This window comes from Panthera onca, chromosome B1, assembly GCF_046562875.1.
Source record: "Panthera onca isolate mPanOnc1 chromosome B1, mPanOnc1 haplotype 2, whole genome shotgun sequence".
Classification (NCBI taxonomy): domain Eukaryota; kingdom Metazoa; phylum Chordata; class Mammalia; order Carnivora; family Felidae; genus Panthera; species Panthera onca.
In genome coordinates this window covers 620,355-675,396 of record NC_138342.1, presented here as the reverse complement: position 1 = coordinate 675,396, position 55,042 = coordinate 620,355, and the positions used below count along the sequence as shown (strand labels likewise).

General features: G+C 55.4%; 1 protein-coding gene and 2 long non-coding RNA genes across 5 annotated transcripts; 2 read left to right on the top strand and 1 right to left on the bottom strand.

Moving 5' to 3' along the window:
• Positions 1–4,297: 4,297 nt before the first annotated feature.
• MAEA (macrophage erythroblast attacher, E3 ubiquitin ligase) lies at positions 4,298–41,775 on the bottom strand. 3 transcript variants are annotated; one of them, XM_060655583.2, is made up of 10 exons: positions 41,646–41,775; positions 20,328–20,510; positions 18,171–18,374; positions 13,829–13,951; positions 13,110–13,223; positions 10,435–10,511; positions 9,437–9,545; positions 6,557–6,690; positions 5,686–5,881; positions 4,298–5,097 (listed from the first exon to the last, which is right to left on the bottom strand). In XM_060655583.2, exons 1-10 carry the CDS (start codon positions 41,712–41,714, stop codon positions 5,002–5,004), a joined length of 1,305 nt encoding a protein of 434 aa, XP_060511566.1. In that variant the 5' UTR covers positions 41,715–41,775; the 3' UTR covers positions 4,298–5,001. The 3 variants fall into 3 exon arrangements, with proteins under 3 accessions (XP_060511566.1, XP_060511567.1, XP_060511568.1); XM_060655584.3 differs by lacking the exon at positions 41,646–41,775 and adding an exon at positions 38,731–38,994; XM_060655585.2 differs by lacking the exon at positions 13,110–13,223.
• Positions 23,691–28,631, top strand: LOC144616216 (uncharacterized). Its single transcript, XR_014137562.1, has 2 exons — positions 23,691–23,848; positions 24,106–28,631. It is a non-coding gene; the product is annotated as an uncharacterized LOC144616216 (long non-coding RNA).
• Positions 41,776–41,860: 85 nt separating the features above from the next.
• LOC132692795 (uncharacterized) lies at positions 41,861–51,188 on the top strand. The gene is made up of 4 exons (XR_009616600.3): positions 41,861–42,395; positions 42,569–42,781; positions 49,591–49,676; positions 50,420–51,188. It is a non-coding gene; the product is annotated as an uncharacterized LOC132692795 (long non-coding RNA).
• The last annotated feature ends 3,854 nt before the right edge of the window (positions 51,189–55,042 follow it).

Genomic DNA, 55,042 nt, shown 5'->3' with positions numbered 1-55,042 from the left:
GCTGACAGCTCGGAGCCTGGAGCCTGCTTCAGATTCTGTGTCTCCCTCTCTCTCTGTCTCTCCCCCACTCACACTCTGTCTCTGTCACTCAAAAACAAATAAATGTTAAAAAAAATTTTTAAAGAAGCCATTAAACCCAAAATGAGCAGGAAGAAGAAAACAGTAAAGAAGAGCAATCAATTAAATGGAAAACAGGGAAACAATAGAGGGAAAAAAAATCAAACAGGTGTTTGTTTGAAATGATCTGCAAAATTGATAAGCCTCTGGGTAGACATCAAGAAAAAAGAAGAAACAAATGACCAGTATCGGGAATGAGAGGAAGCATCACTACTTATCTTACAGACATTAAAAGAATAATAGAGTGCACGTTATGGACACTTTGTTCAGCAAAGTACCAGCAAGTCAGATCCAGCAATATGTAAAACTACACCATGACCCAGTGATGCTTGTCTCAGGAAGGGGAGGCTTGGTCCACCACTCAAGGTCCATCGTGTAGTCCTCCCTGTCTCCTTTATTGTCAAAGCAAAGGAGAAGAATCCTGTAGGAATTTCATTAGATGAAGAAAATAACATTTAGTAAAATTCAAAATGCCCTCATGATGATAACTCAGGGAACAAGGAGTGAACTTCCTTACCTGATAACTGCACCCATGAAAACGTACAGCAGACATCGTCTTTCGCGTCCTTCCCGGCAGGAGACCACACTTCCCCCTGAGATCTCAAACAAGTCCAGGACTTCCTTCTTCCCTTCCTAGTTCACACTGTGCTGGAGGCTTTACCCACACGGGAAGGGGAGAAAGAGATATAAAGACCGTAGAGATGAGAAAGGAAAAGGCAAAATGGCCTTTATTTGCCGGTGATACAATCGCGCACATAGAAAATGCTTTATAACCTACCAAAGAGCGCCTAGAACAAATGAGCTTAGAAAGGTCACAGGATACGAGATCGATAAACAAAATCAGTGCTACATATACGTTAACCACACTGGAACACATGGGAAGTTAAATCTAAAGATGACAGTGACAACAGCAGTAAAGTCACGAAACACTTAGGATAAGCAAGAGAACTGAGAACTGTAACGTGGTGAGGTGTGGACACAGACAGCCCGTGTTCACAGGCCGGTGGCCTCAGTATTGTCGAGATTTTAAAGTCTCCATTGTGGACTGAACTGTCCCCCTCACCCAAACTCGTGTTGAAGCCCTGACCACCCCCCCCCCAATGGTGACTGTATTTGGAGGTGACTAAGGTCATGTGGCATCATGAGACGGACCCTGGTCCGGCAGGATTGGTGTCCCCCTAGTAGGCAGGGGTCTCTGTCCACGTACACACAGAGGGAAGGCCATGGAGCCCACGAGAGGCGGCTTCTTGCCGTCCACAAGCCAGGAAGAGGCTGGCAACCAGATCTGACTTCTGGCTCCTGGAACTGCGAGGAAATGATTTTCTGTTGTTGAAGCACCCAGTCTGTGGTGGTGTTGTGGCAGCTTGAAAATCCCCAGGTTGATCAATAGATTCAATGCAATTCTAGTTAAAATCTCAGCAGACTTTTTTAGGGGTAGACTTTTACAAGCTGACTCTAAAACTAAAGCGAACAGTCAAAACAATTTTATTTTGAAAAAGTAGAAAATATGCAGAACAAAAGGGACTTGTTTGTATTGTACTTTAAGCCACAGTGAAATGACAGAATGCTGGGGTGACAGATTGAGGGCCACCCCAAGAAACAGACCCAGAGAGACACAGCCAGGGGATTTATCATCTGATGGACAGAAAAAAGCCTTCAACAAATGGTGTCTGAAGAACAGGATGAACACATGGGGGGGATGGCCGTCAGCCTCTTCCTCACACCGCAGACAGAAGCTCATTGTGACGGGTTACAGAGCCAAACAAAAGGTAAAACTGAATCTTCCAGAAGACAGAAGAGAAGATCATTGGGACCTTGGGGTGGGCAAATGTTTCAAAGAACACGAAAAGTCACAAACCATAAAAGAAAAAATTAATTGAATGTTACCTGCTGGTCAGGGGCGCCTGGGTGGCTCGGTCGGTTGAGCGTCCGCCTTCGTGATCTCACAGTTTCTGAGTTCAAGCCCCGCATCAGGCTCTGTGCTGACAGCTCTGAGCCTGGAGCCTGCCTCAGATTCTGTGTCTCCCTTTCTCTCTCTGCCCCTTCCCTGCTCATGCTCTGTCTCTCTCTCTCAAGAATATACATTAAAAAAAAAAAAAAAATTAAAAAAAAAAAAACAACCCTGCTCGTCAGATGACAGGCAACCAAGTGCACTCAGGTGTGTCAGAGGGGCTGTGTCGCAATATGTACTGCATTCCTGCAAATCAAGAGAGGCCATCCAATACAAAATGGGGAGAAGACTTGAACAGGCACGTGACCGACCACTCGGCACCTGAGAAGGGGCTCAGCATCCTTAGGCATCAGGGAAATGCAAATGAAACCCAGGGGGAGGTGCGAGTACACACCCATCCGAGCGGCTCACGGGAAGAATGACCCCAGCAGATGCCAGCAAAGATGTGGACAAACTGGAACCCTCACGCACTGCCAACGGGCATGAACGCTGTTATCACCACTTTGGGAAAAGTCTTGGCAGTTGTCAAGTTAAGTACACAACACCATGGCGCAGGTACCGTATGTCCAGATGTTTACCCACGAGAAATGAAAATAATGTCCACGAAGAATTGTCCAGCAATGTTCGTGGCAGCTTTATTCAGAGTAAGAATGATGCAAACGCAAAGGTCTATCAAGAGAATGGACAACCTATGGGGTCTGTGGACTGGTTAACTCCTCAGCGATGCTCAGAGGACCACCAACGCCCGGGAGGAGCACCAATGTGGGAGCACCGTGGACACAGGGAGGACTGCCGACGCCGGAGGACCATGGATGCCCGGGAGCACTGCCAACGCCGGGAGGAGTGCAGATGCCCGGGAGGAACACCAATGCTGGAGCACCACCGACACCGGGAGGAGCACCAATGCTAGAGGACTGCCAATGCGGGGAGGACCACGGATGCCCGGAGCACTGCCGACAGCTGGAGGATCGCCGACGCCAGGAGGAGCTCAGATGCCCAGGAACATCGCTGATGCCGGGAGCATCGCGGACACCAGGAGGGGCGCCGATGCCAAGATGACCGCAGATGCCTGGGAGCAACCCCTCCGCCCGGGAGGAGCGCCAATACATGCAGGCATGTGGACGCACCTCAGGCACCTGCTGAAACGAGCACGGCACAAAGGAGCACATCGTCTGTCTCCATATAACCCGAAGGCAAAACTAATCCTTGGTGGTCAAAGCCCAAGTGCTCGTTGCACGCAGGCAAACGGTGTGGATAGCCTGGAAGAAGGCGGAGGTGCGGCTTCCTGGGTCTGGGGGTGAATGTTGGCCGCCTGGGCCCGGGGGTTACACCTGCACACACGGTTATCAAACCTGCTCACACCGCTTCCTGAAGATCGCCGTGTTTCAACGGATGCGATTCGTACCTCAGTTAAAACTCCCGTGAGCACAAGGCCGCAAGCCTAGGACTCTGGGGAGGACGAGGAGCAGGTGGGGCGGCCTCGAGGCGGGTGGGTGCGGGCTGGCACCGGCGCCTCCTGCATTAATGAGCAGGCCGGCAGCTCCACAGAGCACCTGAGCGTGTTTGTGTGGCATCACCCATCACAGCCTGTACGTCCCAGCGTAGCGGGGACCAGCCACCCTGCTCCACCCACCCTGTGGCTGCCCCATGGCTGAGCCGCTCTCGCCGTGGATGCGGTCGCTGGAGTGGACCGGAAGGGGCTCCCGGGGTGCGTGGCCACACGCGTGCGTACACACGCCTTTGGGAAGAAGGAAAAGGGGAGGCGGCACAGGTGGTGGTCAGAGTGCGGCTGGAGGACTGGAGGGCGCGGCAGGGAGGAGCCTCCACCCCACTACTTCGACCCTGAGCTCCGAGCAGGGGCTCTGGAAGAGGCCGCCCACGGCCACACGTGTGTGCCTGGCGCTCACTGGCAGCATGCCGCCAACGTGTGCCGGCGACTCAGGAGACCCCACTCGGATGGCCCTGCCACCCTTGCCTCCCCGAGCAGAGCAGGGCGACCACCTGCGTGCCGGAGCGGGACTCTGGGATGTGGGCACAAGCGGGCCAGAGCCGCGGGGGCTGCTCCCGGGACCCCGGCCCCACCGGCAGTGCGGCCGCAGACTGGGGGGCGGGGGGGGGGGGCCTGGGGTGAGCAGAAACGAGCAAAGGTCCTGGACCGGGGGCGGCCCGGGGTGAGCAGACAGGAGTGAGGGTACCGGGGTGCACAGCGGCTTCCACCTCACACAGACGTAAGAAATAGAAAACCCTTTTATTAACATGTTTTACATTTACAGTTTATTAGCTAATCAACATCAACATGCAAAAATAAGCGCTAAGTACAAACCTCTACGGTATGGTTTCGTGTAAACTACAATGGTTCATTGGATTTGGAAAGTCACCGGCGGTTACTTCAACTGAACTACTAGCTTCTGTAACGAACAGCGTTACGTCTACAGTTACGGAGCCATCGGCAAGGCCTCTGCAGAACTCGGTCCAGTGGATCTCCACGTGAATACATTCTCAAGCAGGAAATAAGGCGGCACGAATGACGTGACATTGAACCTAGCACACCCTAACCCCGCCCCGGCGCGCGGTCCTGGGGCCGCAGTGCGGTCCTGGCGCCTCCGGGCACCTCTCCCGGCCCAGGCTCAGGCCCCGGGGCTCGGCGGGCGGAGACAGGGTCCGGGGCGCGGAAAAACAACCGACTCCTGTTTCCGAAGCGGCCGAGAAGGTCTCTCTCTTTGTAAGGGGAAGGCGGCCAGGAGCTCGCGCGCGCTCCGGAGTCCTACCAGCGGAGAGGCTGTCCCCAAGCACACGCGTGCTGATCCGACTCCTCTCCTCTTAGGGGGGCCCATCGTCGCTCACTGATCTTTGGTCGCAAGAAACAGAAACGCAGGCGGGCAGGGGCGCAGGGGCGCGGGGGCCCGGGGGCCCGGGGCGCGGGGCGGCCCGGCCTACATGATGTACACTTTCTCGGCTTGTGAGAAGTGGAACACTTCTTTGGTCCTCGGACACACGACTTTGTCATCTTGACGGATAGACAGCAGAGACTGAAAGACAACGGGCCGCACGCGAGCATGTAGACGGGCGCGCCCACCACCGCCAACGGCTGCGGGAGAGCTCCGCTCCCCTTGAGCCCTGCCCGCGAACCCCTGACCCTGCAGCTTTCTCCGGGGGCAGCGCGGGGCCGAGACGTCCGCACCTGGCGCAGAGCACCTGGCGCAGAGCACCTGGCGCAGAGCACCTGGCGCAGAGCACCTGGCGCAGAGCACCTGGCGCAGAGCAGGCGGAAGGCCAGGCGCGCTGCCGCCCCTAGCCCCTTCCAGGCCCCATGCCTCCCACTTCCGGCGCCACCTCGACCCTCCCGCGGCCCCTCCAGGCCCCGCTCCTCCACTTCCCGAGCCCCCTTCCAGGGCCCTCCCCCCTTCCCGCCCCCCACCCCCTCCCTGCCCCTTACCCACTCCCCTTCCCAGGCTCCCCCTCCTCCGGGGCCCTTCCCCCTCCAGGGCCCTTCCCCTTCCCACCCCCTCCCAGGCCCTCCCCTGGACCTCTTGCCTCCCCAGCTTCCAGGGCCCTCCCCCCCCCTCCCCCCCCCTCCACACCCCACCCCAGCCCCGCCCCTCGGCCCCGCCCCTCACGTTGTAGCCGTAGACGTAGCCGTTGGGCAGCATCATGGGCGGGTTGTTCTCGTTCATCACGTCGCCCGAGATCTTGCAGACCAGGCGGGAGTTGGCGCAGTGCGCCATGGGCAGCGGCTGCGCCAGCTTGTTCAGGGAGCGGCTGCACACGGGGCAGTCGGGGCTCTTGGAGCTGCCGTCCTCCTTGTAGCACTGTCTGTGCTCGGGTTAAGGAAGGGGCGCGGGGGCAGGAAACAAGCCCAGAGCTCTCTCTCACGGCATCTGGCGGGGAAGTGGCCCCACGGAGGCGGCCGGAGCACGTCCCGGCCACCCCAGCACGTTCCCACTCACGGCCCTCAGGGCAGGTCCCCTCACACGCTAAAGCAAACAGCCCGGGGTCCCAGGAGGCCCACGTGCTGCACTCGAGAGGGGCCCTCCGGCCTTGGGGTGGGAACCGCGTGAAGAAAGACGAAGCGCTCGGCCGCAGCCTGGGCCCAGACCCGCAGAAGTTGGGAGGGGATGCTCAGGAATCACACGGGGCAACGACGGTTCCGCATGGTGAGGGTCCCAGCCGCCAGAAGGCTGCGCACACTGGCGGCCGTCCGGTCGGCGTGCGGCGTGCCAGGCAGCGTTTGGGGGCGAGGGAACACGAAGTGTGGCTCCGTGACCGGGGCCCCACAGACCAAGCGGGGCCCCGGGCACGCCCGCACCACCACCCGACTACCTAAGCGGGGGCCCCCACAACACAAGCCAAGAGCACGGGGCTCGGGTTGGGAGGGCCACAGCCCCCCGGCTTTTCCCGGGGGGGGGGGGGGGGGGAGGCAAGGGCACGGGAACCCCAGGCTCGGAAGGGCGGAGCTGGCGCGGGGCCCCCTGCCTGCCAGAAGGATACGGTGTCTTTATCGCCGAGAGGCCAGCCTGCAGCGTCAGGGTGAACACAGAGTTGTTCCCCAGCTGGTGCAGCCGGTAGTTGTCGTACCGGAACTGCTGGATCAGCATTCGCCACCGGGCAGGGTCCAGCAGGTCCTGGAAGAGACACGGCAGAGCGGTGCTGGGGGCACCCCGGGGCCCACTGCAGTCCCTGGCAACAGAAGGCGGGCCCCCACGAGCCCACGGCCGCCAGCCGGAGAGCGGCACAGCGCGCCCGAAGCCCGGACCCCACGTCTGCCCACGGGACCGCCAGTGTGTTCTGTGCGGACGGACGGTAGAGGGTGCGGGTCCCGTGGCCTCGCGGCAAGAAGGGGACTCAGTGGGTCTAAAGACAGCTGGGCACGGATAAAGGCACCGAGGTTCCAGAGGAAAAGTCTCGTTCCAGAAAGGGACTTGCTGGCATGGGACCCAGCAGCCCAGCTCAGGGTGGAGAATCGCAGAACAGAACACCGGGCCCGATGAGCCCGTCTCCAGAGCTTTCCAAGTTCAGAGCCTACAAGAGCAGGGAGGGGAGGGCACACACCAACAGGAGGGAAACCCTGGACGTCAAGCACAAGGGTCAGGGGCCCCGCGTCAAGGCAGAGGCACAGGCAACCGCTGGGTGGGAGCCCCACGGGGAGCCCAAGTCCGGGGCAAATAGCACACTTCACTCCAATGTTAAAAACACGTGTCTTTAATGTTATTTTTACCACAGCAAAGCCCACAGGGGACCAAGCCCACAGTCCAGAGGCTCTGCAAACCCCTCTCTCAACAGACCCTTGGCCTCGGGCCACTGGTGTGGCCACCTCTCCGAGACCAGAGCACTTCATCCTGCCTCTCATGTGACCCACTTAGACCTGTGACTTCCTGCCACAAGGGGTCAGGGCTGTGCCCCCTCGACACGGACCCCAGGGCACGCCACCGCCTCGGCACTTCCCTTGACGGCCCGCGCCCCTCCGCCGAGACTGTGCAGGTCCCGGCCTTCCTCTCTTGTGCCGCCCAGCCTCCCTGACCCCCAGCCGGCCTTGGCTGTGCACTGGCTGCCGTGGTTTCTCTTCCACGCCGCCAGGATGCCTCCCAGACGGTCAGCCCTCCGGTCCTCCGGCTGCGATGGCAGCACTGGCCCTGCTCCTTCCTGCCGCCGTGAGGCCTCTCCAGGGAGGAGAGTGGGCATGGGCCCCACGGATGCCGTCCCGAGCAGGCCTTCTCACGCACTAAGGGCAGGCCCCTTCTGCACTTCTCGCAAACCTTCTCCAGAGCAGGGAAGAGACACGCGATCACGCCCAAGATCTCTGTGAACAGAGGCTGTATCACAGGACATGCCTGACACCTCGGGACTGTGTGCACCCAGTCGGGACAAAGAAGCAGCTTCCAGCAGCCCGGAGAAGGCCTGCGGCCAAGCACTTCAGTAAGTGGGGGCGAGGTCTGCTCTGCTGTGCCCGGGACAGGCGCTGGCGGCCCACAAAACCACATGGGGCACGTGGGACCTCAGAGCCCAACGTCCAGGCTCAGAGAACAAGGCGGGTTCAGCCCACGGGGAAGGCAGTTCACTTCCCTCCCTCCTGGGGACAGGCTGACAACAGCGAGAGGAACACCAGGGTCGAGTGCCGTGTCCCTCGCCGTGACAGCGTCGGCAGGTGGACCTCCAGGAGCCATAGGCTCAGGAAGGGGGTGGAGGCAGGGAGCCTCACCGGACCCTGCTGGTGCCACGATCCAGGGCTCCCAGGCTCGAGACTGTGAGGACTAAGCCGCCAAGCCTGTGGGATTGTCACAGAGCCCAGACAGACGACGACGGAAAACCGAGGGAGGAGCCGTGCAACGAACACCCAGAACCGGGGCCACAGCTGGGACAGTGTGGACGCGTGACCACACAGAGTCCATGCTGCGGCGATGGGACTGGTCCCACACGGAGAGCCCCAGTCTTCATGGAGGGCGAGCGGCTAGGGGGTCAGGAGCGGGACGGCGGCAGGGAGGCCGAGGAAAGGCCAGCCCTGTCAGAGGCGGCAGAGAGTGCGGCGGCTTTGTGCTGCTGTCCCGGAGACCCCGGAGGACGGAGATGTGCGAGGACACTGAGAGTCCGACCGAGGTGGTCTCTAAGCAAAGTCCCGTTTACAGTAACACACGTGAAGACAAAAATGACTTAAGGGCGGAACTGCCCACCAAAAGAAAGCAGAACCTTATGATCTGGAAACTTCTGTCCGTGTTGCAAAACACGAGAAGGCTGCTCAGAAAGAGCACTAAGGGTCCAGCCAAGCGGCCTTTATAAGGACACTCGTGTGGGCGTGACCAGACTGATGGCCAAGGGACCCCGACGGGGAGCAGCCACAGGAACGGGGGAAAGTTGCTGGAATCCCCAGATTTTCCAAGACGGGACCGTGAGCGACTCAGCTGTGAACACGTTGATGTTTTTCGAGACAAGAGAAGGAGGAACCCAAAGGTGGATCAAAGATCGCCAGGGCTGCTCCTAGGCTTTGGGGGGTGGGGGTGGGGGGGCACTGCCTGATTTCAAGAGGCCAGACACCCTGCCCCAGCACCCAGCAAAGCCAAGGGGACTGGTTAGCGATGCTGCATGACCACGCCCCGCCCGGACCCCACGTGGACCCACAGAGACCCCGAAGAGAGGACGGAGGTCAGGAAGGACACTGGCAGTGAGGGAGAAAGGTGAGGGCCGCAGGTGACGCACTCAGAGCCGAAGGGCTTTCTAGGCTGAGACCCCCGTGAGTCGTTCCGATCCAAACTTCTCCCCGGCCAAACAGGAACAAGATGGGAAGGGGCCTGTTTGGGGTGCTGGCCACACTCCGAACGTGGAAGTGACCACAGACGAAGTCCTCCCAAGCCCTGAGGGCCCACGGGCACGTGTTACCTTGTAGGGCGAGATGTGCGTGTCTGGTGGGAAGGCCAGCATGCCCATGACCTGGCGGACCTCATCCAGCTGGCTCCCCTCGGCCTGACTGAAATGCTTTCTCGCGTGTCTAGAAAACAACATTTGGGGCCGTCTAAGTTTGCAGCTTTACCTTTAAGAGTCTGCGCTCACAGCGTATGCCAGAGCCTCAGTGCCGAAGAAGCCCCCTCCTCGTGTGCCCTGGGCCAGGGTCTGCTGGGAGCGCGGCTCAGCAGGGCCCCCTCCTCACGGACACAGGGTCGGAGGTGAGGTTCGAGGCACCGAGCGTAGAATCCCACTCAGGGAACACCCAGAGGCAGCGACCCAGCTGAGAAGGGCACCTGCCCAAGCTCTTGCAAGTGACCCTGGCATACACGGACCCAAAGCCCAGCAACACTAACTGCGCCAGAACGCCCACCGGTCCCCCCCGCCCCCGGCACGGCCCCGGGAGGCCCCGGAGACAGTCCGTCCCCCCCGGGTCCTGACTCTCGGGAGACACAGAGCCCACGGGTCGGGCCCCAGGGCAGTGCCTTCCCGCACAGGCCGCACCTGGGGACCCCACGTCCCCGTGCCCGCGTGCCAGCCTCCTTCCCAGAGGCCCCCCCCCTGCCCTCACGCATGCCCTCAGTCCACCCCCTAAACGGCACATCGCTGTGCCTGGAGTGTCCTCCAGCCCAGGGCCGGCAGCGTCCCAGGACAGGTGGACACAGCAGAACCCGCGGCCCTGCGCCCACGCGGCAAGTCGGCCTCATGGTGTCAGAACGGTCGTGTGCACCAGACAGAAGGAGCCTGGGTGCCCGGCCCCAGCGTCCTGCTTGGGGACGGGGAGGGAGGCCTCTAGTCACAGGCAGGGCCCAGCCAGTCAGGGCAGGCCTGCTGGACACTCCACGCCTCACTCCCCAGAGCCCAGAAGGCCTGCCCCGTGAAGTCAGGGAGGGAGTCTGCCCTCTGCGGAGAACCGGGAGACCACCGCCACGTACCTCACGGCGTCCAGTCTCTTGTTCTGCCGGATGAGTTCGATGAACTCCTGAATCCTGAGGCTGAATTCCAGGCAGCTCTGGGGGCAAAGACGAGACAAGGCCTGGGTAGCGTCCCCACACAGCCACGCCCACGGGCCGGCCCCGCCACACGGGCCGCACACCGCACGCCCTGCCGAGGGAGCTTCGAGCCAGCAGGGAGGTGGGACGGATGCCAAAGCTGTAGTTTCAGCTGCAGCCCATGCCTCCCCAGCACGGCGGGAGCAGCCCTGCACCCAGGGGGCCGGGGCCTTGCGTGTGCACCCGTGGGCCAGGCTCGGGGATGGCGGGACAGGCACCCCCTGAGGGCGAGGATGCCAGAGGCTGAGGGTTCGGAGGGCCCGTGGCACGACTTCCCGTGTGTGTGAAGCGACCCCACGAAGACAAGTTTCCAGCCCCTTCACGATCCCGGCTGCTTCATCCGCACAAAGGCGTCAGCGTGTGGGCACGCTGTCACAGCCTTCTCCTAGCCCAGCTGCACTTCCCGGCCTCGGCCCCGGGGACCTGGCCTCAGGATCCCGTGTGGCACTGTCCACCTCAACCTGCTCCCCACATGAGGCCCCGACACCCGGTTGGGAGAGGCTGGGAGGTGGTGTCTCGCAGGGGAGCAGAAGCAGGAGCGCCAAGCGGGGAGCAGGGGAGAGAACCCAGGTCCCCGAGCAGGGACACGGGTGAGGACCCTTGGGGTGGGGTGGGGGTGGGGACAGTGCACAGGGACGCCGGGGACACGTGTTCCAGGCAGAGAAAGAGCCAGTTCAAAGGCCCTGGGGAGGGCGGGGGTGCCGGGATTTGCAGAGGGCACAGGGGGCGCGAGGTCTGGGGCAGCACTGGCCGGTGGGCCTCGTGGGGCAGTGAGGGGCAGCTGACAGGGTGCGGCACCAGCACGGTCATTTGTGTGGAAGCCCAAACGCTAACTCTGAAATCTCAACAATGCCGGTCCAATTTGGGTTCAAACTCTATGACTGGGGATGGGCGAAGGCAGGCAAAATTAACTTCTGTGACCTAAGATGAAAAGCTGGATTATTCTACAAAAGTAGTAATTTAGACTATAGTATCTTTGTGGTTTCAGAAAACACTCAGTATTTCCAACCAGAAACAGAGTAAGTGGAGTTAACGGAATAGGAAAATCTCTGGGTTTTCCACGATTTGTCACTCCGTCTTCTGTAGCACCTGGATCGCAGGGTGGTGTGGACAGAGTTCTACGTGGTGAGTCAGTCAGCCAGCCCCAAGTGGCTCAACCGTAACTCGAGTCTACCAATCACGTGGACTTTTCCCACCCGGGCCTCCGAACGTGCACACGGACATTCTGACGAAGGGTCTCAGCCGGACCCCTGCGAGGGCGCCTCCAGGGACACGAGGGCAGAGCACCGGCTGACGGGACCTACCTTGGGGCCCGCCAGGCCGTCGGAGGCAAAGGTGCCGAGAACCACCTACCTGGTGCCCGACACGTCCACAACACAGGTGCTCAGGGCAAGCGGTTTCCCCGCCCTCACCCCACCTCCCCTGCCCTCTGCACCAAGGCAGCGGTCTGTCCTGGCCCCCAAATGGATGGAGCAGATGCCACGTGCTGAGTGGCGGGCCCGGCACCAACTGTAAACGGAAAGGAGGTCCCACCCGCAATGACGCGCTCCCTTCCAAGGTCAGACCAGCAGAAGCCAAGGGGGGGAAGCCCGGGGGGTGGGGAGATGCCCTGCCTGCCTCCCCAGGGCGGCCGACGATCGCCGCTCTGGGCTCAGGGGACGCCAGGAGCTCTAACAACAGGGGGGAGCCACCAGGCGGATGTCCCAGGTGAGAGTGCCACGGCGCGTTCCACGACAGCTCCTATGACTGCACTGCGGACGCGTTCGAGGATTTTTAACGGCTCTGCTCTCGCAGCTCACCTTCCAGTCTCATCGGCAAATACAAACGAACTGGAAGTCGGGTGCCCAGAGTCCAGCACAATTCTAGGCGATCGTGCCAAGCACCCACGGCTGAATAACGTCCCTCGTGTGCTACCTGGGGGGGGGGGGGGGGGGGGGGGGAGGCCTGGCGCCTTCACGGTTGTGACTCCACTGGCTTTCCGGACACGCAGCCCGTGCGCGGCCGCTCCGATCGCCCTGAAGCGTCTGGACACCAGAGTCAACAGACGCCCACTCGGCACACCCATCGGGAAACTCGGGTCTCAGGTCTGTTTTCTCGCCTAGGGTCTCTGACTGCTCCGAGGGCTTTGCTGTGGTCCAGCACGGCCCCTCCCCGGCCTGTGCGTGCGCGTACGCGCGTACCCACACATACGGGCGCTGCGGGTACTTCGCCGTTCTACCCTGTTCGGCCGGCACTTCGTACCAAGCCTATCTTCACGCCCCACGCGCTTCGGGGTGGCTGTCCGCGTGCTTTCCAGCGCACGGGCCGGTGACAAGAAGCTGCCAGCCGCGGACTCGGCCGCCTGCCCCCCCCGCCCTCCCCCACAGTGGCCGTGAGGCCCCGCCTGAGACCCGGCCCAGGGGGACGTGCCCTGGCCAAGCAGCAGTGTTGTCTGGAGGCATCGGGGCTTGCAGAAACTGGCTGTCGGGACGGGAAGCCTACGTTCCTTCTGGCCTGGTTCCCACCGCGTGGCACAGCTGTGGGGGCTGGAGCAGGAGCGCAGGGTAAGTGTTACATACCAATTCTGGCTTTCCTTTTATGGTTTCCATACCAAGATCCTCACTCTCTTTAGGGGAGCCACTGGCCACTCTACTTTTCCGTCCCGTCTTCGCGTCGTGCTCGCTTTGGCGGCCCTGAGTGGCAGAGAGCGTCACCCTTGGCTGGTGACTATGTGCACACGACAAGCTCAACCGGGGAGAGGTTAAAGGCGCTCGGTTTAGAAAACAGAAAACAAACAGTTTTTCTAACGGAGGCAGGGGAAGGTTAATAGAAGTTAAACATTTCTGCAAGCCCCATGGTGACAACACCTTTCAGTAAGCACGTTTAAATTCTGCAATTTAAGTGTCCCTTTTTTAAGCTGCTTGCATTGTAGCTCTCAAGAAAACCTAGCACTTAGCACCTTGGCAGGTGGACAACGCTTCCCGGCGGGGCTCTCCTGTACCGGTGACTGAGGGGCTGGGCGAGCCGGAGGGACCCGGCACACGCAGGCAGTCGGCACCTCGCCCCTTCAGAACCTCATGCTCAGGCCATTTGTCAAACCGTAATGCAGAGGGGGCGCACTTTTCAGGGATTTTACCCAAAACCCAAACACCGTGACCAAAACCCAAACCCCACACCCCCACCCTACCAACCGGAAGCACAGAACTCTGAACCAACAGGTGAAGAAGCGCTGGTTCCCGCCGGTGCTCGCCCGCAAGCCCCGCCCCGTGCCCGCAAGCCCCGCCCCGCGCCCGCACACCTTCATCTTGCGCAGCCGGGACTTGTTGTCGTGGCACCAGGCCAGGCAGGTGGCGGTCTCGCGCCTCTCCAGGGACTCCTCCACTTCTTTGGCAGTCAGGAACATCTCGATGTTCACTAAGTCCTTAGGGGAGGGTAGCGGCGTGAGCTCAGTGCGCTGGGCTCTGGGACCCCCGCACCCAGGCCCACGTGCTCTGTGCTCCCTCCGGTTCGGCGGGGCCCAGCCTGGCAGAAGGGCTCGGCCCGAGGCTGCTGTGGGCCGTCTGAGCCCAGCGGCCCCAGCACACCGGGCCGAGCACACCAGCCCCAGCCTCGGCTGAGCACAGCGGCCAGAGCACAGCGGCCCCAGCACGCCAACCCCAGGACTGGGCCGAGCACAGCGGCCCGAACACACCGCCCAAGGCCTGTTCTGCGCCCACATACGGTCTCCCAAGAGCAGCTGTGGGCCCCAAACCAAAGCCCCAGTTTAGAACCTTCCCCCTCCCGGCGGGAACATAGGCCTGACCCCATTTCACCCCTTCACAATTAGATCCGGGAATCCATACCCTCATTTTCCGGGCTTTTTTTTTTCCCTCTGAAGATTTATTTGAATGAGATTTTAGAGAAGGGGCAGTGAGGGTGGATGAGTAGGGCGGTCTGTGTGTCACGTTTGCTCTTTCCCCTTCTCTGGTGCCTGTGCAATTGGGGAAGCAGCCTACACAGCCGCATCTGCCGCGCTCTGGCGGATCTAGGCAGGCCTAGGGACTCGGGGTAAGGACAGCCACTAGCCCCGTCACATGTCTGCCAGAGTGAAGGAGCCCACGGGGCGCCTGGGGCCTGCACGTCCCCAGCGAGGGGCTGGAGCACCGCCAACAGCAAGGATGTGGCCATGCAGGCTGGGAAGGGACAGTGGATGCTTGCACATCACCAAAGGGACAAGCGTGAGGAAAACGAATGTCAAGCGGGAAGTCTCTCCCCCTTGTGGAACGACCGGAGCAAACGCCGTTACTGAAGATCAGTGTCTCGCTAAGCGGAGGGGAAGCGTCCAGCACGAACCCCCTTGAGCTCTGGGGGGAACCGTGCTGCTCTGCATGCCAGTGTCCTGTGGCCAGCAGGCGAGCGTTGGCTGCACACACATCCCGGTGTCCTCAGGCAGGCCTCACACGGAGCCACTTGGCACGGCAAAGTGCGGGACAAGTCCGCTTTCTTGCCATGCTGTCTCCACGTCAGGTCTGCCCTGGGGCCAACCAAGTCAGGAGCTCACCACCGAGCTTCCCAGCCTCGGCAGCCAGGGCCGCGGCCTGCTTCTCGCACAAGCGGTGTCTGGAGAAGGGAGGACTGTGGCAGAAGACGGGAACTTTCAAGTAAACGTGACCAAAGCGAAAGCCAGAAACGTTCCTTTCTTTCTGCACGTTAAGAAGTACATCCTGGACAGGGGCCCGGGTGGCTCAGTCGGTGGTTAAGCGTCCGACTGGGTTTTGGCTCAGGTCATGATCTCACAGTGTGTGAATTTGAGCCCCGCCTCGGGATTCTTTCTGACAGTGCAGAGCCTGCTTGGGATTCTCCTGTTCCTCCTCTCTGCTCCTCCCCTGCTCATGCGTGGGCACTCTCTCTCTCAAAAACAGATAAACTTAAAAAAAAAAAACAGTACGTTACAGCTAACGATGCTCAGTATCGTTAACACCAGATGTTTATCGCAAAAGTAACCAGAAAACATACTAATCAGAGTGCCACCACACAGCGACCCTTGGGCTCAGCCACACCAGGGCCGAGGCCAGCACAGGGACTGCTGGGGCGTGTCGCCGTGGAAGGCAATAGCTAGGCTCGGGCAGAAGAGTAGCTGACCTAAGGGCAGGGGTTGTGCCACTGCCGGGGTCGGCGCCCTGGACACGGCCCGTGAGCTCTGCGGGTTTCCGAACGGCAGCTTAACGGAGGGCAGTCTGGGGTGGGTCACCCCAGGGCCGCTTCACCCAAGTCGTCGGGAGCCACCGGACGGATCCCCAAGCTCACACGGCCGGAGACCCAACCGTGGCTCCCCTGCCCCACGTCCTGACTGCCAAGTTTGGGGTGAGGGCAGGAGCAAGCAGCAGGACAGCAAGCTCGGAGGGGGGCCGGCCCAGTGAGAGAGGGCTCCGTCCTCACGCAGGGGCGGTGGGGGGCAGCTAAGACTCCCGCAGTGCTCCCGGGTTCCCGCCCCGCCCACACCTCGCCCTCCCGACGCGAGCTGACGGGTAAGCGCCGCGCACACACACGCCTCGCACGCCGGTGTTCCTACTTATTAAGCGGGGCGAGGGCCAGCACAGCGTCTCAGAGGTTGGCTGTCTTCTTGAGCCACTCCTTCCGCCGTTTCTCTGGCATTTTCTTCTCTCTTTTCTAGGACCTCCCTAACGGGCAAACGCTGGGTCTCCTACACGAGGATCGTCTTTGTCTACTTCCGTCTCTGGTTGCGAGCTTCGCTCTGAATTCAGAGGCGGTCTCCCTGCTCGCGTGTCAGGGTCCACCTGTGTGTTTGACCGGTGCAGCCTCTGAGTCTGGATCCTTCGCATCTTTCTCCTTCCTGCCCACGGGGTCTCCGAGGTCCACGCGTGGCCCCTGGGTTGGGGGAGTCACACCAGAGGCGCCACGCCAGACGGTGGAGGTGGGCCAGCACGCGCAACACGCGTGGAAGCTGGAAACCGTCCCAGACGATCAGGTGCTGGCCCCGCGTGAGAAGCCAGACGGCGCACAGAGACAGCCCTGGGGCTGTGCCTCTCCTCCAACACCGAGGCTCCGCGTGGGGCCCCGGAGCTCTCTCTCCACGGCGTCTTGGGATGGACGGAAGTTAAACATTAAGGAACCTTGATACACCAGCGTCTTCGCCGGTGACGGCACCCCACTCTGCTGGGAGCCCTCCCCCCACCCAAGGGCATGAGGGTCCTCCTACACTTCCCGCTGCCAACAGCTGCGAGCCTGGGTTCCACCTGGAAATGCTGCAGGGCCCCCTTCATAGGATGTCCACGGTCTGACCACCGCCATCACCGTGAATCACAGTACGGTCCCCCTCTGCCGCCCACAGTCTGTTCTCACAGAGCAACCAGGGTGAGCCTATTAAAGCAATGCCTCCAGGGGCGCCTGGGTGGCTCAGTCGGTTGAGCGTCCGGCTTCGGCTCAGGTCATGATCTCACGGTCTGTGAGTTCAAGCCCTGCATTGGGCTCTGTGCTGATGGCTCGGAGCTTGGAGCCCGCTTCGCATTCTGTGTCTCCCTCTCTCTCTGCCCCTCCCCCACTCACGCTCTGTCTCTGTCTCAAAAATAAGCAAACATTAAAAAAAAAGCAATGCCTCCAACTCAACCCCCACCCCCCCCACCACGCACACATTTCAGTTGAGGGGAAACCCCAATCGATGAGTTCCGCATACGCTCAGACACCCGCCCCAAATATATGGCAGCTCCCGGGCCTGGGACCCTCCCCTCATCTCTGCAAGCCCACCCCAACCAACTTTTTTTTTTTTTTTTTTTTTTTTACTTAATGTTTACTTATTTTGAGGGGGAGCAGGGGAGGAGCAGAGAGAATACCAAGCAGGCTCCACCCTGTCAGCACAGAGCCGCACACAAGGCTCAAACCCACCACCGTGAGAGCCTGACCCGGGCAGAAATCAGGAGCTGGACTGAGCCACTCAGGTGCCCCCCGAAACCAACCTTCTGAAAATCACCAGTCCTCCTGCCCCTGTGCCCTGTGCGCCCCGTACACATCCTGTTTGACTCATGCCTCTCTCCCCGTCAGAGCACACGTTCGGGGCCAGGAGCGTTCGGCCACTCCCTCGCGGGGCAGGAAGACGGAGGGCGGGGTGTCTGTGAGAAGCCCAACGACCACCGCGGGTGCACAGGCCGTGCCAGGCAAACAGGAGGACAGGACGCCCCGACAGTCAGGCATGAGCCGGCTGTACCGGGCAGGGAAGGTCAGGGAAAGAAAAGCGTGGGAGGAACAGGCTTGAGGCACCACTGGGTGCCGCGCAGAGACTGGTGGGTGGGGAGGCGGGTGTGCTATGGACCCCCCGCCACGGTAGACGCTGCCCTCAGGAGACCAGAGGGACCGCCGCCCAACGGCAGAGGGGCAGCCCCCAGCTGAACCGGCCCGGAGGCCAGAGAAACGTGCACACGGCTCCGTGAGGCCCCGGAAAGGGAGCGAGGGCCCCGCGTGCCAACCTAGATGGCTGCACGCACGTCCCGGGGTCCTCGGCAGGCCTCCCCCGGAGCCGCCTGTCACTTCAGGAGCCACCGGAGGGGGAGCGCGTGTGCGTGCGGGTGGCGGCCTCTCTACCCGGAGGACCCGCCCCAGGGAGCTGGCCCCGCGGCCCCGCGGCCCCGCCCCGCGCCCAGGCCCACCTCGATGCCGCTCTGGCGGGCCAGCTTCACGGCCGTGTTGTAGTAGCCGCAGCGCAGCAGGTGCTCCACCATCATGCGGTCCATGCGCTTCCTCTTCCACATGCTGGCCGCCGCGGGCTGGTCGCTGCTGTGCTCCTTGAGGTGCTCGATCCTGCGCTTGCACAGCTTGGCGCTCTCGTCCTCCGCCTGGATGGACTCCACCGCCTGCGACACGACACGCAACGCAGAGGCGCTCGGGACGGGGCGGCGGCCAGCCTGCCCCGCCCCCAACACCCGCAGACGGGAGGCAAGAACAAGAACAAATCCGAGGACGGCAGGGGACGGCCCCGGGCCCGGTGACGGGGCCAAAGGGAGGGTCCCACACACGCCCCGGAGGCAGGTGCGGCTGCATCCGTCATCCCGAGGAGGCAAGTCAACACCCACGGCTCTGCGGCCCCCACCTGCTCTTCCGCGACGCGACTTTCTGCTCAACGTGCTCTGCTGCTGTGCTGCCAGACGCGTAGTTTTGAACTCGCTTCCCGGTTAAGTAAACCACCTGTTATGTCACGACTACCTCTCGTGACCACTTTGTGCGGCTCCCCGGAAGTGTTACGTGCCGGCGCCGTCCGCGACGGCAGCCGGCTCTCGAGCACCTGACGTGCGGGGCGCCGGTGTCACAGCCGGCTGGCGCTCGTCGGGCCCGCGTTCTCCTCGGGCACGGTCCGCTCCTCTGCGGCTTCCGCCTGCTGCCAGGGTAGCTGCTAACCCTTTGGAAGTGGTTTTCTTCCTCCTGCTGCTTTTCAGATTTTTCTGTCTCTCTTTTCACTTTCACAATGTGAAATCCTAGGTAGGTCTATTTTTATTTGTCCCATTTAGGACTCTGACCTGGCGACTCCCACAGTTCTGAAAATCTCAGCCATTCCCCCTGCACCGTCCCTTGGCTCTGGTCAAAGTCTTTGCTCTATTCTCCCAGGCCTCCTACCCTCTTATGCATTTCGCGTTCTCCTGCTCTCTGTGCTGCATTCTAGATAATTTCTTCACACCTACCTTCCAGTTCACAAATTCTCTCTTTAGCTTGGTCTGACTGTTAAATGTTGAAAAGTCTGTTACAAGCAAACACTTGCGTCTTTCGTCTCAGTTATTATACTTTTAATCTCTCGAAGTTCTGTTTGGTTCGCTTTAAACCCACTCACACTGTACGCTTCCCGTCCCCTGTGTCCCCCGCGGATGGTCTCAGCTGTCTGTTCTTCAGACGCGGCAGAGTCGGGCGGGGCCTGACAGCCTCCACACCGTACCCCCGAAGACCGCGCGGCGTCCACCATTTCTGCCGTGCCTCGGCCACACGTCTCGTGTGCCCGGTCATCTTACTCGACAGATGTGACGCCCTGACAGAAGCTGTCTCCCGCCCGAGAAGCGCTGCGGTCCGCCTGGCGCCTGGAGGTACCACCGGCGGGGCCCGCTGGCACCAAGTTGAAGAGGAGGGGTCGTGGCTCACCTGGCTGTCCCGAAACCGGCCGCGATGTCTGCCCCTGGGGCACCCTCACCTGACAAGCAGTGCTAGCGGGCCCCGGCCCCGGGAAGCAAGGCCCTCAGAGGGCTCACCTGTGTGATGCAGTCCCCAGGGCGGCAGGGGGTCCCGCCCTTCTCTCCTCTTGTCCCCTGCCCTCCGATTCTGGCGATAAACTTTGTCTCGTGAGCCCTTTGACACGTTCAGCGAGATGTTTTACAATAGCTTCTGGTATTTTCCAGGTTGCTCTCGCTGGGCGTGGCGTACACCCTTCCTAGCTCTCCCAGCTTCGTGAGAAACCCGACACAAAGTTCTGAGGTGAGACTCTGGAAGCAAGAAGTCATCTGTCTCCCCATCTGCACCTGGGACACTCTGGTGCCAGGACGACCCGGCCTCACAGGAAGGGGAGCGTGGAACTGGAAGCCGGCCTGCCACTCCCACAGAGGGCGCGGGGCACGCACGGCGTGGAGTGGCTCGCCCCTCCCGCACCCTGGCCCTGAAAGCCCACCTCCCCACCTCAGGGCTGCCTGGCCTCTGCCGTGGCCCCGATCCCACAGAAGACGGCCCCTTTTTGGGACAGCCCGGGCACACGGTGAGGCCGGGGCCACGGACCCACGCCGCAGCCCGAGCACCCGGGGGGGCAGACGGGACGGTCCAGAAGCAACACTCACCTTCCTCTTGAGGACGCTGAGCTTCTCCACCACGCCATCCAGAAGGCTGACCACAGAGTCCACGGCGGGGCAGCCGCTCAACGTCTTCTCCAGCTCGGCCACCACCATGGTGACGTGGCTCGTCTCTCGGTCAATGTTTTTCTGAGCAGCCCGGAAGCGTTTATTCAGTGTTTCATAGGGCACCTAGGGAAGAGAGGCAGCTGGCGTGTGAGCACCCGCCGTCCTACGTGCGGGACCCCAGACCTCCTTCCTGGTACTTCGTCAGGCAGAAGTCCTGGGCTTCCAGGGGTCTAAACACACGTCTACTACCCACAAAGGGCCTGTGCGAACCGAGGACCATTCGTGTTCCTGGACGAGGACACCAATGTGAGGATGTGTCCTGTCCCCAAATCCACAGAGGTAGTGCAGCTGCACTCTTTCTGGAGAACGTTTACGGGTGCATTGTGACAAAGTAATCCTCAAGTTCGTCCAGAATGACAAACAGTTAAGGAAACGACCGCAAACGCGTAGTGCTGGGGGCTGCAGAGGGCCCACGATGGGCCCGGTGGGGGCAGTGGGGACGTAACAGCGGGGGGTCACGCGGGACGAGGGGGAGGGCGCGCCAGCACCTACGGGAAATCGCGAGCGCGCGTTTAACTACTACGTGAACCGCCTTCCCCTAATACCCACCAAGGATGGCGTGTCCTTCCAGAGAGAACACCCCTCCCAGCCCTCCTCCCGGCTGCGGGCCCAGCACTTCCCACCCACCAAGGGCCAGCAGTCACTGCAGAAGTCTGTGACAAGCCGCGCCAAGTGCACACCTTCCCTACGGTGGTGCCCGACCACGGGGAAGGATCCGCTCCCAAGGGGCACCGCGCTCGGTGGGGAGGAGCCGGGATTCCCAGGGGCGAAGACACCAAGGTGACAGCATAAACCAGAAGGGCCCGGACCCGGCCAAGGAGGGCCATGGCAACAGGACTCTTGCCCGGGACCCGGCGAGGCCACCGCCGTCCTGTCCCAGCTGCCACTCCCACCTCGCCTCCCTTGGGCACACAGTGGCAGTGGGCAAACACTCCTGTCCACACCTTGGGTCTTATCTGCCCAAGAGGCGGAACACCACTAGACAAGCCACGGGCGCCACACGGGGAGGGCTCGTCCCCTGCAGCCTCCACGCTGGGTCCGGCACGAGCAAGACGCGAGAGTCTCTGAGAGGAAACAGAGCAGGGCCGTCCCCAACGTGGGGTGACACACGACCGCCCACGGCACCTGCGCCTCTTCGGCTGCGTGAGGTCGACGCCAACCGGGTCTGTCCTGATCTCACGGTCCCTGACGGGCGTGGACGAGGGGGAAGCTGCAGGCGGCCGGCCGGCCGCAGACACGCACCCGTCCCCGCACCCAGGGGAAGAGACACCCCGCGCCGAGCCTCAGTTCTGCCACGCGTACCTCGCAAGAGAGTAACAAAGCACAGCACAGAGACCTGGGTGCTCGCGCTCGCTCGACTCCGGTCAACCTCAGAGGAGGCGCCGAAGCCGGGTGCTGCTGGGATGCTGCCGCGAGCAGACTCCCTTTCAGATTCCCGGGCTGTTCTTAGAGCCTCCACCCACCCCAGCGGCCCCGCAGACCGACCGTGTGAGGACAGGTGTGTGTCTAACCTGACCCGGCCGGCACTCTCGTGAGACACAAAAAACACGATTACTGCAAAATGTCCTGAGACAAATCCCGTGACGCACAGTAACAAACGCTTCGAAGTTTTACTCTCAGATTCAGACGTTAAAACTACACTTCAATGAACGCGGTCAAAAGGAAAAGAGAAAAAGTCACACATCCGCACACACGGTCAGTCCGAGCACGCGCCAGGTGACGGTAGCGTCCCCGCTCCACGCGGCTGTAAGGCAGGTGAGCACCACCATGCTCTGTCACCCACGCCGGACACGGTCGTGCTCCTAAGTGCCAGCAAGACTCTGCGTGGTCGACATACCCGCGCTCGGCGGGTGACAGCACGGGACTCACAGGAGTGACGTGTCTCAGCATCCCGCCTTCCGCTCGGGACACCCGGCCCGAGGCTCGTCCCACGGGGCCAAAGGGGACACAAGAGGAGGGTCCCAAGCAGGTGCCACAGGCTCGAGCCCTCCACTTGTAACTTGTATCCAAAAAGGAAGCCGGCAACGCCCTGACATTCACCTTCAGTGCGTCATCAACATCCAGACCCGACAACGCGTGTTGTGAGGTGACGAAGCGAATTACTCTCTCGACGTCCTGATGCGCTTCCGGGTGCCGCTAACAAAACCACGTGACAGCACTGCTGGTGGCGCCGAGCCCGGCCGTGCTCCTCTCCTGCCCGCCGTGTGACCCGACCCGAGCCAGCCCCTCAGCCGCCGCTCCCGGCTCCGACCTCCGGATGGCCCTGCCGCGTGCCTCCTGCGCCACTCCTCCCACCCGAGGACGGGCCTCCCGCCCTCCGTGCTCCGGCCCCTGTGAGGGCCTCCCCTTCTGCTGCCCACGCCCCCATCTGCCCAACCCCCCACCAGCCCGGGCCGCACCCGGAGGTCGGCGTGGGACCAAGGCCAGGGACGTGAGCGCCCGCCACCGCCCCTCCGCAAACACGCAGCAGGAGCTCCCGGAGCACGGAGCCGCCTCCTGGGCCAACTTCCGGCCCGAGGACACAGGGCAGCTGACCCCGGAAAGCTCCTCAGCCTCTGCCCGCAGGGCCCGCAGCCTGGGCTCCCTGCCTTTCCCCAGCTGCCCCCTGCCGCTCCGTCACCAACGGCTCCTTCACAGGCTCCTTCCAAAAGGCCTTTGGCCAAACGAAGGAATGGAATTTCAGAAATGCTGAAGATTCTGAACCAAGGAACCATCATTCAAGAAGGAGGGCAAAATTAAGACACTTTCAAACACGGAGACACTGCCAAGTTGAGCACCCACAGCCTTTTCTCGGAGGGAAACGACTCTGAGAGTCCTCCACGAAGCAAGAATAACCACATGAATGCGAAGAAATAACAAGATACAAGAAAGAGCTGAGGGGAAAGAAATGAGTAAAAAATACAATCAAACCAAGAGGGGAAAAAAACAGGTAGTTAGTTTAAAAGGAAAAAGAAAATCCATGGCCTAAGTAACGTGGATATGGGGACGATAAGTTTCAGAGATTTTGAAAGAATCCCAAAATAAGAGGCAAATACTAAAAACGTACTCTTAAATGTATAGGCAACAAAACAAAAGTAGACAAATGGGGACCACACCAGGCTGACAGCACCCAAGGAAAAGGGCTGGAGCAGACATTTCTCCAAAGAAGGCACCGTGGCCGACCCATGAACGGAAAGGTGCTCGGCGTCACCGAGCCTCAGGGAAAGGCAGAGCGGAACCAGGAGACCCCACGCCACACCCCGGGGGAAGACGGCCCTCAGAAAAGCGGGTCCACGGGCCTTGGCGAGGGTGTGGGGAAACTGGGAGCCCGCGCTCTGCCGGTGGGACGTAAACTGGTGCCGCCGCTGCGGAAACAATGTGGCGGGGCCCCCAAAAATCAAACAGGGAGCCCCTGTGATCCAGTAAGCCCACGCCCGCCTCCCGCTGCGACCCAGTAAGCCCATGCCCGCCTCCCCCTGCCATCCAGCAAGCCCACGCCCACCTCCCCCTGCCATCCAGCAAGCCCACGCCCGCCTCCCCCTGCCATCCAGCAAGCCCACGCCCGCCTCCCCCTGCCATCCAGCAAGCCCACGCCCGCCTCCCCCTGCCATCCAGCAAGCCCACGCCCGCCTCCCCCTGCCATCCAGCAAGCCCACGCCCGCCTCCCCCTGCCATCCAGTAAGCCCACGCCCGCCTCCCCCTGCGACCCAGTAAGCCCACGCCCGCCTCCCGCTGCGACCCAGTAAGCCCACGCCCGCCTCCCCCTGCCATCCAGCAAGCCCACGCCCGCCTCCCCCTGCCATCCAGCAAGCCCACGCCCGCCTCCCCCTGCCATCCAGCAAGCCCACGCCCGCCTCCCCCTGCCATCCAGCAAGCCCACGCCCGCCTCCCCCTGCCATCCAGCAAGCCCACGCCCGCCTCCCCCTGCCATCCAGTAAGCCCACGCCCGCCTCCCCCTGCCATCCAGTAAGCCCACGCCCGCCTCCCCCTGCCATCCAGTAAGCCCACGCCCGCCTCCCCCTGCCATCCAGCAAGCCCACGCCCGCCTCCCCCGCCATCCAGTAAGCCCACGCCTGCCTCCCCCGGCCATCCAGCAAGCCCACGCCTGCCTCCCCCTGCCATCCAGTAAGCCCACGTCTGGCCCGGGTGTGCACCCAGAAGAACTGAGAGCAGGGTCTCCAAGAGGTGCGTGCACCCCACGTTCACAGCAGTACTGTTCACATCAGCTAAGACGAGCAAGAACCCAGAGTCCGTCGACAGACGCGCGGGTGAGAAAACGTGGTCCACCCGACGAGAGGAAGTCCTGACAACTGGTGTGACACGGGTGACCCTGCAGGACACTGTGCCAAGTGGCATAGCCAGGCACAGAAAGACTAAGCTGTGTGATTCTTCCTACATGAGACAGAGGAGCCATGTGATCAGAAGCACAACACAGAAGAGCGGCTGCCAGGGGCTGGGGGGCAGGGGGAGCTGTTTAATGTGCAACCGGGACTGAATGTGTCCCCCATAGTTTGTGCATTGAAATACCACCCCCACTGGGATGGCGTATGGAGACGGGAGCTCTGGGAGGTGACTGGGTTACCCGGGTGGGGTCCTCAAGACTGGAATCAGCGTCCTTACAACAGGGACCATTCACTCTTCACCACACGCAATGCAGACAGACGGTGGCCATCGGCAACCCGGAGGAGGCTCTCACCAGAACCACACCGGCCCAATGCCCTAGCCTCCAGAGTTTGGAGAATACCTTCCTGTGGCTTACAAGCACGCGGTCCACAGCACTTTGGATTGACTGAGACAAACGGGTACATAGTTCCAGTTGTGCAAGGCAAAAAGGTCTGGACACCTGCCGCACACTTAAAAAGGCCTGAGATGGCTAGTTCGCGTCACGTTTCACCACAATGAAAACGATATTCCTGATACTGATGCTACATGACAATGCTATCTGATTTCAAGACTTAACCGTGAAGCTATAGCGATCAAGACAGTGTGGCCTTCGTGCAGCAACACAGGGACCGGCGGAGTGTGGAGAACCCCGAAATGGACCCTCATCGTGTTCTGTCCAAGGAGACAAGCAATCCAGGGCGGAGAGGACCATCTAGACAGTGACATGGGAGGGGGAGGGCTTCAGTCTATACCTCAGGTGGTCCACAAACCCCCCCTTAGAAGATCATGGACTCAGGGACCGAAAGAAAAGCTACAACTACAGAACTTCTAGATGGGCACATAGAAGAAAATCTTCATAACCCTAAGACAAGCAAAGTTTCCTAAAGGGATATAGAATGAAAGAAAAATTGATCAATTACACCTTATCAGAACAAAATTCTGCTCTTTGAAAGACAATTTAAGAATAAAGACAACTATGGCAAGACTAGGAGAGAACATTTACCATATGGAAATCTGACAAAGGACCTGTACCTAGAACATACTTAGAACTCTTACGACTCAAGACCAAGACAATCCCATTTTTAAAAATATTTATTTTGAGACAGAGAGAGAGAGAGAGAGCGCGCGCACACATGCAGGGGAGGAGCAGAGAGAGTGAACCCCAAGCAGGCTCTGTGCCACCAGGGCAGAGCTCCACGCAGGGCTTGAACTCACAACCGTGGGATCATGATGTGAGCTGAAGTCAAGAACCAGACACTCAACCGGATGCACAACTGACTGAGTCACCCAGGCGCCCCTGGGAGGGTTAATTTTATGTGTTGCCAACCTGACTGGGCTACGAGGTGCGCAGACACTGGGGGAGACACGGCTCTCGGTACGAATGGACATCGGCATTTGGGTGATGGGCTGAGTAGAGCAGGCGGACTCCCCAGCGGGGTGGGCCTCCTCCAATCCACCCAGACCTGGAGGGAGCAAGAGGCTGGGAGGAGGGACTCTCCCCGCTCAACGGCAGAGCTAGGACGTCAGCTCTTCCGGGCCCCCAGGCGCTTTCGACTTTTTGACCCCGGCTGCTCCATCGGCTCTCCAGGGGCTCCAGCTTGCGCACTGCAGACCTCAGCCTCCGTAATCCCACGAGCCAATTCCTTCCGGTCGGTCTCAATCTCTCTTCACCTCCCCTGTCCGTTTCTCCCTCCCTTACTGGCTCTGTCTCTCTGGAGAGCCCTAAGACTTCACACCACCTGCTGGCCAGGCCGAGGACACCCGGATGCCATCGCTGGCACCTGGGAAGACAGTCTGGCTGTTTAGTACGACTAAACACACGCGTGTCACTCAGCAACTGCAATCCCAAGAGAAATGAACACACAGTATTCACAAAGACAGTTGTGCACAAATGCTCATAGTTTTATTCTTAAGCCCGAGACCGGAACCAACTTGAACGCCCACCCACGGGGATGGTAACCTGGTGCCCGCTGATGTGGGGTGCAGCACGCTGAAGCTCCGACACAGGTGAGGGACAAGCGAGACCCAGAAGGTGATGTTCTAACACCGGGACCAGTGGGAGGGGGGCTTCTCCACCAGGTCGACTACCCCCTCCCCCCCCTACTCGGCAACAGTGTCTGGAGACTTTTTTTGATCTGTCACGACTGGGGTGTGGTTGTGAGCCTGCCAAACCACAAGAGGAAATTAAATGGAACAAAGAAAACCTTATCAATTTACAAAAAGGAAACAGAAGACACACAAAAGCACAGGAGACAGAAAACAGAGTAAGGGGTGAGGATACGCCCACAGTATTAGTAATCACTGTGAATTGGATGGCCTTGGGAAGAAACACCGGAGCAAGGCTTTTTTCTTTTTAAAACACCTCTCAGAAACAGAGTAAGTAGACAGAGAAAAGACAAACGGAAAGGAGAAAGCCACAGAGCGGGGCCGTCCAACGCAACTCTGAGTCGCACATGCGTGCAATTTTAAGTTTTCTAGTAGTTCACCCAGACTGCTAGACAGAGCCCACCCAGTCACCTGCTGAAAAGAGCGGGATGAAACGGATTTTTAGTGGATCTTATTTAATCCAACACCCCCCAAATATTTACAGACATTTTGCATTACTTTTTTTCTTTGTGCTAAATCTTTACGAGTGAGTGTACGTTCTATTTCACACTTACAGCACGTATTTGGACCAGCAGCCCTGCAAGCACTCACTGCCACGCGGGGCTCAGGGCGGCTGCGCTGGATTGTGCCGCCACGGAAAACCCGGGGTGAGGTCTGGGGAAACTCGGACCCCATTCGCGGCTGGCGGGGAGTGCAGATGGACGGCAGGGGGGACTTGACAGTCGCCACCCAAACCGTGCCGAACCTTTGACCCGGCCGTTCTAATTCTGTGGGTCCATCCGAAAGGCCGACCAGCACACGTATGTGGACCCACGGGCCACCGGCACCAGCCCGAGCCTGGTGGTGCCGTGCAGGAGGGCTCCCTGATCGTCTGTTGAGATGGGCTGTACAAAATGCTGACAGGCTGCCATTAACTTCCCAATTCTTAGTTGAAATACAACTCAGATATCATAAAACTCACCCTCTGACAGTGTACAACTTAGCTTTTAATGTCATCTCAAGGTTGTACAACTATCACCACAAACACTTCCAGAACATCTCAAGCCAGAGAGAAATCCCTTACCTACTGAAGTCCTCCCCTTAGCGAGGCGACCAAGCACCAGTAGCCAGCTTCCTACCTACACGGATCTGCCCGCCCTAGATACGTCACATGAATGGAATCATACATTCTACGGCCTTTTGTCTGGCTTTTTCTTTTTTTTAATGTTTTTATTTATTTTTGAGACAGAGAGACAGAGCATGAGCAGGGTAGGGGCAGAGAGAGGGAGAGACACAGAATCCGATGCAGACTCCAGGCTCTGAGCTGTCAGCAGAGCCCGACACGGGGCTCGAACTCACGGACCGTGAGGTTATGACCTGAGCTGAAGTCGGACGCTTAACCGACTGTGCCACCCAGGCACCCCTGGCTTTTTTTCCTTTATTTAGCAAGTTCCCAAGGCTCCACACCATGATGTAAGTACTTCAATCCTTTTTATGGCTGAATAGTATTCCACCACACGAATTCACCATTTATTTACACACTCATAAGTTGATGGACATCTCGATGGCTTCCACATTTTGGCTATTATGGATAATATGGCTACAAAGATTCCCATACAGGTTTTTGTGTGGACATCTCTTCATTTCTTCGGGGGCAATATCTAGAAGTGGAATTGCTGGTAACTCTATGTTTAACTTTTTTTTTTTTTAATTTTTTTTTTAACGTTTATTTATTTTTGAGACAGAGAGAGACAGAGCATGAACGGGGGAGGGTCAGAGAGAGGGAGACACAGAATCCGAAACGGGCTCCAGGCTCCGAGCCGTCAGCACAGAACCCGACGCGGGGCTCGAACTCACGGACCGCGAGATCGTGACCTGAGCCGAAGTCGGCCGCCCAACCGACTGAGCCACCCAGGCGCCCCTCTATGTTTAACTTTTTAAAGAACTGCCAGATTGCTTTCCAAAGTGTCTTTTATGCTCCCCAGAAGTCCGTGAAGAGTTCCGGTTCGTTCACATCATCATCCAACACTTGGTACCGTCCGTCTTGCCAATTACAGTCGTTTCAGTGTACATAAAGTGGCATCTCACTGTGGTTTTCAATTTGCATTTCATTAATGACTAATAATATAGAGCATTTTCTCACATACTTATTAGCCATTTGTATATCTTCTCTGGAGAAGTCTATTCAAATCATTTGTTCATTTTAAACCTGGGTTGTCTTTATGTTATTGAACTATAAGAGTTCTTTGTAGATTCTGGATACTACTAGATTCTTATCAGATGTGATATGAAAACATTTCTCACCATTCTGTCCTTGGAGGCACAAGCTTTTCACTTAAAAACATCTTTTTAATGTTTATTTTTGAGAGAAAGAGAGATACAGATAGAGCACAAGTAGGGCAGGGGCAGAGATAGAGGGAGACACAGAATCGGAAGCAGGCTCCAGGCTCTGAGCTGTCAGCACAGAGCCCAACATGGGGCTCAAACTTCTGGACTGTGAGATTATGACCTGAGCCGAAGTTGGATTCTAAACCGACTGAGTCACCCAGACGCCCCAAGCTTTTCACTTTTGAAGTCCAACCTTCAACAACCAAGAATTCTGTTTTGGTTTCTTGTGCTTTAGATGTTCTTACTCTTACATTTAGCTTTCTGATCCATTTGGAGTTAGTGCTTGCATATGGTGTGAAGGAAGAATTCAACTTCATTCTTTTGCAAGTGGATCTCCAGTTGTCTTAGAACCATTTGTTGAAAACCCTCTCCCTTCCCTATGGAACCCTCTTGGCACCCTTATTGAGAATTACGTATGGACTTATGTCTGGACTTTCAGTTGTAGCCCACTAATCTATTTTTAGCCATTTAGCCAATACGCAAGAAGTGTAATTTGGGGGCACCTGGGTGGTTCAGTCAGTCCAGCGTCCAACTTCAGCTCAGGTCACGGTCTCATGGTTTGTGAGTTCAGCTTAGAGCCTGCAGCCTGCTTTGGATCCTGTGTCTCCCGCTCTCTCTGTCCCTCCCCCACTCACACTTGCTCCCTCTCTCTCAGAAATAAACATAAAAAAAATTTTTTTTCAAAAGTGTAATTTGTACTAAGGTTCAAAACCCGGAAATGTGAGTCCTACAACTTTGTTCTTTTTCAAGATCATTATTGGCTGAATGTTTGGGTCTCCACCCATTTCCTATGTTGAAGCCCTAATCCCCAATGTGATGGTATTTGGCGTTGGGGCCTTTAGACATAATTAGCTTTAGACGAGGTCACAAGTGTGAGGCCTCTATAATGGGATCAATGTCCTCATGAAAGGAAAAGACCAGCATGCATCTTCTCTCATGTGAGCACACAGTGACAAGACAACCATCTGCAAACCAAAGAGGGTCACCGGGAACGTGAATGTACTGGCACCTTGATCTGAGACCTCCCAGCCTCCAGAACTGTAAGAAATAAATGTCTGTTGTTTAAGCCACTCCAGTCTATGATCTCTTGTTATAGCAGCTTGACTGGACTCAGATAATTAACTGTCCTGGCTATTCTGGATTCCTTGCATTTCCATATGAATTTTTGGATTGGCTTCTCAATTTCTGCAAAAGAGCCAGCTAGTATTTTGATATTTGATACGGATTGGGTCGAATCTGTAGATGAATCTACTGCTGTCTTAACGGTGAAGTCTTATTCCTAAGTACTTTATTGTCTTTCATGCTCTTATAAAAATTTTTTCCATCCCTTTTTGATTGCTCGTTTCCAGGGTGTAGAAGTATAACTTGTCTTTGTATACTTATCTTGTGTCCTGCAACCCGGCTCTAGCTCTAGTTTATCAGTTCTAATGAGTTGTGTGGGTATGTATGTGTATTCCTCATGACTTTTCATATACGAGATCATTTCATCTGCAAATAAAGTTTTGTTTCTTCCTTTCCAATGTGAGTGCCTGTTATTTCTTTTTCTTGCCCAACTGCTCTGCTTACAACCTCCAGGACAAATTTGAATGGGAAGTGGCCAGAATGGACATCCTTACCTCTGTCTTAGGGGGAAAGTTTTCAGTCTTTTACCACTAAGCATGACATTAGCTGTGGTTTTTGCATAGATGCTCTTCATTAAGTTGAGGAAGTTCTCTCCTTTTCCTATAAATGGAGGGTTTTTATCATGAAAAAGTGTTGGATTCTGTCATGTGCTTTTTCCCCTGTGTCTATGGAGATGATCACACGGCTTGTGCCCTTTATCTGTTAACGTGGTATGTTACGTTGATTTTTGCATGTTGAACCAACCTTGCATTCCTGGGGTAAATCCCATTTAGTCATGGTACATAAACCTTTTTGTATGTTGTCAAATATAGTTTGCTAGCATGTGGTTGTGGATTTTAACACCTATATTCATTCGTAAGAAATACTGGTTTATAGTTTTCTTGGATATCTATGTCTGATTTTGCTATCAGGGTAATACTGATCTCACAGAATGAGTTGGGAAAGGTTCGTTTTTATTTTTTTAGAAAGAGTTTAAGGATCAGTGTTAATTCTTTTTTAAACATTTACTAGAATTCACTAGTGAAGCCATATGATCCTGGGCTTTTTTCTTTATGGTAAGTTTTTTGTTTTTTTTTTTAACCTCTTTTCAGGTCATAGCCTGTTCAGCCATCGTTTTTTAACCTACAAAATAGCAATTTTACATGGTTCAACCCGATCCATTTTCCCTTTGTGCTCCTTACCCAACATTCAACAAGAAAAAGAGGTTTTGGATCTTTCTCATCAATGTGAATCAGTTCTTTATGGTTCATATTTGGTAAATTTTTAAAAAATTGTTATTTGCTATTATTTTTTTAAGCTTTTTTATTTAGTGTTTATTCATTTTTTGAGGGGGGCGGAGGGGCGGAGAAGGAGACACAGAATCGGAAGCAGGCTCCGGGCTCTGAGCTGTCAGCACAGACCCCAATGCAGGGCTCAAACCCACGAACCGCGAGGTCAAGACCTGAGCCGAAGTCGGATGCTCAACCAACCGAGCCACCCAGCACCCAAATAAAATTGTTATTTGCTTTTAAATTCTGGTTCTATTTTTATCTGGGTATCCCCAGGATTTAAATTTGTATTAATCAAATGTACTCAGTCTTTCCTTGCTAATATGTTGCATGACAACTTCTAAGATCACAGGATTTCTGTTTAGTTAGCTGATGTTAAATTATACTTCCTCCAGTACATTTTTCCCCTTCAGTGACTCATAAAAAGTATCCTTCCTGTTTTCGTGATTGAAACAGAATCTGGCAAACACCGTAAGTTAAGTTTTGTAGAAAACATCTGTACTTCCCTCCAGCTCTATAGCGATCCTCCTACACCATGTCATCTGCCTGAGTGTGTGTTTGTTCAAACCTTCTCCAGTGTTTGCTCTGGGATTGCTGACAGTATTTGCTGACAAAGAAACGCACTTTAGTTTGTCATCATAACGTCTGCAGCCATTTTTACCAGCACAGGAAGGAAGTATTTCCCCAACGGCACAGGACTTATCTTTCACAATGAAGAAACCTCACGAGGGGTCTCGACGTATTTATTCCAAAGCTAGTGACACCTTCTAAAGTGTTCGACTGAGCCCTGGATGGCGGGAGACATCTCTCTACATCCCAGAGATCTCTGTCTCACGTTCCTGCGTGTGGCATGAGACGTCTCCCCAATCACAGCAGCTCCCTGCTTCCCTGGGCTGACCTCCCGAGCGCAGCACACACCCCGGGGGAGGCTCGTCCGGTTTCCGGTGGGTTTCTTGAAAACAGACGTTTGCCGTCAGCTTCCGGGGGCCATCGCGGGGAAGGGGGAAGAGCACAGCCAGCGCCCCCATGACCTCTTCTCCGGGTGCGCGACCGTCTCACCTGCCGCCCGCTGGGCACTCGTAGAGATCTCTTCCCGCGCCGGCCCGTTTTAGAAAGGGAGGTACGAGGAAAGCGGCGCGAGCTCCAGATCGAGTCAGACGAGTCAGCCGGCGCGCACGGCGCAGCCCAGCAGCACCACCGCGGTGGGAGCACCGGGGCCGCGCTCCACGAGGTCGAGCGCCCGCGGCCCTCAGGACGGGCTCGCCCACCCAAGGCGACGCCCCCCGCCGGCAGGCCCCGCCATCCGCTCGCGTCGGTGGCTCCAGCAGCGCGGGCCTCCCGGCTGGTTAGCTGCGACGGGGACCCGGAAGCAGCTCTGCACGAGGCCCGCACGTGCCTCGGCGTCGGGCAGGCCCGGCCCGACGGGCGCCTCCGATCACAAGTAAGAAGTATGCGATCGGGGGCATCTTCAGCCGTCAGCGTCCTTCCGACAGACACGACGTTCCCTGCCGGTGCCAAGGTCGTCCTCTAGGCCTTTCCTGAGAAACCACGTGGTGTCTCCTCGGTGTCCATCACCGGCAAAGCTCACCGTGAGACTGTATCTCTGTTGCCGTTTTGTTATCGTGAACAACATTCCCCACGAGGCGCTTCTCCACGAGGCGCTTTCACGGGTTATTGCTGACACAGAAAAGTGACTGCTTTGGGGGTATTTTTCGTGTGCCCGTTACTGTGTGAAACATTCTCATTAACTGGAGTAGTAATTTTCCAGTTAGTTTGCTTGTGTTTTCTGAGTACATAAACACGTCTCATCCATTTGGAGTTACATTTACTCGTGTTTCAGTTTTCACTTCTTTGGACAGAAATGCCAAAATAATGTTTAATAGTTCATTTCCTTTTTTGTTTGTTTTTATTTAGAAACATTTTTTTAATGTCTTATCTTTTTAAAAAATGTTCATAATGTTTATTTATTTTTGACAAGGAGCACGAGTGGGGGAAGAGCAGACAGTCACACACAGCATCCGAAACAGGCTCCAGGCTCTGAGCTATGAGCACAGAGCCCAACGTGGGACTCGAACCCATGAGCCGTGATACCATGACCTGAGCCGAAGTCAGATGCTTAACCGACTGAGCCACCCAGACGCCCCTGTTTGTTTTTATTTTTGAGACAGCGCAAGTGAGCGAGGGGCAGAGAGAGGGGGAAAGAGAGAGAGCATCCCATGGGGGCAGAGAGAGGGTGGGGGAGGCAGGGAAGGAGAGAGAGAGGGAGGGAGGGAGGGAGGCAGAGGGAGAGAGAGAGAGGGAGGCAGAGGGAGAGAGAGAGGGAGGGAGAGAGAGACCGTCCCACAAGGGGCAGAGAGAGGAAGAGACAGTGAATCCTGAAGAGGGATTCAAGCTCCACCTGACACGGGGCTCAAACTCATGAACCACGAAACCATGACCCGAGCCAAAGCTGGATGCTTAAGTGACTGAGCCACCCAGGTGCCCCTAATGGTTCACTTGTTAAATGAATTATTTCTTCTCTGCCCTCCACAAAGTTTACAATCCCAGGGTCAGAAACAGACAGAAGCAAAATACAGAATGTCTCAGATGCCAGTAATGGCGAAGAAGAAAAACAGAGAGGGAGATGATGAGGCTCCCAGTTGAAATAAGGTGATCCCACCTTGAGGGAGATCCCGAAGCAAAGATCCGAGACCGTGAGGGAGTAAGACAGATGACTCCCTGGAGGAAGAGGGTTCCGGGCAAAGCAAACGGGTACAGAGGCTCTGAGGAGCCACCAGCACATCTTCTAGCAGCAGGGAGGCCACCGTGGCAAATGCCCAGGGGAGCAGAGGAGGGTGAGGAAGAGGAGGTGGGGGCAGAGGCAGGGGTCGGGGCCCAAACCCACGCTGGACCCACGGAGAACAGGGAAGGTGCTGTCTGGGGCGGCCTTGTGGTAGCTGTGCCGGGCTCGGGCAGAGCAGGGACCGGTTAGGAGGCCACCTCAACCCACAGACACAATGGGGGCTGTGGCCACGGTGGCAGGAGGAAGGCAGTGAGCTGCGGGAGATTCTGAGACGCTGGGGAGCCACAGAACGACATACAGATGTTAAGCTGTGAGGACAGAGGGGTCACGGCCCTAGCCTGAGACCGGGAAGACGGGGAGGAGGCAGACAAGTTAAGAAGTTCAGATCTACTCATGCTGAGCTACGTCACAGAGATCCAGGTGACCCTGGACCCTGGGCTCCGGGGTGGGGGAGATGACCTTTTGGCAGTGACTGGTACGCACGGAGCGTCCTCGGAGCGCACGAGATCACACACGATCACCAAGACGGCGCATGGTCACAGCCGGGAGGAGGGGGCAGCTGTGAGCTGGGGAGGAACCTGGCCAGGGTGCAGTCCTGGGGGCCCAACAGGGCCCTGTGCAGGGAGGAGGGGCCGTCAGTGGGTGCTCCCTGGGAGACACCATCAGGATCACGGGAGGCCCGGCCAGAGCGCCGGCGGGCAGCATGGCTTCTAATGGGGCCTCCGACAAAAGCAAGCAGACAGAGGTAGTTTCGTCAGGCTGTGATTAAAGCCATAAAGAAAGCAAAACAGAGGAAGGGACAGATCACAGCAGGAGCCACAAACCCCAATTTCATTCAGGCCCAGGGCGGCAACAAGCCCACAGCCAGGCTGTTTTTTTTAAGGTCCCTTTGAAGCTAGACACAGCCAAGCCCAAGCCCTGGCCTCCGAGCTTAAGCACAAATGCTGAACAGCACTTCTGGGAGGCCCCATGGAGGGAGCTGGCACCTTCTCCCCTCCTCTCCCTCTCTGTGCTGCCCGCGACACGGCGGCCGCGGTCCCACAGCCAGGGCAGAACAGCAGGGGATCACAAGGATCGTGGGAAACACAGGCGTCAGGAACACCCCCAGGTTTTGAAGGGACCCTGAACGAGCGGCAGGAGAGCGCGGGCTCCACATGGGATGGGCCGGCCGGGGGCCAAGGAGCAGGGCAGGGCATGGTTTTGCGGGCCGTGTCCTCCAGGCCTTGCCCAGATGTACGAAGAGACCCAGCAGGCGGGAGTCCAGGGGAGGCCAGGGGGGAGTGGCAGGCCGCGGCACAGAGACCTCCCCAGGGCTGGCGGCTGCCACGGTCACCCCGGGCCGGAGGATGCCAAGGGAAGAGCAAAGGCATCTGCAGAAGACAAACCGTGAGAGGAAGCGAGAGAATGGCGCCCCGGGGGCCGAGAGGAGGAGGCAACCGCCTGGCGACTGGCACTTATACCGAAGGCGAGGGGACTGTGACCTAGGGGCACTTCTGACTCAGACCGAACAGACATGCGGGAGGAGGGGGCAGAGAGAGGAAGCAGCCGCTGGAGGGCACGGGGCGACCAGAGCCGTGTGCACGCTGGTGGAGCGAGCCAGCGAAAAGGGGAAACAGAGGCAGGAGGGAAGAGACGAGAGTGCGGGAGCCACGGGCCAGGAGGGCGAGCGGACCACGAGGGGAGGGCGGCAACCGTCGTGTGGGAGGAGCTGGGAGGAACGTGCGGGAAGCGGGGGGCACAACGAGGAGGGGACAGTCAGCGAGGCCATCTGCACAGCTGGGTGTGTTCCTCCCTTAGCCACATTCGGCCACACTTCAGTTATTAAACTACTTAACAACACTTAGTTACTATTACTTAGTTGTTATCCAAACAGCGAATACATCGGTTTCCTCAGAAAGCTCTCAAGAGTGGCCCCCAAGTGTAAAGACTAAAACAACGCACAGCCGTGAAAACCAGCAGCTACCTCTGGAGACCGTGCCCTGCCCTGATTAGGTCAGCACCAAGCGGCCCCACTCATCCAAAGCCCCAAGGGGGGTGCCGCGCCGCACACACCGGCCGGCCTCCTCCTTCCTCTAGTGCTCGGGGGTCTTCCCGGCTTGCTCCCCACTCCTGCTGAGCCGCACACGCGGTCCGTGGGGAGGTCTGGGCCCTCGGGGCCCCGCTGTCACAACCTCCGTGAGGCTCTGGGGACATCCTGGGCCCTACGGCTCCGGTGGGACTGGACGCCAATGGTGCCAGGGTCCGCCTAGGCTCCAACACAGCCCGCGGAGCTTTTCCCCCAAGTGCGCGTGCCCTGGCCGCCCCCGGAGGGCCATCGCACCCCCCACGGCCCCACGCTCGCCTGACTCCACGCGCGGTTCCGGGATCTGAAAGGCTGGCACCTACTTGTTTAACAGCTCCCTCCCGCCAAGCCCAGTGGCACCAGGATGGGGACAGAGTTCTCCGGGAGCAGCAAGGAGTGCGGGCCGAAGGAGCTGGCACCTCTACCCTGGGGTGCCTCACGGGGGCTCCGAGAGGGGGGCGGTACCAGCAAGCCCCGCCTTCGGACCTCACGCCCAGGACCTCTGGCTGCTGCCTGCCTGGCGCCGGGCTTCCCATGCCTCCAGCTGCCACAGCCCTTCCTCTCCCAGCACGAGGCTGCTTCCAAGCATCATGAGCAGAGCGGGCACGTCGACCTGTGCCCCCAAGTGTCTTGTCTGTGGTCAAGGATCTGAGCAGCGGTGCAGAGACCAGAGCGGAAGGCCGGGAGGATTTCGACCACGCTCTAGCTCTGGGGGGTTCTGGAAGGCGGAGGCAACACGGGGCTCTTGCAGGGAAGAGCAGATGGGACTCCGGAAGGCTCTGGAGGTCCCACCAGAGGAAGGGAACCAGGCCCCAGGCCGGATTCAAGTAATACAACCACCTTCTGGGGGAGGGAAGGGCTCATTCAGTCAACCAAATGATCTCAAGGGAAAGGAAGTAAAGACCCAGCCGACTGCCACTCTCTAGGGCTCAGCACAATCAGGATATCTGTCCCTTAAGACCAAACGCTCGTGCTGACCACCCGTCCTCAAACTTGAGAACCCGCAGTCCCTAAATCCCCAGCTGAGTCTGGGAAAGTTCACCGAAACCTGGAACTCTGGGCCTCGCGCTGGCACAAGCCCGGGACGCTGAAACACTGCCATAGAGGACCCGGGACCCAGGAGGTAGGCCCACAGACCCCGCTGGGAGCACTGCCCCAGGCCCCAGCCTGTCACGAGTTAGGGAGAGGGGCCAGCTGGGAGGGGGCACTGAACCGGCTCAGGTGGGGGACCCCCTGGCTGGGAGGGCCCGGACGAGGTCCCAGGCGAGACTCCAGATGAGGAATCAGGGTCCGGAGCCAGGTCTCCCAAGGACCGATTCTAGACCCCTTCTCCTGGGCTGTGATGAAAACCCCGCCTAACTTGGGTAGCGGTAAAGGTCTCTAAAAAATTATCGTAGTTCAGCTCTCTGAGGGGGAAAAAAAAATAGAATGCGCCAAAATATTAACAGGATGATCAGAATGATTTGGAAAATAAACATAAGGTACTCTTATGAGAGAACGCTTTTTAAAATGCAATTACAGCAGGGCCTCTGGTTCAGGGCGCTGACAGGAAAAGCCTCCACCAGGCCCAGGACACAGGGCTCGTGTCCCACTGACCCCCCTCTCCCTGCTGTGGTCAGAACATAAAAACAGGTTCCGCAGAGCAAACTCCCGGCCGGTGGCTCTCACCGGGGCGCTTCTGCCCCGCCCCGGGGACGTCTGGCAGTACCTGGAGGCATCCTGCGGGCACGCCGCTGGCATCTGGTGGGCAGAAGCTAGAGGCGCTGCCGGGCCCCCGCTACGCCGTCGCCCAGCCCGAACGCGCCTGTGCTGGCCACGTCGCCCGCCGCACACCGGAGGGCTCCCGAAGGAGCGGGTGCCCGGGTGGGCACGTGCGGGCAGCAGCGCCTCACGGCCATGCCACTCTCGCCCCGCTTCGCCAGCGGATGAGCGCGGTGCCCACCAGGGCCCACGAGCCCCCTCCCGGCCCCGAGGCTGTGAGGAACCTGGCCCGACTGGCCGATGTTCTGAATCGCGAGGACCCCTGTCCCGTCACGTGTGAGGAGGAACGGCCGTCGGGACGGCAACGGGGGGGCTCGGCCCTGCTCCCCCCACCCTGCTGCACAACGCATCCTTGAACTGGAGAAGCGAGCACCGGCCTCTCAGAACACCAGCCCCTCAGCCCTCACTCCCCCCGCCCTGGCGCGGATTCGGCGTCCTTCCCGCCCGCGGCACCTGCATCTGTGACCGGCACAGCTCCGAAGTGTCAGGCCTTCCAGCGTCCTGTGCAATTCTGTGGAATTCTGTATTAGCGTGCGTTCCTAAGGCAAGGGTCCCTAGCTTCCCGGTGAAACTTCCTCATCGTGCACTAGGAATCACTCCCGAAAACTTCTAGAAAAAAATGTTAACTCTCAACAGGGACACACGTGTCAACAGAAAATTTGTCATAGGTGATCTAAATCTGTGAGAGGATATGGTGGAAATAGCTTCTCTGATCGCAAAAATTCATCTAAAAGCTTTCTAGGGGCGCCTGGGCGGCTCAGTCGGTTAAGCATCCAACTTCAGCTCAGGTCACGATCTTGCGGTTTGTGGGTTCGAGTCCCGCGTTAGGCTCTGTGCTGCAGCGTGGAGCCCGGAGCCCGCTTCGGATTCTGTGTCTCCTCCTCTCTCTGTCCCTCCCCCGCTCACGCTCTGTCTCTCTCGGTTTCTCAGTAATAAATAAACGTTAAAAAAAATTTCAAAGCTTTCTAAAGCTGGGTGCCCGGGTGGCTCAGTCGGTTACGTGTCCGACTCTGGATTTCAGCTCAGGTCGTGATCTCCTGGCTGGTGAGACCGAGCCCGGTGTGGGACTCTGTGTTGTCAGCGCAGAATCCTGCTTGGGATTCTCTCTCTCTCTCTCTCTCTCTCTCTCTCTGCCCCTCCCCCTCTCGCCTGCCCACATGCTCTCTTTTGCGTGCGTGTGCGTGCTCTCAAAAACATTTGAAAAATCCTTTTTTTTTAAGTTTATTTATTTTGAGAGAAAGAAAAAACATGGGTGGGGCAGAGACAGGGAGAGAGGGAATCCCAAGCAGGTTCTGCGCTGCCAGCACAGAGCCCCATGGGGGCTCAAACTCACAAACCATGAGGTCACGCCCGAGCCTAACTCGAGATTCAGAGGCTTAATTGACCGAGCCCCGCAAGCGCACCCGAAAAAAATCCATCTAAAGCAGAAGTAAAACTCTTTTCAATCTGGCGAGCTCACTCGAAATGACACTACAATATTTCTTTACCTGTATGAATACCTGCAGGACTATTTTTAATCAAAGACTATTTAATAATTCTAGAAATCAAATCACATTCACGGCTGTGAAACAACAGAAAGAACTCGAAAGGGAAATCCCTTCCTGCCTGATGTTGCCCACACTCACCAGCCAGCACCACAAATGACGAACTCTGCCACAATTCTGTCAGCCCCACGACAGGCCTGGTGGTGGACTGAGTGAGACAACAGGCCAGCAATCGACAGCTCCCCAAATAAAGCCTTTTTTTTTTTGTTTTTGGTGGAGGGAGATAAACATCAACCCAAATGATGCCTGGTCGGGGCCTCAGGTGGCACGATGTGAGCCACAGGGCCTTCGAGGAGTTGGAGATACCACCGCCCAGCACCTAATCTCGAAAGGGCCTGGCGAACAGGCAGCTGGTTCGTGTCAACAGCGCTCTCCTGTCCTCCTGGGTCAGACAAGGCGCCGAGAAACACCACCGCTCCACAGCCGGTTAAAGAAAAGCAACAAAGCCTCACTTCTGCTTTCTGGTGAGGACTGTGCAGGACCCTCCGACGAACAGCGACAGCTATCCCATGTACCTTCCAAAGAGTGCCGGCACCACTGCAAGCATTGCGGGGTCCCTCAATTCACCCAAGGTGACGCTGCTGCCATCACGCCTCGGACATGAGTAAACGATCTCGGAGTGGTCTCTCAGTAAGTGACGGGCAAGGCGGGGCAGTATTCAAACCCGGCCCCCCCCCGCCCCCCCCCCCGCCCCCCTCCCCGGGCTCAGCGCTCACCGCACCCATCGCCGCCACCTGTCACCACTGAGGTGGATGGGGACACTGGGCTCTGGGCTCTGCCACGAGGAGGAAAAAGCTACCCGGCCTCTCAGGAAAGGAATCTGGAATCACAGATGCCTAGCCACCGTTCTCCTGGGAATGTCGCGGCCTTCGTCTCCTAAGGAACTTGTTTCCTGATGCTTTGTTCTCATCAACTCCTCTGCGAACTAGGTAAGGAGCCAGTGCAGCCCCTCCTATGAGAGCCGCGGGCTTCAGGCTCAAGGAAGGCGACTTGGCTAAGTGGCCATCCAAGGTCACACAACCGGCAACCGAGTGGCAAGGGCTGTCTTTCAGGTTTGGTGACGCCCCACAAGATGGGTTCCCATTAGGTCGTTAGGTCTCTCCCTGTAGGCTCCTAATTAGCGACTGGAAGCCAACATACCAACACCCTCTGACGTTAAGCTTCCGGGACACCCACCGCGAGCCACATCGGGCACTCTTGCGCCCGCGACCCCACACCCTGGAAACGCCGGCCTCCACCCCGGCCCTCAAAGTCACCAGCCTGCCTACCGCCGGAAATGTCACTGGGGCAGTTCGTGCTTTTTTTGTGGTTTTTTTTGTTTGTTTGTTTTTTTCTTTAGGATGAAGGGGCCACAATCGGACTCCAGAGGGCGAAGCGGGGCGCCAGACAGACGCGCTCCACGCCCTGCCACGAAGTCCTCTAAGGCCGGGCAGGGGCATGGGCGGCCACACGCCACACCCGCCGGGCCTGCAGGACCCCAGACCCCACCGGCCCTAGGGAGCCCGGGAGGCCGGTCTCGCGGGTCCCCAGACCCGGGGGAGGCCGGCCCTGCAGACCCCCACACCCGGGGGAGCCCAGCCCCGCAGACCACCCCCAGACCCCGGGGAGGCCGGCCCTGCAGACCCCCAGGCCCCGGGGAGCCCGGAAGACCAGCTCCGCAGACCCCGAGACCTCGGAAGCCCGGACGCGCAGACCCCCCAGACCCCGCCCGGTGCCCCAGGCCGCGCCCCGGCCCCCACCCTGCCCCACCTCCCTCTCCTCGGAACCCCTGCGGCCCGCGGGCCCCGGCCAAGCGCGGCCGCTACCCCGGCCCGCAGACCCCACCTTGAGGGTCGGGTACTCCTGCACCTTCAGGGTCATGGAAAGCTGAGCAGCTGACTCCTGCACCGCCATCTTGAATCGGCCAAAACATTAGCGGGTGGGGGAAGCGCCGCGCGCGGCACGCCGGGTAGTGACGTCGCGCTCTCCGGCGGGGGCGGGGCGCGCCCGGGCGGGCCGACGCGCCTGCTCCAATCGCGTCCGCCCACCAGACTGTGGCGGCGGAAGAAGGCGCGACCGCGGCGTGCGCGCGGAGAGGCGTCCGGCCGGACCAATCACCTCTGGCCCTCCTCGCGTTCGGCCAATCAGCGGGAAGCCTGTCTGGGCGGGTTCCTCCTTGAACTCGCGGCCGGGGACGCTCCCGCCGGTCCCAGCCTCGGGGCGCGGGCGGTCCGGGGCGCTCCCTGGGGTCGGGAGGCTGAGGCTCGTCGAGTGGCGCAGCCGAGGGCGCGACTGGGCTCCCGCGGGGGCGGCCCCCGAAACAGTGACCCTCTGCATGGGACAGTGACCCTCGCCGTCGTGACCCCTTACGGTAGTAGCCGAGAGGTCTGCAGGCCACCGTGCGTGTCAGGCGACTACTTTCCATTGGGCTGCATTTCCGCAGAGTGGCAGCTGCTGGAGTCCTGACGTTTCCTATCGGAAAAGGAAAGGAAATTTTTGTTAACTGACTTTCAGGAAAGAAGCGCCCAAAGTAGAACAAGGGCCTGTGTGCCTTTGTGTCCTCACCAATGTCACACGGCCCTGGCACCTAGCAAGGTACTCCAGTTCCCTTTCAACCATTCCACATTCTATCCTTTCAAAATAACTAGTCCTTTCATTCCCCTTTTTAAATAGAAATGAAATTAGTTTTCATTAATTAGAAGGCTTCCCAATTAAACCGTTTCTCGTGTTGCACACTTATTCCTGAAACGATTTTTTTGAAACTTAAGCTTAGCGTTGAAAAAAACACCTAAGGTTTGACACAAGGGAGGCGGATACTGTGGGAGTGGGAGCCGCGGGGAGAAGCAGCTTCCTGTCCAGGCTCACACCAAGTTCCTTGTACCTGAGGCCATCCACGTGGGTGAGTTCATCAGGATCATCAGAAGGGGCCGACAGCTCAATACTAATCAAGCCTTCCCACCGTTGTGAATCGATGTAGCACGGTGAGTGTGTCTGATGCCGATTTCTGAAGCTTGTGAAAGTGAGAAGGAGGGAGATCGATTCCTGTGCATGGCATATGCCTCTAGGAGACATTTGGAGTGAAATTGGGGTAAGACTAGAAGAATGCACTACTCTAGAATTTTTAAAACCCTTACCAAGGAGAAACAGGGATGTTACCAACTGTGATTGATCACAGATCTAATCACAGATCATCAGAGTAGTAGTGCCCCCGTCTAGGAGTTTTAGGAAGTTGTTTCTGTATTTCAGGGCAAAAAATTGAGCTTGAAATGAGCGTGCGCAGCTTTGGAAAACTGTATTATTTAACTAGGTTGTCTTGTTCTCAAGTTTCAGAAGTTTAAAAATAAAATACTGTTAGGGGCGCCTGGGTGGCTCAGTCGGTTAAGCGGCCGACTTTGGCTCAGGTCATGATCTCGCGGTCCGTGAGTTCGAGCCCCGCGTCGGGCTCTGTGCTGACAGCTCAGAGCCTGGAGCCTGTTTCGGATTCTGTGTCTCCCTCTCTCTGACCCTCCCCCGTTCATGCTCTGTCTCTCTCTGTCTCAAAAATAAATAAACGTTAAAAAAAAAAAAGAATTTTTAAAAAATAAAATACTGTTAAAGTTGAAAGGAAACGTGGTTTAGAGTGGAATCGGGTGGCCAGCAGGGGGAGCTCTCAGCCCTACCACTCCGGTCAGTTGCACCTTGCAGGTGGATTCCACTGCAGCTACCGCTTTACTAACCCGGTGGGAGGAGGGAAGGTTTCTTCCTCCCCCAGCAACAACCCAGGCAATGAGAGCCAGCCACGGCCCAGCCAGGGAGAGACTGTCATAACCCAGCCAGTGAGAGACTGCCGTGGATCAGCCAATGAAAAGCCATCACACTTCCAGGTCCCAGTTTCCTCCAGTGGACTTTCTGTTTACAACAGCCCTCCTTTTCTCTATAAGAGAGCCTCCTGGGGGCATCTGGGTAGCTCAGTCGGTTCAGTGTCCCACTTTGGCTCAGGGCGTGATCTTGAGGCTAGTGGGTTCGAGCCCCGCATGGGACTCTGTGCTACAGCTCAGCGCCTGGAGCCTGCTTCTGATTCTGTGTCTCCCTCTCTCTCTCTGCCCCTTCCCTGCTCACACTTTCTTTCTCTCTCAAAATAAATAGACATAGAAAAATTAAAAAAAAACTAGAAAAGAGTCTCCCGTACCTTATTCTCACTTGTCTATGGTTTTTCCTTGGATCACTTGTCCTGGATTGTAGATTTCTGCTATTCCCGAATAAACCCAGTTTTGCTAGTAAAATAGCTGGTGGTTTTGGTTTTAAGGTTCATGCGTTGCATTCTAAGTTGTCAGTGAAATAAGTCCTCATTATCTTTATGCTTTTTCCCAACAGGAAACGCCTTTTAAACATTCAGAGAGACATGAAGTCTTTCCTAGAGTAACAGAACCCCCCGACGTTTTTTTGTAGAGATATTTGACAAACAACATTGTGTGTGAGTTTAAGGTGTACAATGTATTGATTTGACACACTTATATTGTAATACGACTGCCATTTTAGAATTAGGAACACCTCTATGGGTCACATAACTATCATTTCTTCTAGTGTTGGGAGCAATTCAGGTCCAATCACCTAGCAGGTTTAATGCTCATGATACATTTTTGTTGTCTATAATCACTGCACTGTGCAGTAGGTCTCTGGGACTTACTTACTTCCAAGCTCCAAGTATGTACCTTTAAACAATCTCTCTCCCATTCCCCCACCCTGCAACCCCTGGTAACCATTTTACTCTCCGCTTTCGTGATTTCAGCTTTTTTAGTTTCCGCACATAAAAGACATGAATCATGACGTATTTGACTTATTTCATTTAGCATAATGTCCTCAAGGTCCATCCATTGTTGACAATGGCAGAGTTTCCTCTTCTCTCATGGCCAAATAGTAGTCCACTGTGTGTGTGTGTGTGTGTGTGTGTGTGTGTGTGTGTGTGTGCGCGCGCGCGCGCACACACAACATCTTCTCATCATCCATTGATGGACACTTAGGTTATTTCATATCCTGACTATTGTGACTCAACTGTCCCTCCACAAGGGCATGTGTGTTTCTCTTGGGTATCCTGTTTTCATTTCCTTTGGATGTATACCCATAAGTAGGATTGCTGAATCACGTAATAGCTCTGTTTTTAATTTTTGGAGCCACCTCATACTATTCTCAATGGTGGCTGAACCAGTTTACAGTCCCACAACAGTGCACGTCCTCACCATCGCTTGTTATCCCTTGTCTTTTTGATGATGGCCATTCTGACAGGTATGAGGAAATATCTCATCATGCTTTTGATTTGCATTTCTCTGGTGATGTGCCTGTCAGTTGTTTGGAAGTCTTCTTTGGAAAATTCAGTTATAGTCCATTCAGTTTCTCTGTCCATTTTTTTTTTAAGTTTATTTATTTCGAGAGACATAGAGTCAGTGCGAGTGGGGGAAGAGCAAAGAGGGAGGGAGAGAGGGAATTCCAAGCAGGCTCTGTGCTGTCAGCGCGGGGCTCGATGTGGGGCTCGAACCCACAAAACTGTGAGATCGTGACCTGAGCCAAAACCAAGAGTCGGACGCCCAAGTGACTTAGCCACCCCGGTGCCCTCCTCTGGCCATTTTTAAGTTGGATGGTTTGGGGCTTTTTGTGGTTGAGTTTATGATTTCATTACATATTTTGGATATTAACTGCAAATGTATGGTTTACAAAATTGTCTTCCATTCTGCATATTGTCTTTTCATTTCGTTGATGGTTTTTTGCTGTGCAGAAGCTTTTCAGTTTGGTGTTGTCCCACTTGTTGATTTTTTTTCCTTTTGTTGTTTGTGCTTTTGGTGTCATAAAACAAAATCGTTGCCAAACCCATGTTGAGCAACTTCTTCCCCGTTTCCTTTTAGGAATGTTAGAGTATCAGGTCTTATGTTTAAATCTGAGGCATTTTGAGTTACTATTTGTGAGTGGTGTAAGGAGGAGACCCTATTTCATGCTGCTGCCTGTGCTCATCCAGTTTTCCCATGTTCTGAGTAGACCGCCCTTCTCTTCCTGTATGTTCTTGGCTCCTTATCAAATATTAGTTGACTGTATATGTGAGGTTTATTTCTGGTCTCTATTCTGTTCCGTTGGTCTATGCGCCTATTTTTATGCCACTACTACACTATTTTAACTACTATAGCTTTGTAGTATAGCTTCAAATCACAGCCAACTTTTATAGAAGGATTTCTACTCAACTGGAGAACTCTCCATAAAAGGATCTTTAAGTCTCAGTTGTGAAGCATGGCCTCCAAAATGCACTGGTCATAATAGCTGGCAAAAAGCAGGGTAATGGAGGTGTATCAGAAAACTCTGAACTGCTATTCAAGGCTCCCAATTTCTTTTTTTTTTTTTTAATTTTGAAATATTTATTTTTGAGAGAGAAAAAGAGAGTGCGAGCCTGGGAGGGGCAGAGAGGGAGACACAGAATCCAAAGCAGGCTCCAGGCTCAGAGCTGTCAGCACAGAGCCCGACAAGGGGCTTAAACCCACAAACCATGAGATCATGACCTGAGCCAAAGTCGAATGCTTAACTGGCTGATCCACCCAGGTGCCTCAAGTCTTAGTGGATTTTCTTAGAAGATAGATATAATACAAGGTATCTTTCCGACCATAACAGAATGAAGATTAAAATCAGTAATGGAAGGAAAACTAGAAACTTCACAAAATTATGGAAACTAAACAATCCACTTTTATTTTTTATATATCTTTACATATACATATATATTTTATATACATATATATATATATATATATATATATATATATATATAACTTAAATACAAACTCAGATTTTAGAAATTGTACAAAGAAAGCTAAAAACATTTCACATATTTATGGTTAGTTTTGATATTTAACATCTCCTTTTATTGTACCAACTTAAAATGTTTCCATTTACTGATGAGGCCCAGATATGCCCATCACCATCTGAGCAACTTGCAGGGGATTTATGATTTCTTCCATGTTCTCTCGTCTCAAAACTCAACTGGTTTAAGTCTTGAAGCTATTCTGGTTCTCACAGGTATTTCTGGAATAAAAGGAATGCTTATGGCTGAATTCTTCATTTTATGCTTATAAGCTGTAAGTTTGTAGAGGCTATAAATATAGTCAACAACTTTGGACTTTATTTATTTTTTTTTTAATTTTTTTTTTTTCAACGTTTTTTATTTATTTTTGGGACAGAGAGAGACAGAGCATGAACGGGGGAGGGGCAGAGAGAGAGGGAGACACAGAATCGGAAACAGGCTCCAGGCTCCGAGCCATCAGCCCAGAGCCCGACGCGGGGCTCGAACTCACGGACCGCGAGATCGTGACCTGGCTGAAGTCGGACGCTTAACCGACTGCGCCACCCAGGCGCCCCAACAACTTTGGACTTTAAACACCGGAGGCTCAATGTGTTGTCCAAACAGCACATTTTTAAACAACCAATGAATCAAAGAATAAATCATGAAGAAAATTAGAAAATAATCAAAGATGAATGGAAAAGAAAACACAACTTACCCAAACTAATGAATTAGTTGACAGTGGTGCTTAGGGAAAATTTATAATTCTAAGCACATTAAAAACATGAGTGATCTCAAGTCAATGACCTTAACTTCACAACTTAAGGAATTAGAGAAAGAACAGACTAAGCACAGAGCTAGCAGAAGAAAGGAAATAGTAAGGATGAGAGCAGAGAAAAATGAAATGGAGGATAGAAAAACAACAGAGAAAATCAAAACAAAATTTGGTTCTTTGGAAAGACCAACATAATTGACAAAACTGCAGCTGGATGGACTAGTCAAAAAAGACAAGTTACTAATATCAGAAATGAAAGTGGAAACATTCAAACAAATGTGACAGAAATAAAAAGGATCATAAGACAGTACTATGAATGATTGTACACCGAGAAACTGGATAACCTAAATGGAATGGACAGATTCTTAGAAACACAAAACCCACCAAGAATAAATCATGAAGAGACAGAAAGTCTGATTGACATAATTAGTAAGTAAATTGAATGAATAGTAAAAAGTCTCTTGACAAAGAAAAGCCCTAGAACTGATGGCTTCACTGGTGAATTCTACCAAACATCTAAAGAGCTAACACTGGGGTGCCTGGGTGGCTCACTCAGTAGAATACGGGACTCTTGATCTTGGGGTTGTGAATTTTAGTCCCACATTGGGTGTCGAGATTATTTGAAAATAAAATCATAAGGAGCACCCGGTGGCTCAGTCAGTTAAGCTTCCAACTGTTGATTTCAGCTCGGGTCACGATCTCATGGTTCATGGGATCAAGGCCATGTCAGGCTCCAAGCTGACAGCACGGAGCCTGCTTGGAATTCTCTCTCCGTCTCTCTCTGCCTCTCCCCTGCTTATGTGCTCTAAATAATAAATAAAGTCATAAAGAAACAATAAAATATTTTAAAAAATTAAATGAAGAAAGAACTAATACCAATTATTTTCAAACTCTCAAAACATTGAAAATGAGGGAACATTTCCTAACTCATTCTAAGGTTCCGGGGAAACTGCACATCCACAAGCAGAAGAATGACATTGGAGCCTTACCTCATATGAAAAAATTAACTCAATACGGATCAGAGACCTAAATGTAAGACCTAATACCACAAAACTCTTAGAGGAAAACATAGGACTAAAGCTTCCCAACATTTGGCAATGGTTTCTATTTTTTAAAAAAATTTTTTAATGTTTATTTCTGAGAGAGACAGAGCATGAGCAGGAGAGGGATAGAGAGCGAGCGAGACACAGAATCCGAAGCAGGCTCCAGGCTCTGAGCTGTCAGCACCGAGCCCGACACGGGGCTTGAACTCACGGACCGCGAGATCATGCCCTGAGCCGAAGGTGGACGCTTCACCGACTGAGCCACCCAGGCGCCCTGACAATGATTTCTTGGGTAGAATAGCAAAGGCACAGACAAAAACAAAACAAAACAAATTACATTTCATGAAAAACTTTATGTGCGTCAAAAGACACTCTCAACAGAGTAAAAAGGCACCCCGCAGAATGGGAGAAAATATTTGCAGATCACATTTCTCATAAGGGGTGAAGATGCGGGACACGTAGAGAACCCCTAAAGCCCAACAACAAGGAACTTGACTCAAAAATGGGTAAAGAACTTGAACAGACCTTCCTCACAGAAGTTATGCAAATGGCCAACAAGCCATGAAAAGATGCTTAACAGGGACAAACGTCAGGGAAACGCAAGTCAAAACCACAATGAGGTCCCACCTCACACGTGGTGGAGTGGCTGCTACTCGAAAATAGCAATCGTTGACGGGTGTGGGGACTGGAACCCTGCACACGGTCGGCGGGGATATCAATGGTGCAGCCGTGTGGAAAACGGTGTTGGGGTTACTCGAAGAATTAAAGATGGTCTGTCGCGTGTTCCAGCAGTTCCACTTCCAGGCATTTGCCTGAAAGAATTCCGAGCAGGGTCTTGAGGAGACGTCTGCACCCGCTGTTCGCCGCAGCATTATTCACGATAGCTAAGAAGCAGACGCAACCCAAGCGCGCGTGGACAGATGAACGCGTGACGACAAATGGCATGTCATTCAGCCTCAAATGAGAAACGTTCTGACACCTGCTGCAACACGGATGAGCCTGGAGGACGCGATGCTCAATGGAATGAGCCAGTCGCAGAAAGACAAATCACGCACGACTCCACTGGTATGAGGCCACTAGGGAAGTCAGATCGTAGGGACAGAAAGCAGAATGCTGAGTACTAAGGGCTGGGAGAGGGGGTTGGAGTCAGTGTTCAACGGGGACAGAGTGTCCGTTTTACAGGTGGAAAAGAGCTCTGGACGTGGAGGATGGGACACTAGGAATGTATTAAATGCTACTGAACCATGTAGTTAACAATGGTTAAGACGGTAAGTTTCATGGGATTTATATCGCATTATAATAAAAAATTGAGGGGGGAGGGGAGGCAGGCAAAACGGGGGAGGGTGGGAGGTGGAGGCTCCTGGGTATGGAAGGAACCGGCGGAAGGGATGAAAGGTGCCGCGTAGAGGATACGGTCGGCGGTGCTGTGATGGCGTGGTGTGGTGACGGGTGGTGGCCACGCCGGTGAGCACGGCGGGACCGAGACGGGTGGTGGGTCACCGTCATGCACCTGCACCTAATGCCACGTGGGTGTCGGCTGTACTTCGCTTTTTAATGAGAGCAAAGGGACAGGCTCTGGCGCCAGGCCCTGGGGTCTGAGCTCCGGTGAGACCGTGCGGGTCTCTGGGCTTTCCAGCTGGACGCCAGCTTTCTGAGCCGTGGGATCTCTCTCTCTGCCAGGCGGCACTCTTGTCCCGCCCCCAGCTCTTCCCATCAGGATGTCCCTCTGCGCCCTTTGTGCTGCCCCCAACTTTGCAAGCGCTCGGCACAGCCCTTGTCCAGGAGGGTGCTCTCTGGCCTCGGCTCCGCAGGCCCTGAGGGGGAGCCCGAGGGGTGCAGGCCCCACCTGGGTGAGCGGGCTCCCCGCGCGCTAATGCCCACACCAGCCACGTACCGTCCTCACCTGTCAGCTCCAAGTTCTGCCGGCGCCGTCCTGCTCCTGACCGCGGCGGTCTCACCGCCTCCCTGCGGAAGTGAGAAGCAGCCGCGGGTCTCTTCTCTCCCACAACAGCCACGTTCCTCTCCAGAATCTACTTTATCGTCACATCCTTAGCTCTTGGCAAAGTTCAGAACAAACAGACAAACAAAGGACATTGATGTGACACCGTTGTGCCAAATCTGGCGAAATCTCAGTGGCAGGGTTGGAGCAACGGTCCCTGCAACCGTCTACACCTTATGTGGAGGCGGAAGTCCTCTCTGAAGGTCAGTGTCAATGCCCAAGGAGAGACGGGTAACGTGGTCAAACCTGTGATCGCACCTGCTGCGTGCTGTGATCCCGTCCGACACATTTAGTGGGGATGATACTCCGACTCCTTCAGCTCATTGGGATTTACTGGCTCTTTACTACAATAAAAGTGGCTGTGTCACTGTCGCTAGCCGAGAGCCCCTTCTGCATTCTAAGGGTAATGACTCCTTCTAGATTTTCCACAATTTCACATGGTCGCTCTTTGAATTCTGATTTTATTTCCATGCTAAACCGCTAATGCACCTTGACGGGTTTATTTCGTTCACTTCAGTTCACAGGCAGAGTAGTAGTTACGTAGCCCCTTTCGAGCAGGTTGACGAGACAGCCTCCGAGGACCCTCTCCCCGGTGGAGCTGTGGACACTCCCACATTTACGGTTGGCGTGTTCGTGCGTGGAGCCCTCTTCCTCACGGGGGATCAAAGCCGCGTGGCACTGCCTTGCAATGTGCATGTGTCTGTGGACACCAGACCCAGTACTTCCCTCGGTGTCCCTCTGGGGTTACGCTTGTCTCCATGAAAAAGGAGTCTTCAAGGCCAAGGGGCCATGCCCATCCACATGCCCCCTCCTTTGCTAGAACCTGCTCCAGACGCCTGTGGCTGTAGAGCCCCACTTAACCAGTCTGGAGCCTGCTTCTGGGGCCCATGAGGGCTGACCCTGACCGCTCACCTGAGGGTGGACGGCACAGTGAGTGGGCCCACTCCTGAATTTTAGAGCTGGCTAAGGAATTGGAGAAGTGCAGGGGTGGCCACGTTAAACAGAGCCAACCGGGAAAGAATGGACAGGTCCTGGACGTCATTATGGAGGCCACCACGCGGGCAGAGCGCGTGGAGACGGAAGGTGCAGCAGCACCAGTGACAGGTGAGGACAGAGATGCCAGGGCAAGACTGCACTCAAGAAATCTAGGCCTCAGTTTGGTGTTGGAGTCTTAGCTGTGACACCAAAAGCACTAGTAACAAAGTTAAAAAAAAATAGATTGTACTTCACTAAAATTAAAAACTTTTGTGCATCAAAGGACATTATCAAGAGAAGGCAACCTACAGAGGGGAGAAAATGTTTGCAGATCATACATCTGACACAGATAGATAAGGAACTCTTACAACTCAGTGACAAAAGGACAGACAACCTCATTAAGAAGTGGACAAAGCACTTGGACAGATGTTTCTCCAAAGAAGATTCACAGGTGGCTGGTAAGTACATGACAAGATGCTCAACGTCATCAGTGAAGCTGCTCAGGACAGCTGCTCCAAAAGATGTCACTTCCGCATATTGGTCATTTGCACCAAAGGCACTTGAAAAACAGCAGGTGCAAGAAAGGCTGTGACCCCCCCAATAAGGCTCTGACACCCCAAACAAGCCTCTGACCCCCCAAACAAGGCTGTGACGCCCCCAATAAGGCTCTGACCTCCCCAAAACAAGGCTCTGACCCCCCCAACAAGGCTATGACCCCCCAACAAGGCTGTGACCCCCTAAACAAGGCTGTGACCCCCCAATAAGGCTATGACCCCCCAAAAAGGCTCTGACCTCCCCCCAACAAGGCTCTGACCCCCCCAAACAAGGCTCTGACCCCCCCAATAAGGCTCTGACTGCCCCAACAAGGCTCTGACTCCCTAACAAGGCTCTGACCTCCCCCAAACAAGACTCTGACCCCCCAACAAGGCTCTGACCCCCTAACAAGGCTCTAACCTCCCCCAAACAAGACTCTGACCTCCCCCCAAACATTTCCTCCTGAAAGCAGGAGTGGGGACTCCATGTGGAAGGCAGCCTCCCCCCCCCCCCCCCCCCCCCCCGCACCAAATGGAAAGAAACGTTCTTGTCACCGGAAACGAGGAGTCAAGGTGAGGGGATTCTGTGTGGATAGACCTTGTTAAAAGCTTTCCTCTGCCTTCACCCTCCGCACACCTTTTAGCTACGTTCCCACAGTCGTGTCTCTTTGTTTACCTGCTTTATAAACACCTAGGCCTCATCACTTCTTTGGATCTTTATTTTCCTGTGAGGACTCCCATGGACATGTAAATTTTAATTAAGTCAAACATATATGCTTTTCTTCTGCTACTCTGGCTCAGGTCAGTCCTAGTCACAAACCCTAAGAGGGTGATGCATACATTCTACCTCCCATACCTTAGTCACTGGGGAAATGCAAATCAAAACCATAATAGAATGTCACTTCACACCCACTAGGACATCCATAATCCCCAAAGGGCAAATAACAAAATAATCCCAAGCCAGAAAACAACAAGTGTTAGTGACAGAGTGGAAAGCAGGACTCTCCCACTATGCTGGCTGAAATGTAAAATGGTGCGCTGTTTTGTGGAAAACTGTGGAGGTTCCTCAAAGATTCAAACATAGAATTACATGATCCAGCAATTCCACGATAGCCAGAAGGTGGAAACAATCCAGGTATCAGCTGATGGGTAAACAAAATGTGGCCCATCCCTACAACGGAAAATTATTCAGCCGCTCAAAGGAACCAAGTACTGACACCTGCTATACACACACAGCATGATGCACCTTGGAAACATGCCGAGTGGAAGGGGCCAGACACAAAAGGTCACATACTGTATGGTTCCATTGATGTGAAACGTCCACATAGGCAGATCCAGAGAGACAGCAAGTAGATGAGTGGAAAGTACAAGTTTAGCTTATTGACATAGATATTTATAGAACACTGCACTCAACAACAGCAAAGTTCCTACTGTTTTCAAGTGCCCACAGAACATATAACAATATGGGACATATCTTGGGTCATAAAACAAATCTCAACAAATTTAAAATAATTGAAATCATACAGAGTATGTTCTCCATCTACAATGGAATCATACTAAGAAATAATAGAAAGGTTACAAAACAATCTCCAAGAACTTGGGAACTGAACAACACACTTATGTATGATACATGGGTCAAAAAGCAAGTCCCCAGGGGCTCCTGGGTGGCTCAGTCGATTAAACATCCAACTTAGGCTCAGGCCACGATCTCACAGTTCATGAATTCAAGCCCCGCATCGGGCTCTGTGCTAACAGCTCAACGCCTGGAGCCTGCTTCCGATTATGTGTCTCCCTCTCTCTCTATGTCCCTCCCCTGCTCACACTCTGTCTGTCTCTCTCTCAAAAATGAATGAACATTAAAATCAAGTCTCCAGGGAAATTAAAATTGATGAATTAAATTATAATAAAATATGTTATTAAAATTTGTGGGACACAGTTAAAGCGGTGTTATGAGGGATAGTTACAGCATTAAATGCTTACTTTAAAAAAGAGGAAAAGTCTTAAATCAATCCTCTAAAATTGCACCTAAAGTAATAGGAAAAAGAAGAGCAAAATAAACCCAAGACCAGCAGAAGGAAACAATAAAAATAAGCAGAAATCAATAAAATTGAAAAAAGAAACAGAATCAATGAAACAGCAGGCAATAAAGTGGACAAACCTCTAGCAAAATTGATACAGAAAAAGAGAAGAAACAAATGATCGATATCAGGGTTGAACCAGGGGTATCGGCTCAGACTCTGCAAACATCAAAAGAATGAGGAGGAAATATTCCGCCTACACAAATTTTACACCTTAGGTGAAATGGACCAAGTTCTCAAAAAAAGCACAAACTACTTTTGAAATAGGTATTGTGAATACCCCTGTAACAAAGAAATTCAATATATAATTTTTTTAAAATTTTTTTTTTTTCAACGTTTTTTATTTATTTTTGGGACAGAGAGAGACAGAGCATGAACGGGGGAGGGGCAGAGAGAGAGAGGGAGACACAGAATCGGAAACAGGCTCCAGGCTCCGAGCCATCAGCCCAGAGCCTGACGCGGGGCTCGAACTCACGGACCGCGAGATCGTGACCTGGCTGAAGTCGGACGCTTAACCGACTGCGCCACCCAGGCGCCCCTCAATATATAATTTTTAAGCTCAAACAAACAAACAAAAAGATATCTCCAGGCCTAGGTTGTTTCACTGGAGAATTCTTCTAAACATTTGAGGAAGAGTTACCATTAGTTTTACATAATATTTTCCAGGAAATGGAAGGAAAACAAGGGAGAAATTCCTAATTTGTTTGATAAAGCTGGTATCACCCTGAAACTCAACTTGTCAGATAGTATAGAAAAGGAGACCTCAGATGAATATCCTTCGTTAATAGAGATGCCAAAATCCCCACCAGAACGTTATCAAATAGAACTCAACACTGTATAAAAACAATCAGGTACCATGACCACATGGGGCTTATTCCAGATGTGAGAAAGTTTTCATACTTGAAAATCAATCAATATTAATCCACTCTATCAACAGGCTAAAAAGGAAAAATCACAAATGCACATCAGTTGATGCAGAAAAAGCATTTCTTGCAATTCTAAATTCAGCAGTCATTTAGGATAAAAACTTAGAACACATCAGAATAGAG

Coding starts and splice junctions, on each gene's coding strand:
- MAEA (XM_060655583.2), bottom strand. CDS start 41,714: ATGGCGGTGCAGGAGTCAGCTGCTCAGCTTTCCATGACCCTGAAGGTG. Junction 20,511..41,645: donor AGGAGTACCCGACCCTCAAG/GTGGGGTCTGCG, acceptor TCTCTTCCCTAG/GTGCCCTATGAAACACTGAA. Junction 5,882..6,556: donor CTCTCGGCGATAAAGACACC/GTATCCTTCTGG, acceptor ACCCGAGCACAG/ACAGTGCTACAAGGAGGACG.